This window comes from Microcaecilia unicolor, chromosome 14 (genome assembly GCF_901765095.1).
Source record: "Microcaecilia unicolor chromosome 14, aMicUni1.1, whole genome shotgun sequence".
NCBI classification, from domain to species: domain Eukaryota; kingdom Metazoa; phylum Chordata; class Amphibia; order Gymnophiona; family Siphonopidae; genus Microcaecilia; species Microcaecilia unicolor.
The window spans coordinates 24,141,960-24,214,048 of NC_044044.1; the positions used below are offsets into that span (position 1 = coordinate 24,141,960).

The following is a 72,089-nucleotide window of genomic DNA, read 5'->3' on the forward strand; positions in this document are numbered from 1 at the left end:
AGCGACGTTTATTGAATAGAGCTAGGCGCTGAGTTTTTTACGTGTCATTTATTTAATTTAGTCCAAAATGTCTTGAAGACATATCACTGTATTCTTTTAAAATATGTTTGTAATTTTCTTAAATCTCTACATCCTTCCCTGGCCATACACGTAGGTGTGATGATTTCTTATATTAGTATCTTATATGGAAATAAGGGTCAACACACGAGTAGCTGATACATTTTTTTTGTTGGAATCAGGGGCGTAGCCAGACCTCAGTGGGACGGGGGGCCAGAGCCCGAGGTGGGGGGGGCGCTGTTTAGGTGCCTCAACCCCCCCCCCCCCCGCCGCCTCATCAGGTACTTTGTTTGCTAGCGGGGGTCCCCAATCTCCGCCAGCCGAAGAGTCTTCTTCAGCGCCGGACGACGCCGGCACCTTCGTTGTGTGATCATCTGTTTCTGACGCCTTACATCCTGCCTCGTGCAGGACGCAAGGCGTCAGAAACAGATGATCATGCAACAAAGGCGCCGGAGTCGACCGGTGCTGAAGAAGACTCTATGGCTGGCGGGGGACCCCTGCCAGCAAACAAGGTATCTGATGATACGGCGGCAGGGGGGGGGGGTCAAATGTAGAGGGGGCGGGGCGTAATCTGTGGGGGCCCATGCCCCCGTGGACCCATGTAGCTACGCCCCTGGATGGAATAGCTCAACATATCTTTGAGACGTTCTCAAAAGTTATCATTTCTTCTTCAGGTTTGATATATAATGCTAAGAAATGTGAATCGATTTCTCGCTTTTATTTAGACCTCCATTGGCTTCCGATTGAAGCAAGGATGCAATTCAGCTATGTACTGTAATGTTGAAACATTTTCCAGGGGGAACTGCATGCCATAGCAGCAGGGTTGTTTTTTTTTTAACCTTTAAACAGCAATACGTTTTATAATTCTAGAAACTGATGTTATTTAGGGGTCCTTACAAGGCAGCGCTATGATTAGTGGCGCGCTGAATGCAAAGATGCCATTCAATTCCCATGGGCTACTTCCCACTGATGGCATTGCTTGATAAAAGTATTCCTTAGTTTCCCTAGTGTTGGGGGAGGGGTTACTTCATTGGAAATGTCTCAGTCCTCTTTGAGGGGTCCTTTTATTAAGGTGCGCCAAAAAATGTGCTGCGCTAGTGGAGGTGCATATTTTGGGCATGCGCAGATCCATTTTGCTGTGTGCCTGTAAAAGAAGGCCTTTTCAAAGTTTTTGACGAAAATGGACTTGCGGCAAAATAAAAATTGGAGCATGTAGATTTTGGGTCTCAGACCTTACTGCCAGCCATTAACTTAGTGGTAAGGTCTCACGTGTTACATAAGTATTGCCATACTGGGAAAGACCCAAGGTCCATCAAGCCCAGCATCCTGTTTCCAACAGTAGCCAATCCAGGTCACAAATATCTGGCAAGATCCCAAAGAGTAGCAACATTCCATGTAGAACTGCAAACAATAGCAAGATTCTGGAATCCTAAAGAGTAACAAGATTCCATGTAGAACCCCAAAGAGTAGGAAGATTCCATTCAGAATCCCAAGTACATAAGTAGAAAAGTATTGCCATACTGGAACAGACCAAAGGTCCATCAAGCCCAGCATCCTGTTTTCAACAGTGGCAAATCCAGGTCACAAATACCTGGCAAGATCCCCAAAAAGTACAATATACCTGAAAAAAATTTTACTATGTGTTTTTGCCTCCAACACAATCTTTTTTTCGAAGTCCCTCTTAGCCTTCCTTATCAGCGATTTGCATTTGACTTGACATTCCTTATGTCATTTCTTATGACATTCCTTATGTTATTTTCAGTCGGTTCCTTCTTCCATTTTCTGAAGGATTTTCTTTTAGCTCTAATAGCTTCCTTCACCTCACTTTTAACCGGCTGTCGTTTGGTCTTCCGTCCTCCTTTTTTAATACGCGGAATATATTTGGACTGGGCTTCCAGGATGGTGTTTTTGAACAGCATCCGCGCCTGATGTAAAATTTTGACCCTCGCAGTCGCTTCTCTAAGTTTTTTTTCACCGTTCTTCTCATTTTATCATAGGCTCCTTTTTAAAATTAAACACTAACGTATTTGATTTCCTACGTATACTTACTTCAAAGCTAATATCAAATCCGATCATATTATGATCACTGTTATCAAGTGGTCCCAGCACCATTACCTCCCACACCAGATCATGTGCTCCACTAAGGACTAGGTCTAGAATTTTTCCTTCTCTCGTCGGCTCCTGTACCAGTTGCTCCATAAAGCACTCCTTGATTTCATCAAGGAATTTTACCTCCCTAGCGTGCCCCGATGTTACATTTACCCAGTCAATATCGGGGTAATTGAAATTACCCATTATTATCATGTTGCCCATAAGAACATAAATATATAAGTACTGCCACGCTGGGAAAAGACCAAAGGTCCATCAAGTCCAGCACTCTGTCTCCGACAGCAGCCAATCCAGGTCCCAAGAACCTGGCAAAACCCCCAAATTTAATATTGATCAATGGACTTTTCCTTCAAGAATCTATCCAGACCCCTTTTAAACTCAGCAAGGCCAGCTGCCATCACCACCTTCTCCAGCAATGAGTTCCAGGGTCTAACTACGCTCTGAGTTTGCTTGCGTCCCTAATTTTCTTTAACATTTCTGCATCCGTCTGTTCAACCTGGCCAGGCAGATGGTAGTACACTCCTATCACTATCCTTTACCCCTTTACACATGGAATTTCAATCCACATTGATTCCAAGAAGTGTTTTGTTTCCTCCAGAATTTTCAATCTATTTGATTCAAGGCTCTCGTTAATATACAATGCTACCCCTCCACCAATTCGATCCACCCTATCACTACGATATAATTTGTACCTCGGTATGACAGTGTTCCACTGGTTATCCTCCTCAGAGATGCCAATTATATCTAATTTTTCATTTAGTGCAATATATTCTAACTCTCCCATCTTATTTCTTAGGCTCCTGGCATTCGCATATAGACATTTCAAAGTATGTTTGTTGTTCCTATTTACATGATGCTTAGTACTTGACAGTATTAATTTGCAATCTTTTGTCTGATTTTTATTTAAGGACACCTGATCTACTACAGTCTGTTTTACAACCTCACTATCAGGATACCCTATCTTCCCTGTTTTGATGATATCTTTGAAAGATACCTTTTCCCGAACCATGCGCTTTTGAGCGACTGTCGGCCTTCCCCCCATTTCTAGTTTAAAAGCTGCTCTATCTCCTTTTTAAATGCCAATGCCAGCAGCCTGGTCCCACCCTGGTTAAGGTGGAGCCCATCCTTTCGGAATAGGCTCCCCCTTCCCCAGAATGTTGCCCAGTTCCTAACAAATCTAAATCCCTCCTCCCTGCACCATCGTCTCATCCACGCATTGAGACTCTGGAGCTCTGCCTGTCTCTTGGGCCCTGCGTGTGGTAATCATCTACGCGTGTAGAATGATGATTACCGCCCTGTTTCTGCCACATGCCAGATAATCTGGCCCTAAGTGCTTTTTCTGGATATATCTAGATTTTAAACACCATTTTCAGAATCTAGCCTAATATGGCTACGGCACCATGTCAGTGCCCATTAACTAGGTTGGATAATTAACACTGAATATCAACCACATGGTTGTTCCCTATTGGGTAGAAAATGAAGAACAGGACAAATAGATAAGACTGAACTGTGTTTCTCTTTCCATGAAATGGCTATATTCATTGTTTAAATGAATGTCTATTGTTTTGAGTTGAATTATATATATGTTTATCCACTCCTACCCTAGCTGAGATAATATTTAACCATCTCTCTGACCTCATGTACAACTTTCATTAAATTAGTCACCTTATTTTCTAACTCTTCTTACTCTCTTTCTTATCTATATGTTCCATCTTTGGTTCCATCTTTGCTTATACCCTTCACTATCAATTAAAATGTTCTATTACGTATTGTGTTGACATTGTAAGTAGTATACTATGCCATACTTTGTATTGTTATTTGAATACTTTTAATGCTGCAATTGCCTATTAAAAATATGTACACAAGCAAACAGGCAAAATACCACAAAACGCTTTAATACGTATTGTGGTAACCTGTTTTCCCATGTTAAACATGCATTAAGGGCTTTATGCCCTTTATCAAAAGGGTATCTTAGTGAATTATTTCATTTTCCTGTGCTTTAGCTCTGCTTATGTCTTCCAGGTTAACCATCGGAAGGATGCAAGAAGGAAACGAAACAAATGTAATTGAATTTATTCTTCATGGACTCGCCATCAATGGAAGTTCACAGGCTGCACTGTTTATACTGTTCCTAATTATCTACTTACTCACGTTGATTGGAAATATAGCCATTATCATGTTGGTATGGTCCAACACTTCCCTCCATAAACCTATGTACATTTTCCTTGGCAATCTGTCTTTTCTCGAAATCTGGTACACAACCTCTACTGTCCCAAAAATGCTTTATGGCTTGACATCTGAAATTAACTCTATTTCTTTCAAAGGCTGTTTCATACAATTTTATTTCTTCTTTAGCTGTGGTGCAACTGAGCATTTTCTTCTCACAGTCATGGGTTATGATCGATATCTAGCCATCTGCCATCCTCTCCACTACAATGTCTTGATGAGCAATAACAAATGCTTTATATTTGCTGCTTCTTGCTGGATTGCTGGGTTCCTCTGGTCTTTGTTTCCAATAATACTAATATCAACATTGTCATTCTGTGGCCCAAATGAGATTAATCATTTCCTGTGTGATCCAGGGCCTCTCCTGGAACTGTCTTGCAAGAGGGACTATTCTACGGAAGTGATCATTACTGCATATATCTCTGTATTGCTGTTCCTTACCTCCTCCTTTACTTTTATCTCATACGCTTTCATTATACAAACCATATTAAGAATCCCATCCGCATCTGGGCGCCGTAAGGCCTTCTCGACTTGTGCTTCCCACATCGTCGTGGTGTCCATTTTTTTTGGATGCGTTATGTACATGTATGTTAGGCCACCGGGGAATCATCCATTTGACATAGATAAAGTCATCGCTGTTTTTTACACAGTTGTGACTCCTCTTTTGAATCCAGTAATCTACAGCCTACGAAACAAGGAGGTCCTGGTGGCGGTAAAGAAGATGATGCGATTGTGATAACGTATTATTCTGTCTGTGTATGTTATAGATATGATGCAACCGATCCAAAATACAGCAGTTAGACTGCTTTACAATGCTAAAAACATTGATTATGTTACTCTACATCTGAAAGAAGAACACCGGTTGCCAATGATGTTTTGATTGAGGTTGAATATCTTAATAATGGGCGTACTATACAGTTGTTCCTGTAGATTTGAATATCCTTCTTCTTCCTTATCAGCGATCTCGTAGCTTGCATTCATCTCAAGCTAGCTACTTGGTCGTTCCTCCCTATACTAAATTATAGCTAGATTCTGTACGCCAGATACCATTCAGATATATAGATAGCTCCTTCACTCTAGTGCTACAGTCTGTCAGAATTATGCCAGAAAACCTCTTTTCAAAGCTTCAAGGCAGGTATAAAAATATGGCTATATTATAAGATAATATAAGTTGTTTTAGGATTATTGTTTCAGTCTATATTTTATTAGAGCTGATACTATTGATGATTCGTTGTGTGTGTCGGCGATAAATGTCTCCTAACGACTTATTGTTGTGCAATTGTCATATTGGATATGGTTTATGTTCTTGTGGAAATGTTCCCGAATAAATAAATAAATAAAATAAATATAGTCCCATGGTCAGTCAGGTTTTCATTAAAAAAAAAGGTTCTGTTTTATATAGAATATAGCTATCAGAATTGAAGAATCTAGGTCAAGGCCTGCTGAATTCCAGTGGTATTTTACAAAATGGATCTGCTGGAGTGAAAGTGCATTTGTTGGCACATGCAACGGGAGAAGCCATTTTAGAAATACACTCATTCCGCCACGTGGAAATGAAGATTCCATAACTTCCACATGTAATTAGCTGCCTTGTTTTGCAAACCTATACATGTTGCCGGAGAACGTGGTGAAGGCGGTTAGCTTAACAGAGTTGAAAAAGGGGTTAGACGGTTTCCTAAAGGACAAGCCCATAAACCGCTACTAAATGGGAAAAATTCACAATTCCAGGAATAACATGTATAGAATGCTTGTACGTTTGGGAAGCTCGCCAGGTGCCCTTGGCCTTGATTGGCCGCTGTCGTGGACAGGATGATGGGCTCGATGGATGCATACTGCTGTGATGGAGCTGGGTATGGCATTTCAGGCTGGCATAGAGGCTGGCAAAAATGTTTTTTTTTTTGGGTGGGAGGGGGTTGGTGACCACTGGGGGAGTAAGGGGAGGTGATCCCTGATTCACTTCGGTGGTCATCTGGTCAGTTCGGGCACCTTTTTGAAGCTTGGTCGTGATAAAAATTGGACCAAGTAAAGTCAGCCAAATGCTCGTCAGGAATGCCCTTCTTTTTTCTATTATCGGCCGAGGACGGCCATCTCTATAACCATGTCCCCGTCCCGACACGCCCCCTTGAATTTTGGGCGTCCCCACGACGGAAAGCAATTGAGGGTGGCCAAAATCATCGGCTTTCGAATATGCCTATTTGGCCGGCCTTGAGAGAAGGACTCCCATCTCCTGATTTGTGTCGGAAGATGGCCGCCCTTCTCTTTCGAAAATGAGCTGGATAGACATTCATAGAAACTGGACTTATCTTCATCTATCCAGCGTGTTCACTGTCTCCGTGCTCAAAACTGTCAAAGAGCAGAGGTAAGTAACTGACTGCCTTCCCCTGGGCACTTCCAGGGGAAGGTAGTCAGTTACTTACCTCTGCTGTCTCACAGTCATTACTAATTGCCAAAGATTGTGGGAAAAGTCTGAGGGTACTCTTCCAAAAAACATTTAAAAAAACATATTCTTAAATAGTTTTGAATTGGGATATTCATAGATATTGACTTTTGTAGCAGTTGTCCTGATTCCAGCAAGTATATTTGACACTTTTTACCAGTGACTGTGGGATTATTGGTTTGCAGTTACCACGTGAGGCAGTAAGGTCTCAGACCCAAAATGGATGGATAGCGATTTTCATTTTGCCACATGTCCATTTTTGGAAAGTTTTTAAAAAGGCATTTTTTGCAGGTGCACTGAAAAATGATTTTGCACGCGCCCAAAACATGAGTCTACACCAGGGGCGTAGCCAGACCTCGGCAGGAGGGGGGGCAGAGCCCGAGGTGGAGGGTCACTGTTTAGCCACCTCCCCCGCTGCTGCAACCACAACCCCTCCTCTGCCGCCCACCCCCACCCCCTCATCAAGTACCTTGTTTGCTGGCGGGGGTCCCCAATCCCTGCCAGCCGAAGAGTCTTCTTCAGCACTGGTTGACTCCGGCGCCTTCATTGTGTGATTATCTGTTTCTGACGCCTTACATCCTGCAGGGGGCTACATACACAGTGCAGGATGTAAGGCATCAGAAACAGATGATCACACAACGAAGGTGCCGGAGTCGACCGGCGTTGAAGAAGACTGACTGGCGGGGTTTGGGGACCCCCACCAGCAAATAAGGTACCTGATGCGGTGGCGGGTGGGCGGTGGTCAAATGTAGAGGGGGCCAGGGGGTAATCTGTGGGGGTCCATGTTCCTGTAGCCCCACGTAGCTATGCCCCTGGTCTACACTACTGCAGGTCATTTTTCAGTGTGCCTTTGTAAAAGGGCCCCTTAGCTTTTAGAGATGCATTGACTCCTCATATCTCAATTCCAAGGCCGACATTGGTCAAGGTTTCGATAGCTCTGTCAGGGTCCTTGGAACACAAGCTCGCTCCACTCCGTGGCTCTTGAACTCAGCTTTTTACAGGGGATGCATCTTCAAATCCCCCCTATGCTGCCCCCTGTCTCTACTCCGTGCTACCACCCCCTTACCTTAAAATTCTCATGGCTTGAGTCTTCACCCAAGCAATGGCAGCAGCACTCATAGGCTGCCTGTGGCCTGCTCCTGCCTGAACTGTCCCACCCTTCACAAAACAGGAAGTTGCATCAGAAGGGACGGGATAGTTCATGGAGGAAGCCCCAGAGCAGGTCGCAGGTCTTCTGAGAGGGGTCTGCTTGAGGCGGGAGAGCTGCTTGAGGTGGCGGTGGGGCAGGCTGGCTGGCTGGAGGATCGAAGACCCAGGAGCATCAGGCCGCGGCTTTGGAGCCCGATGTTCCTGGATGGTAAAATAACCCCAGCTTTATTTCACTGTGGTTCTGAAGCCTTAATGCGACTTGTGGTATATCACTTGCATAGTAATGAGATATAAAACAAGTATTTGCATATTTTGCTTTCATTATTCAGCAACCTGGGGCAACTTAAGTATTGCAGCAAAGTTTTTAGAAAAGCAGCATTAGGGCCAAAAAGCACGCATTATAAGACAAACAAGGGGAATTATGGCTCTAGCGCTGCTTGATGAATCCTCCCCTGAATATCACTGATAATGGGCAAAATTGTGTCTCTGCTCAATCTCTGCCCTGGACTGCCCCTTACCTAGCTAGATAGGGGAGGGCCAGTCAGAGGGACATATTCAATGGATCCGCTCAGTTAAATGCTACTGTTAAATGCGTAGTTAGACTCTGGAACTCATTGCCGGAGAAGGTAGTGACGGCAGCTGGCCTTGCCGAGTTTAAAGGTGGTCTGGATAGATTCCTGAAGGAAAAGTCCATTGATCGTTATTAAATTTTGGGTTTTTGCCAGGTTCTTGGGGCCCAGATTGGCCGCTGTTGGAGACAGAGTGCTGGGCTTGATGGACCCTTGGTCTTTTCCTAGCGTGCTTACGTGCTTATATGTGTCTGGGATTGGCCAGCTCACTGGGGTTTAACCGGGCAGGGTACTCTCCTGATTCGTTAAACACGTTTGAATATTATTTGGAAGAAAGAGAGAAAAAAAAGAAGTTGAGAGAGCATTACCTGATGATAAATCTCATTTCTGAGCTCTAGTTTATATCACTCCCAAAGCAACGTGAAAATGGAAAAATAGAGAAACCCTAAAAAAATATGTTGTGTTAAATCTGTGCTTAGAGTGTGGGGAAAATCCACGTTAAAATGCATTATTGCCAGATTTTAACAAGTTTTAGTAAATGAGCCCCTTAATTACTAAATAATTATAAGGACACACATTATTTCTACATTGCTACTACAACAATATAGGATTTTTTATGGTGCTTCTATAACAATATATATTTTCCTCCAAAATCTTGGGTACACCCTAGTTCCAAAATTTGTGTTAACATACATGAAATATTAATCTTCAATTACTATGTTCCGTGCTGTCAGAAAAAGTTGACATGGAAAGGCCCTCAATAAAACAAACATTTCCTGTGTTAATTTATGCACATCTTTACAGAAGAATTAATGACCTCCACTGAGCACAGCACTTTTTTCTAGATTCTTTGATGATCCAAGACTAGCAGCTTATTCTCTCTGGGTGTTGCCATCCTGCAAGAAACTTCTAACCCTTTATAAAGATGAGATGAAGAATTAGAATATAAGAACATAAGCATTGCCATACTGGGACAGACTGAAGGTCCATCAAGCCCAGGATCCTGTTTCTAACAGTGGCCAATCCAGGTCACAAGGACTTGGCAAGATCCCAGAACAGTACAACAGATTTTATGCTGCTGATCCTAGAATACGCAGTGGATTTCCCCAAGTCCATCTTAGTACAGGCTTATGGACTTTTCTTTTAGGAAATTATTCAAACCTTTTTTAAACCCTGCTAAGCTAACTGCTAACCGGAGAGAAGGGGATTCTCAGCCTAAGCCCATGAGTTTACAGTTAATGGAGTGAGACGTGAAAGGATATGTTGCAAGTTCCTGCTACCAATAAGATGGATTTGCTGTTCAGAAGCCAACTTCCTATCTAGCTCATTGAATCTCTTTCCACCTGCTTTATAGGGCTGAAAATAGTCAAATAATTTATTGCATCCTGGAAACTCATTCACAGTAAGTAACAGAACTTGCCTGTTTGTTTATCTTGAACAGACCAGAAGCTCTTTTGAGCAGCGATTCTCTCTTTTGTGTATGTGTACAATACTGCTTATATCTAGTAGCACTATAGAAATAATAAATGATAGCAGTAATTTTATTGACTTACAAAAATTAAATTCAGTGGTGCCAACATGAAATACTAAAAGAAATGTAACAAAATTATAGCTTTGGCTCCAAATAAACCCACTAAGGATGAGCACAAAGCAAAAGATTAAAACTCATTTTTGGTTCATTTGGATGTATTTTTTGTTTTTCCCAATTTTATATATTTTTTCCATTCCTTTTACACCTTTGTTGCAATTAGAAAAATAATAATCAGTGCTAATTTAACACGCATTCATTTATAAGTTCACAAGTGTTAAAATAATTTTGCACACACTAATTTTTTTAAATACAAGCTTACAGGGCAAATTTATGCTTGTAAATAAACAATCATAAAACCACCAGAGATGCATTAAAAAGAGGCGCGTGTAAAGTTGTGGAGCGGTGGTGACCTTACATCCACGGGGGGGTCATTTTCAGTCTCTCTCCACCCTAGAAAATATTATCTGTCCTTCAGCTTCTGGATGCAGAGGTGAGAGAGAGGGACGAAGCAGATTAAGAAGCCCTGAAAAATCATCCACTACAAAAAAAAAATTATAAAGTATTCTGTTTGAAAAGTCTGCATCTTTCGAAGATGATAAAATGAAATGCCTACAAAACGTTTCATTGAATTCTTTAGCATATGTTTGTAATTATCTGAGGGGGTCCTTTTACAAAGGCGTGCTGAAAAATGGCCTGCGGTAGTGTAGGCGTGTGTTTTGGGCACGCGCAGAAACATTTTTCAGCGCACCTGTAAAAATTCCTTTTGTTTTTAAAGAATTTTTGCCGAAAATGGACGTGCGGCAAAAATGAAAATTGCCGCGCGTCCATGTTGGTTCTGAGACCTTACCGCCAGCCATTGACCTAGCGGTAAAGACTCACGCGGTAACCGAGCGTTAATGGCCTATGTGTGTCAAACGCCACTCGGCGCGCGTCCGATATGCACGACTGAAAATAAAAAATATTTTTCGGACGTGCGTGAAATTACCACAAGAGCCATGTGGTAGCCGGGCAGTAAGTCCATTTTGGCGCACGTTGGGCACGCATAGATGCTTACGCGGTTTAGTAAAATGGCCCCTTAGTTCTCTCCCATTTCCCCCTTACCATCTACAAAGAATCACTTGATACTTATATTATTATCTTATGAGGAAACAAGGGTCAGCATGGCACCTTTCTGATTCTTTGAAAAGCTTTTGAGTGTTATCCTCTCCTCATCAGGTCAGATAACACTTTGTCAAAGAAACAATGAAATTGTAGTGACCTAGGACTTCTTTGATGACTCTCATTTTTACATACTGAAGTGAACGGGTATTGTGTCCAATTCTGGTCGCCGCATCTCAAAAAGATATAAAGGAATTAGAAAAGGTGCAGAGAAGGGCGACGAAAATGATAAAGGGAATGGAGGAAAGGCTGAGAAGGTTAGGGCTCTTCAGCTTGGAGAAAAGGCGGCTGAGAGGTGATATGATAGAAGTCTACAAGATAATGAGCGGAGTAGAGTGGACAGATGTGAAGCGTTTGTTTACACTTTCAAACAACAACAAAACCAGGGGACACAAGATGAAGCTAGAATATGGTAGATTTAAAACAAATAGGAGAAAGTTTTTCTTTACTCAGCGTGTAGTTGGACTCTGGAACTCGTTGCCGGAGAATGTAGTGACAGCAGCTGGCCTTACGGATTTTAAGGGGGGGGGGGGGGTTGGACAGGTTCTTGAGGGAAAAGTCCATTGAACATTATTAATTATTTTTTTTTTTTTGGGGGGGGGGGGGGGTTGCCGGATTCTTGAAGCCTGGATTGGCCGCTGTCAGAGACAGGATGCTGGGCTTGATGGACCCTTGGTCTTTTCCCAGTATGGCAGTGCTTATGTACTTATGAACTAACGTGCAATCACAATTCTCTGCTTAAAAGATTTCGGAAACCTAAGCTGCTACATCGCTCATCTGAGGTCTAAGTGGACAGAGGTAAAGCAGAGACACAGCAAGGACAACAGGCCCAGAGGGAGACCAGCACTATGGGGACCTATTACAAAGCAGCAGTAAGCCCAATACGGGCTTGAACATGCGGTTCTTCCTGTTTAGCGAGGGGTTAAGCCCGTGTTGGGCTTACAGTCGCTTAGGACAAGAGGCCCTAAGTGACAGCAGATAAAGACCGGAACAGTCCATCCAGTCTGCCCAACAATCACATTCATTATCAATTCAAGATTAAACCAACAATGAATGTGATATTATATACTTGATTGTGGTCTTTCTTTGGTGTTTCTGGGACATAGACCGTAGAAGTCCATCCCGCTCTGTTCTTGTTCCAACTATTGGAATTGCCATCAAAGCCCACTCCAGCCTATCCAAATCCATTTTGTCATTTGCGAGACACAGACCATAAAAGTCTGCCTGACACTGTCCTCACATAATTTCTGGTGTTTCTGTCAGAGCTCTCTCCAGCCCATCCTGCAACTGGATTTTACTATTTATTTAGATTTTGCTCACGCCTTTTTCAGTAGTAGCTCAAGGTGAGTTACATTCAGGTACTCTGGATATTTCTCTGTCCCAGGAGGGCTCACAATCTAAGTTTGTACCTGGGGCAATGGAGGGTTAAGTGACTTGCCCAAGATCACAAGGAGCAGCAGTGGGATTTGGACTGGTCACCTCTGGATTGCAAGACCAGTGCTCTAACCACTAGGCCACTCCTCCACTCTGGAATCTTGCTATTCTTTGGGGTTCTACATGGAATGTCACTACTCTTTGAGATTCTAGATGGAATCTTGTCACTCTTTAAGAGTCCAGAATCTTATTTATTTAGATTTTGCTCACACCTTTTTCAGTAGTAGCTCAAGGTGAGTTACATTCAGGTACTCTGGATATTTCTCTGTCCCAGGAGGGCTCACAATCTAAGTTTGGACCTGAGGCAATGGAGGGTTAAGTGACTTCCCCAAGATCACAAGGAGCAGCAGCAGCAGCAGCATTTGAACCGGCCACCTCTGGATTGCAAGACTGGTGCTCTAACCACTAGGCCACTCCTCCACTATGTGCAGTACTCAGAGCGTACAAGTCAACACAGCACCGGCCTTAGTAATTCTATTTTTCATGTGCATCCCAAACGCGAGGCAGAAACTAATTTCTATTCTCTACTTTGTGGCGCTAACCGGGTGGTAATCGGCAGTGTATGCATGCTGACGATCACCGTCTAGTTAACGCGTGAGACCCTAATGGGTGGCGGTAAGGGCTCCCCCTGAAATGGCCGCACAGCAAGTGTTTTGCTTGCCGCAGGGCCATTTCCTGCAGGAAAGAGAGACTTCCTGTTTATCCGCTGTGGTAAAAGGGGGCTTCGGCACACATGCCGACACCAGCGCAGGCTCCCTGTCGCCAACAGCTTGGTAAAAGAGGCCCATAATGCAGAACCATTGGAGCAGCAATGACACCTTAATGTGAATTTGACAGTTTGTGGGGTTTTATTTTTCTGCATGGTTGTTGGTTATTCTATGCACTGCCCTGTATGAATTGAGTGCTTTCTGTGAATAAGTGTTTTTGTTTTTATTGGGTTTTGAACAGCACCTGCTTATTAGATGTCTGTGCTTGAGCTATACTTAACGGGGAAAACTGCGAAGTGTTTTCTATACTAAACATATATTTACTTATGGTCTTCCTGCCCCTTTGAAAATTGACCTCCCAACATCGTCCATGAAAAAGAAATGATTAAAATCCTTCCCATCCTATTCTTTAGAGCACATTTGTACTTTTATGGAATCTATTCCTTCCGAAACCTAAGCTGCAGTGATATCTGGGCTTAGTGTGGGTTATCGTGGGACTTTCCTGCACACTAAGCTCAGATAGAAAAATGACATTTTTGAGCCTTTTCTGCTGTTTTAATTGGAGGTGGGATGCAAATCGTCCCATTAGAGCAAGATACATCCAATGAATGAGCCCAGGAGAAGGCCTTGATCCTGCCCAGACCACTGCTGCTTAAAAAGATAGCCTCTACGGGGGGGGGGGGGGGGGGGGGGGGGGGGGGGGGAGGGGGAGTTTGGGGTTGGATGAGGTCTGGTGCCAGGAACACTTGAGCTAGGGCAAACCCACTCTTGAGGCCTGGGAGCAGTGGCATAGCCAAGGGTGGGCATGGGTGGGCCCAGGCCCGCCCACTTTGGGCTCAGGCCCACCCGGTAGCAGCACACCTATGGTGTGGCTGGCAGGGATTCCCAAGCCCCACCAGCTGAAAACTCCCATCAACTGTCCCTCCTGCATACCTTGTAAATAGCAGATGGCATGCAGGTGAGACAAGGAGAGACCAAATCACAGGGAGGGGTTCTTCTGCCCACCCATCTTGGGTCCAGGCCCACTCAAAGTCGGGTGTCTGGCTACACCCCTGCCTGAGAGCATCGGGCTGAAGCTTTGCTGCTGGGCCGCAGGAATAATGCCGTTTGCAAGGTGGCTTGCATGCAGGGTTATTCTTCTAAAGATCCTCGGGTAATTCTCAGCTCTGCCCAGGGCAGCCTAGCATTGACCTGATAGTGCTATGACATTTATACAGGACTTCAAGTGGCACAGTATGGTTTCATTTATTTTATTTGTTACATTTGTATCCCACATTTTCCCACCTATTTGCAGGCTCAATGTGGCTTACAATGTTCCGTCATGGCATTCGCCATTCCGGATTAAAAGTTACAATTGGTGTTACACAGAGAACATGGATGACATAATTGAATTCAGCAAACAGATATAGTAAGAAAACATTCAGACTATAAGGTAGAGTGGTGATGTGTCACAATTTCAGTTATTATCATGCAAATTTTTGAATGTTTCATCAATTGAAAAAAAAAATGATTTAACATACAAAAATTTGCATAACAAAATTAAGGAAAAGAATTGAGCATTTTCCACAACCTGTTTGGTTGGTTGGGGGTTTTTGACCAATGATTACGACTTGCACATATATGACGGAGATGGTCGGATTGCTTTAGATTTGCAGTAGCAAGGTATGAGGTCTTTCCCCCCTGTTTCCTTTCCTTTCACATTGTGATTTCAGTGTTGTTCAACACATCCATAATTTTCACTTGCTCATTTTGTTTTACCATCGGGACACAAATGTTACAAATAAATAAATAAAGGCATCAGCCTAGGCAGGAGCATGTGAGCAATTGGGCTTCACTCTTGCCCGAAGACCTCCCCAGACCACCACTGCTTGAAAAGTTAACATCAGTTTTGCCATCAGCACGCGCTAACCACACATTAATTATTTTTTGTGGTTGGGGCACATCAGGGGTGAAGGGGCATGGATGTGCTCATTAACTACTGTGTTCATATTCCCACCATACTAACTGGCTAATCTGTGAGGAGATGGTAAGTGTTCCCGCGGAAAATTTTTGAAATGGCCGCACACTCATGTTAACCTTAGCGCACGTCCATCAATGAAAGAAATTGAAAAAAAAGCCCTTTTTGGAGGCTGTACTACAAATCATCTTAGTGCGCAGAAAGGGCAGACTCTGGAATTCGTTGCCAGATAAGGTGGTTGGGGCGGTTGGCTTAGCGGAGTTTTAAAAAAAAGGTTAGACGGCTTCCTGGAGGAAAAGGACATAGAATGTTATTGAATGGACGTAGGAATGATCCGCTATTTCTGGGATGGGCGGGACGAAATGCTTGTTCTTTTGGCCGCTGTCGGAGACAGGGTGCTGGGCTCGATTCGACCCTTGGTCTGTCCCAGCATGGCGATGCTTAAGTCTTACTAATCCCATTTCTTAATGCAGCTTAGTCAAAGGACCCCATACTGAATTGATTTCCTTTTCCAATGATAAAGCTTTTCTTATGTCTTTCAGGTTAAACGTTATAAGGATGCAAAGAGGAAATCAAACAAATGTGAAAGAATTTATTCTTCATGGATTCACCATCAACATGGGTTCACGGGCTGCTCTATTTACACTGTTTCTAGTTATCTACACTCTGACGTTGATTGGAAATATATCCATCATCATGTTGGTATGGTCCAACACTTCCCTCCATAAACCTATGTACATTTTCCTTGGCAGTTTGTCGTTTGATGAAATCTGGTACACTACCACTACTGTCCCCAAAATGCTTTCTGGCTTGCTGTCTGGAATTAACTCTATTTCGTTCAGTGGTTGTTTCCTACAATTTTATTTCTTCTTCAGCTGTGGTGCAAACGAGTGCTTTCTCCTCACCATGATGGGTTATGATCGATATCTTGCCATTTGTCACCCTCTCCGCTATAACGTCTTAATGAGTAACAACAAATGCTGTTACTTTGTTGCTTCATGCTGGGTTGGTGCATTCCTCTGGTCTTTATTTCCCATAATATTAATATCGAAGTTGCCATTCTGCGGCCCAAATGAAATTAACCATTTCCTGTGTGATCCAGGGCCTTTACTGGAACTATCTTGTGTAAGGCACTATTCAACAGAAGTGGTCATTACTTTATATTTTGCTCTGCTGGGCTTCGTTACCTTCTCTTTTACTTTCATCTCATATGGTTTCATTATACGAACCATATTAAGAATCCCATCCTCATCTGGGCGCCGTAAGGCCTTCTCGACTTGTGCCTCCCACCTCACTGTGGTGAGCATTTTCTTTGGATGTATTTTATACATGTATATTAGACCACCGGGGAATCACCCATTTCCTATAGATAAGGTAATAGCTGTGTTCTACACAGTTGTGACTCCTTTATTGAATCCAGTAATCTACACGCTAAGGAACAAGGAGGCCTTGAATGCTTTGAAGAAGGTGATACGATAGTACAATTGAATTTGTTAACTTTTACTGATCTATTTGTGTAAACTGCCTGGAGGTACCATGTGTGTAACTGGTGGTATATGAATCCACTGTAAAGAAATAAAAAATAAATATTCTTCTGTATGTCTATATCTTACATGTTTAATATACTAGTTCTGAAATCTGTCCTGTGGACGGCAATTGCCAGTCTGGGTTGCATAATGTTCATTTATACGAACAAGGAGGGGGAACACTGAACACAACCAAAGGAGGCCACATGGTGGAGGAGTGGCCTAGTAGTTAGGGTGGTGGACTTTGGTCCTGAGGAACTGAGTTCGATTCCCTCTTCAGGCACAGGCAGCTCCTTGTGACTCTGGGCAAGTCACTTAACCCTCCATTGCCCCATGTAAGCCGCATTGAGCCTGCCATGAGTGGGAAAGCGCGGGGTACAAATGTAACAAAATGAAGATCATGAAGCACTGCTTATTAGGGGCCCAACACGGCCTGTGTTTCGATGCATTGCTGCATCAGGAATCAACCAATGATTTCATGATCAGTGGGCTTTCAAAATCTTCTATGAATTGTATCTATCCAGTTTTCAGATTTCACCAAGAAATCAATAAATGTCATCATTATCAAATAATGCATTATAAAGACTGATATGTATTATTTGCCTCTTGATTCTATATAGTTAGGGTTACCATATTTTGTCCTCTAAAAAAGAGGACACATGTCGCGCCCCCTGCCCTGCCCCGTCCCTACCATGCCCCTTTCGCATCCTCGCCATGCCCTTTCTCGCTTTCACCCCGCCCCCTGTCACATATTCCCCTCCCCTGCCCCGGGTCACAAATTCCCCTCCCCTTACTATCTACTGCCCTGGTGGTCTAGTGACCTCTTTGGGGCAGGAAAAAGCCCCCTCTTTCCTGCCCGGAGCGCTGCCCTAGCCCTGCATCCTGTTGCTGTGACGGTCTCGGGATTCAAAATGGCCGCCAAGAGTTGAAGTCTCGCGAGGCCACTTCAACTCTCGACGGCCATTTTGAATCCAGAGACTGTCACACAGCAACAGGATGCATGGGAAAGGCAGTGCTTCGGGCAGGAAAGAGGAGGCTCTGTCTTGTCCCGAAGAGGTCACTAGACCACCAGGGCTGTAGATAGTAAGTAAGGGAAGGGGAGGGGAGGCTAGGATAGGTCCGCCACCAGCCCACCCGTTTGTCCAGAAATCCGGACAAACGGGTGGATTGGCAAAACCCACCCGGATGCCCAGACATGTCCTCAAAAAGAGGACATGTCCGGGTAAATCCGGATGTATGGTAACCCTATATTTAGTTTAATTGGTCATATTCTGAATTTTCACGTGCAAATTAATTAGTTAACAAGCACATTAGTGCTGATAATTGCCAATTATGGAATGTGGAAGCTCAAACGAGTAAAACCTTTTTTCTCGAGGGAAATATTTTGCAACTTGGTACAATCTATGGTACTAAGCCATCTCGACTACTGCAAAGGAATCTATGTGAGATGCAAAGAACAAATCATAAAGAAACTCCAAACTGCTCAAAACATAGCATCCAGGCTCATATTTGGAAAACCGAGATTCGAAAGCGCAAAACCTCTACGAGAAAAACTGCACTGGCTCCCAATCAAAGAACGTATTGCTTTCAAAATCTGCACCCTGGTTCATAAAATCATCTACGGCAAAGCCCCAGGATACATGACAGACCTTATAGATCTACCAACCAGAAACACATCAAGATCATCACGAACATACCTAAATCTCCACCACCCAAGCTGCAAAAGACTCAAATAGAAATCAACCTACTCATCCAGCTTCTCCTATATAAGCACGCAACTATGGAACGCATTACCAAACGCCGTGAAAACAACATATGACCACCTTAACTTCCGGAAACTACTAAAAACCAACCTGTTCAAAAAGGCATACCCTAATGATCCAACTTAAATGCCTTAACCTGGCAACATAACAAAACCAAAACTCGTATTAAACATAGCTTAACTCTTCCTCCTTATAATTCCCCAAAGTGTCTATCACACACGACCTTTACTTTACCACAACCTCACTCTGTATTTGTTCATACCAGTATTGGCGATCGCCTCTACGGTACTATGTAAGCCACATTGAGCCTGCAAATAGGTGGACAAATGTGGGATACAAATGTAACAAAATAAATTAATTAAAACACGATTATTGACACTAATTGGCATTAATTAGAATTTACATGCAGAACTGTCTAAGCATATTCTATAATGTGACGCATGTAAATTCTAAGTCACATACTGAAGAGGGGCATGGCCAGTACTTCCCTCATCCGTTCCCTCCCTGGTTCCTTCCTTCCTTCTCACCCAGTACTTCCCTCATCCGTAACTGTCTTGTCTGTCTGTATTATTTAGATTGTAAGCTCTTTTGAGCAGGGACTGTCTCTTTCTGTCAGGTGTTCAGCGCTTCGTGCGTCTGGTAGCGCTATACAAATGCTAATAATAATAATAATAATCATAGCAATTTCTAAAATCTATATGCATTTTATAGAATACACGCGGTCCGAGTCTAATTTTGTTGCCAGCATTTACACCAAGTTTTACTTTGCGTAACTGCCAAAGACTAAATTTACTTCGCAGAAGGGCGCTCGGCCTATTCTACAAACTGAACAGAAATTTAGGTGAATTTTGCTTCAGTGCAGATTTTTTTAGGCGTGATATATAGAATCGAGCCCCTAGAACATAAATAGCCCCATTATACACAGAACCTAGAGATTGGAATACCTGCAGGAGGGCTTGGGTATTTGCTTGCACAAGCAATGGGAGAAGCCAGTGTTGACAGGGGCATCGGTCCCCTCTGGTACTGCCCATGTTGGCACCATCCTACAAAATGGTGCCTCTGCCCCCTAACTATAGTCTTGCAAGACTACCACTAGGGGACATCCTTCCCATATAAGAAGAAAGTTGACTTCTCTAAGAGGTCATTTTACAAGGGCATGCTAAAAAGTGGCTTGCGGTAGCGTAGGTGCGGGTTTTGGGCACACGGAGAATCATTTTTCTACACGCCTGTAAAAAAGGCCTCCTTTTTTCCCAAAAAATGGACATGTGGCAAAATCAAAATTGCCGCACATTCAATTTTGGTCTCCGACCTTACTGCCAGCAATAGACCTAGCGGTAAAGAATTTGGACCTACGCGCATCAGATGCCACTTGGCGTGCTTCCACTACATGCGTCCGAAAATAAAAATAAGTTTTTCGGATGCGCGTAGCGTACGCACGTGAAAAATGAAATTACCGCACGAGCTGTGCAGTAGTCAGGTGGTAAGCCCATTTTGGCCTGCGTTGGGTGCGCGTAGGCGCCTTACAAGGCTTAGTGAAAGGGGTCCTAAATGGAAGTCAGATGCCAAGTTCACCCCCCCCCCCCCCCCTGCATTTACAGCATCAGGCTTTGCAGTTCCTGCACTGTAGTTTTCCCTACTATAGCACGGAAAATGCAAAATCGTAGGGCACTTTAATGAAGGGCAATTAGTGCTAGACAATCTCACGATGCATTAGTGAGAACCACTTTGAATGAGGTATGCTGATCAAATTCTAGATTTATGTATTTATTTTAAAACTTATCACCCACTATTTCCGAAACTCAACAGAGAGAACAACTGATTTCCAAAAATCAAAATTATGCAAACCACAAAAAACAATGTATTTATAAATGACCTAGAGATGGGAATAACTAGTGAGGTAATTAAATTCGCCGATGACACAAAATTATTCAGGGTCGTCAAGTCGCAGGAGGAATGTGAACGATTACAGGAGGACCTTGCGAGACTGGGAGAATGGGCGTGCAAGTGGCAGATGAAGTTCAATGTTGACAAGTGCAAAGTGATGCATGTGGGTAAGAGGAACCCGAATTATAGCTACGTCTTGCAAGGTTCCGCGTTAGGAGTTACGGATCAAGAAAGGGATCTGGGTGTCGTCGTCGATGATACGCTGAAACCTTCTGCTCAGTGTGCTGCTGCGGCTAGGAAAGCGAATAGAATGTTGGGTGTTATTAGGAAGGGTATGGAGTCCAGGTGTGCGGATGTTATAATGCCATTGTATCGCTCCATGGTGCGACCGCACCTGGAGTATTGTGTTCAGTACTGGTCTCCGTATCTCAAAAAAGATATAGTAGAATTGGAAAAGGTACAGCGAAGGGCGACGAAAATGATAGTGGGGATGGGACGACTTTCCTATGAAGAGAGGCTGAGAAGGCTAGGGCTTTTCAGCTTGGAGAAGAGATGGCTGAGGGGAGATATGATAGAAGTGTATAAAATAATGAGTGGAATGGATCGGGTGGATGTGAAGCGACTGTTCACGCTATCCAAAAATACTAGGACTAGAGGGCATGAGTTGAAGCTACAGTGTGGTAAATTTAAAACGAATCGGAGAAAATTTTTCTTCACCCAACGTGTAATTAGACTCTGGAATTCGTTGCCGGAGAACGTGGTACGGGCGGTTAGCTTGACGGAGTTTAAAAAGGGGTTAGATAGATTCCTAAAGGACAAGTCCATAGACCGCTATTAAATGGACTTGGAAAAATTCCGCATTTTTAGGTATAACTTGTCTGGAATGTTTTTACGTTTGGGGAGCGTGCCAGGTGCCCTTGACCTGGATTGGCCACTGTCGGTGACAGGATGCTGGGCTAGATGGACCTTTGGTCTTTCCCAGTATGGCACTACTTATGTACTTATGTACTAATAACACCATTACGGTTCTCCCCCTCTACTTCTTGAACATTTGTTGATCTGTAATTTTTATGGATTCAAGTGGAATGACATTGCAACCAGAGAAATCTTGGGCGCAATCCAGTTCCTGGACCAAATTTATATTAACGTGAATAAGATATGAATCTTCAACCACTGTATTCTATGCTGTCACAAACAGCTGAAATGGAAAGACACTCAAAACAACTTTCTGTGTTCATCTATGCACTTAATTACAGAACTATTAATAAATTCCACTGGGCCCAGCACTTCTAAAAGTTCAGGATTCTTTGATGCTGTCTATTCTCCCTCGTTGCTGCCATCCTGCAAGAAACCCAACCCTTTATAAAGAAGAGAAGGGGAATGCCACTGCCTTTTGAGATCCCTGGAAAGAAGTGGGGGGTTCTTAGCCTGATCCATGAGCTTAAAGGTAGTGGAGTTAGAGATGGAAGGCTGAGTTGCAAGTTTCTGCTTTGTCGAGCTGAAGAGACAATAGTCAAACACTCATTCTGGAGACTCACAGTAAGTAATGCACAGTTCATCCTGTTTATTATGTCTAGGTTACAGGTTCTTTTTAGCAGGGATTCTCTCTTATGCAGATGTGCACTGTACTGCTTACATCTAACATAGTAACATAGTAGATGACGGCAGAAAAAGACCTGCACGGTCCATCCAGTCTGCCCAACAAGATAAACTCATATGTGCTACTTTTTGTGTATACCTTTCCTTGATTTGTGTCTGCCATTTTCAGGGCACAGAGCATAAAAGTCTGACCAGCACTTGCCCCACCTCCCACCACCGGCTCTGCCTCCCAATCTCGGCTAAGCTTCTGAACAGGATTCCTTTATGTTTATCCCACGCATGTTTGAATTCCGTTACCGTTTTCATCTCCACCACCTCCCGCGGGAGGGCATTCCAAGCATCCACCACTCTCTCCGTGAAAAAATAATGAATATGAGGAGTAATTTCAAATTCATTGGGGGTCAAAACAAAACATCCAGGGGCCCTTTTACTAAGCTGCGACAGGGCTAACACGCGAGTACTGCGCGCCAAATCAATCCTACTGCCGGGGTAGCATGGATGCCCTGAAGTAGCTTCAACGTTGGCACATACAGTTTCCCATGGTAGAAACTAATTTTCTATTTTTCTACTGGGGGGGGGGGGGGGTTGGTATTTCCAGCGGTAAACGGCAGCGTGGCCACACTGTGCCACACGCTGTCTGAATACTTCATGACTAGCCCGTGAGCCTTTACCATCAAGTAAATAGGTGGCATTAAGGGCGCAGGCAGTAAACCATCTAAACTTCAGGAAATGATTGAGGACCACCCTGTTCAAGAAGGCCTACCTTCCAGACGTAACTTAGTTCACCTCTTCCTCTCTTTTACAGCAATATTTACGGACCCTAATTTGATCGTTTATTATCTTCTATTATCTCTGCTGTTTTATACGTTACGTTTACGATCACTATTTTACTATGACTTTGTTTAATGATACTTTACTGAAATGTAGCCTACCCATGATACTGTGTAAGCCACGTTGAGCCTGCAACTGGTGGGAAAATGTGGGGTATAAATGTGTTAAATAAATAAATAGCTACACGCTACTTTTTCATATTAGCGCACAACCATTTATTGCCTCATTTTAAAAAACAAGGCCCTTTTCCCAGCTGCGGTATAAAAATGGCCCAGCGAGCGCCAATTTCAAACACCCACACTAGCCCAGGCCACCGTTTGCCACGGTTTAGTAAAAGGGCCCCCCAAAAGACGTACAACAAATGAATCCACTATGCCTGAGGAAGGAGAAAACATTGACAGCTCATTCTTGGTTCATTTTGGAGATTTACCCTAACTGATGATTTTTTTTTCCATTCATTCTACACATTTGTTTTAACCGATTAATCTGTGTTAATGATCTTAACACTCATTCATTTGATTTAGCATGCACTGAGGGGGTCTTTTTTAAAGTGGTGGTAAGGGAAAGGGGGCTTGATATACCATCTTTCTGTGGTTTTTGCGGCTACATTCAAAATGGTTTACATAGTATATATTTAGATTTTGCTCACACCTTTTTCAGTAGTAGCTCAAGGTGAGTTATATTCAGGTACTCTGGATATTTTTCTGCCCCAATCTAAGTTTGTACCTGAGGCAATGGAGAGTTAAGTGACTTGCCCAAGATTACAAGGAGCAGCAGTGGGATTTGAACCGGCCACCTCTGGATTGCAAGACCAGTGCTCTAGCCACTAGGCCACTCCTTCACTCCGCACTACATATGGGTACTTATTTGCACCTGGGGCAATGGAGGGTTAGGAGATTTGCCCAGAGTCACAAGGAGTTGCAGTGAGAATCAAACCCAGTTCTGCTGCACTAACCACTAGGCTACTCCTCCACCCCAACATGGGCTTACTCAGTGCGTGTTTTCTAGCAAAAAAGGTTCCGGTACTCAAATGCCAGGCTACCCTTCAGGGGTGGGGTGATCACTGAGGGACCCACCCCACAATAGCCAGGACCCTGCAACCAGTCACAGAATCTGAAAGGGCAGAATTGGTGTGTAGAGCCTGAGCTCTTTCATTAAAACTTGGGGACCATGGGTCAATTTTAGGAGACAATGGAAAAGGTGCTGGTACTCAGTACCCTCAAGTACCCCCTCAAAAGCCCTGGGCTTACTGCATGCTACCCCAAAACTATAGCCAACTTAACCCAGCTGCTGGCAGTAGTTCTGGTTCCAGCGTGCAGCATTTCCGGCATGCCAGAAAAATGTTTTTATAGCGCGGTGCTAACCCAGTGATGATTGAGCATCACCACAACTGCCCGGTTACCACTGGGTTACTGCAGGAGCCTTTACCGACACCTCGATGGGTGGCGGTAAATGCTCCTCACCACATGGCCATGCAGTAAGAGTTATCTTACTGTGTGGCCGTGTTGGGGGGGCATTTTACCCTCTGCAATAAAAAGGGTCCTGGCTATTGCAGGGCCTTTTCCTACAGCTTAGTAGAAGGACCCCTGAATCTTCTAAGTGATGCTTATGAGCCAAATGTGTATTAACAAATGACCAATCCCCAAAACACAACAGAGGTGAATTTAAAAAAAACCCCAAATGCAATGTAGAACCGATGTGGAGCATTAGTGACTTTACATCATTTTCATTCTCTTGACATCCTAGAAGGTTTTCTTTTCATTCCAGTTGCATGATGCAAAGATGAGTTAGGGAGGGAGTAGATCAAGAAGCTCTGAAAAAAATCACCGCCTGAAATCCACCTCAAGAAAAGGATTCCGACTTTGCAAAACCCGTGTCTTAAGATGACTCATTTAACTGTTAAAGTGAAATGTCTACAAAACTTTTCAATGTATTCTTTAGAATATATTTGTAATTTTCTTACATCTTTACCCATCCACCTTGACCGCATATGCATGAGTTAATTCATTCCTATATTATCGTATATAGAAATGAGAGTCAGCAAATACATTGTAGATGATACCTAATGGTTTTTGACAAGCTTTTAAGAAATATCTTCGCTTCATTAGGTCAGATAACACTGAAAAGCTTGTCAAAGAAATTTTAGTCCAACAAAAAAGGTATCATTTATATCTTGTTTGTTAGCCCTGGTACAAAATAAGTACCTGAATAAATGTAAACCGCTTTGAATGCAGTTGCAAAAAACCTCAGAAAGGCGGTATATCAAGTCCCATTTCCCTTTCCCTTATTGAAGTGGACTAACATGGCAATCACAACTCTTGGTTTGAAACCTTTGGGAGACCTAAGGCGCTGTAGCACTGATCAGAAGCCCAAGCAGGCATCACTTTGATATAGGGAGAAACCCAGAGATTGGAAAGACAACATGCCCAGAGGGGGTCAGACCGGCTGTATGGCTGAAATAAACAATTGACATTTTTTTCTTTATTGGATTTTTTTGTTTTCTTTTGCTACAAGACTCAAAACAAGGATCAGTTTGGTAAGTGTGTTGCTTTTGGAACATATGGAGTTTTTTTTTAATTTGTAAAGAAGTATTTATTGAAAATTCGAAAACAGCATTACAACAGATGTTGAAAGAATCAATCTCAAACAAACAGACATTACAGAACAACATCCTTTAGTATAGAAAAATGGCTCATTTAAACAACTTCTCAATTTTTGTTTTTATATGCTCAAGAGAAACCCAATCCCACTCCCTCCCCCCTCAAAACCCAATAAATTACTATATGAACATCCCCTCCCCCACTTTCAACAGGAGCAGTGAGTTATAAAAGGCTCCCAAATATCCTCCCACTTTGTCAAAGAATGGTGACTAATTGCCCACAACCTCTCCATTTCACAAACATACCACAACTTATTCAACCAGGTAATCAAAGAAGGGACATGAATTGACTTTCTTAAGTTCTTAACGCAGGATTCTTGGAAAAACAGCGTTGATTGTATAAAGTCGATAGTTTTTTTGTATCTTAGGTTATAATTTTTCTGCATGGCCATTGGTCATTCTATGCACGGTTCTTTACTTATTGCATGCTTACCATGAATGTATGATATTTGTATTGTGTTTTGAAGAGCATCAGCTTTATTAGATGTCTGTGTTTTTATCATATTTTTTGGAGAAAATTTACCAATTGATTCCATAGAAAACACCACCCTTTGAAAAATGTCCTCCATGAGAAAGAAATGATTATGAGCTTTTCCATCTTATTCTTTATTTATTTGTTTATTTATTTCTTACATTTGTATCCCACATTTCCCCACCTATTTGCAGGCTCAATGTGGCTTACACAGTACAGTAGAGGCTTTGAAGTCTCCGGTGAACAAATACAATGTTGTGATAGGATAGAGTTCATGTACCTATTCTCCTACCTGCCAGCCCTGCTGTGTTTTCAAAATGGCGGCCACGACTTCCCACGGTAGTCTTGCGGGTCTTGACAGTCTCGCGAAACTTTCGCAGGGAGTCTCGGCAGCCACTTTTAAAATACGGTGATGCCGGGTGGGGGAGAATAGTGGCAGTCCAGCGGGCCGAGTAGGAAAGAACATGTTCCCCATGCTGGGCCACTAGATCAACAGCGGAGCGCCAGGCATCCGGGCAGAGCCTCTGGGCCCCCTAGAGCCTCTGGGCCAGGGGCGCAGCCAGACCTCGATGGGAGGGGGCCAGAGCCCGAGGTGGGGGGGGCAGTTTAGCCGCCTCCCCCCGCTGCTGACCCCCCCCCTTGCTGCCGCCGCCCCTCTGCCACTTTGGACCCACCTTGCCACTTTGGACCGCCGTCGCAACTGCATCTGCAAACACCCCCTGCTGCCGCCCGCCCCCTGCCCCACCTCCGTATCAGGTACCTTGTTTGCTGGCAGGGCTACATGCACGGTGCAGGACATAAGGCGTCAGAAACAGATTATCCCACAATGAAGGCGCCTCAGTCGACTGGCACTGAAGAAAACTCTTTGGTTGGTGGGGATTGGGGACCCCCGCCAGCAAACAAGGTATCTGATGTGGGGCCAGGGGGTGGGCGGCGACAGTGGGGGGGTCAAATGTAGATGGGGCCAGGACGTAATCTGTGGGGGCCCATGCCCCCGTGGCCACACATAGCTACGCCCCTTCTCTGGGCCCTCGGGCACTGCCCGGTTGCCCAAATGGTCAGTCTGCCCCTGCCTATATGTAGATACAGTAGGTTTTTGAATGGGATAAGGGCCTGGGTCCTGCTTGCTGTTCTAATAGGACTGGCCATAAAGCCTGGTGTGTACTGTTTCACATCTTTAGGGGGGGAGGCCAGTGACCACTGGGGGAGTATAGGGGGTCACCTTCAAAATCTGCACCTTAGTCCACAAAATCATATACGGCGTAGTTCCAGGATACATGACAGACCTTATAGATCTGCCAATAAGAAACAAAGTCAAATCATCAAGATCCTACACTACCCAAATTGCAAAGGTCAGAAATACAAAACAACTTATGCATCCAGCTTCTCTTACATAAGCGCAAAACTATGGAATGGCCTCCCAAAAGCTGTGAAAACAATGCACGACCACCTGAACTTCAGGAAATCACTAAAAACCAACCTCTGCAAAAAGGCCTACCCCAACGACCCCACGTAACCCTCTTCACCTACCAACACAGCATGACAATGATCGAACAGGACAACACGCAATCATCATCCCTCGCGACCCTCCACTTATAACTCATACGATCACTATACAACCTTGTATCTGTTATCAACCAACTGGGCAAACGCCTTTGACGGTACTATGTAAGCCACATTGAGCCTGCAAATAGGTGGGAAAATGTGGGATACAAATGCAACAAATAAATGCCTGAATCCTTCCACTGGTCATTTGATTATTTAAAGCACCTTTTTGTACTTGATTGAAATAGCGCTGGAGTGTACCCGGCAGTAATCAGGCAGTGCTTCTCGCTGCCAGTTACTACTGGGTTAGCACGGGAGCCCTTACCACTACCTCAATGGGTGGCAGTAAGGGCCCCCCCCCCCCCCAAATGCCTACACAGCAACTGCTTTACTTTCTGCATGGCCATTTCCTACAGGAAAAAAAAAGACTTCCCTTTTACCCGCTGCAGTAAAAGGTGGCCATGGCGCACATGAAAAATGCACGCTGATGCCAGCGCAGGCCCCCTTTTGCCGCATCTTGGTAAAAGGGTCCTTATGTGCCTTACAATTTAGGAGCATTACTTTACTGAATACGCTTAGACAGTTGTGCATGCAAATTTTAATTAATGCCAATTAATGTCAATAATTGCATATTAATTGGCAATTATCGGCTCTGACTGGTTTGTTAGCTAAGTAAGTTGTGTGTGCAAATCCAGAATACGACTGCTTCTGCACGTGCAACTTAAGTCGCACTGTATAGAATCCGGGAGAAAATGTTCCACTTCATTTGCAAAAGAGACAAATCAGATGCTAAGGTTTGAAAATAAAATGCTACCCTAATTCTATGACTGGGCCCTTACATTTATACCCTATTTGAGGGTATAAATGTACTGAATACTAGAAGTTTTGCAGATAAGTGTAGACTTACAAGTACATAAGTATTGCCATACTGGGAAAGGCCAAAGGTCCATCAAGCCCAGCATCCTGTTTCCGAATAGTGGCCAATCCAGGCACAAGTACCTGGCAGAAACCCAAAGTGTAGCAACATTCCATGTAGAACCTCAAAGAGTAGCAAGATTCCATTCAGAATCCCAAGTACATAAGTGTTGCTATACTGGGACAGACCAAAGGTCCATCAAGCCCAGCATCCTGTTTCCAACAGTGGCCAATCCTGGTCACAAATCCCTGGCAAGATCCCGAAAAGTACAAAACATTCTATACTGCTTATCCCAGAAATAATGGATTTTCCCCAAGTCCAATTTAATAATGGTCTATGGACTTTTCCTTAAGGAAGCCGTCCAAACCTTTTTTTTAAACTCCGCTAAGCTAACCGCCTTTACCACATTCTCTGGCAATAAATTCCAGAGTTTATAAATGACAACAAAATGCCTAAGTGCTATCCTGTAAGGGTGAGATTCAATAAATGGTGCTCAATTGTCACTCAATGCTATTCTTTATGGGCAATCAAAGATGAGCACCCATTATAGAATTAGCATTGAGAGCCTTATTCTATAAAGGTTATGCTACTAAATTTATGCTCCTAAAATTTCTGCTCCTAATTTACCAGCATAATCTATTTTGGAGCAGAGAGTATCCTCGCAATTTAGGAGTAGACATTTAGGAGCATAACCTTTATAGAATAAGGCTCTGAGTGCCAATTTCTGCACCCAAATTTGGGCACCCAGGACTTAATGTCTGCTGAAACCAGACGTAATTCCTGACACCCAATTTGTGTGTGCAACCCGGTATTCTATAACACTGCGTGCAAATTCATTAGATCCCTGTATGATAGCATTTGAAAATGGCCTCTTCTTTATTCTATAAAAACAGTGGCGGGTTTAAACCCCCAAGCTGCACTCAAGTATATTCAAAGTGCCCCCTCCCCCAACAAGACTGGAGATGACGAAGAAAACAAGTAACTGACATGTAACAGTTGACCTGCCTATTGGTAAATCCACCCTGTCTACAAGCAGTGACGACAAAATATCGTCACTGTTCCACTGGAGTAAATTGCGGTCCATTAAGAATAAAAAGTTAATAGAATTAGTGAATTAACTCTTATTCTATGCGTTGGCTGTTCTTGATCCTTCCAGGTTAAATGTTGGAAGAATGCTGGGAGAAAACCAAACAGAAGTGAAAGATTTTATTCTCCGTGGACTCTACGTCGATGGAAGTGCACAACCTGTCGTATTTACACTAATCTTACTGATCTACGTCCTCACGTTAGTTGGGAATATGTTGATCATGCTGTTGGTGTGGTCCAACCCTTCTCTTCATAAGCCCATGTACATCTTCCTTGGAAATTTATCTTTTGTTGAAATCTGGTACACAACTACCACAGTGCCAAAAATATTATCTGGTTTCCTTTCAAGAAATAACTTCATTTCCTTCACCGGCTGTTTCCTACAGTTTTTTTTCTTCTTCTCCTTGGGTACAACTGAGTGTTTCCTTCTCACCATCATGGGCTATGATCGATATCTAGCCATCTGCCAGCCCTTACGCTACAACGTGTTAATGAGCAGCAGGATATGCTTATGGCTTGCCACTTATTGCTGGATTTCTGGGTTCCTTTGGTCTATCCTCCCCGTAAGCTTAATATCCCAGCTGCCATTCTGTGGCGAGAATGAAATTGATCACATCCTATGTGATACAGGACCACTGCTGGAAATTTCTTGTGTGAGGGATTTTACGATAGAAGTTGCATGCTCTATATGCACCTCGTCAATGCTCGTCGCTACCTTCTCATTTACGTGCATCTCTTATGCTTTCATTATACAAACCATAGTAAGAATTCCTTCCGCGGCTGGACGTCGCAAGGCCTTTTCCACCTGTGCCTCTCACCTCATTGTGGTGATCACATTTTTTGGATGTGCTATGTACATGTATGTCAGGCCTTCGGGAAAGCATCCATTCCATTATGACAAATTGGTGGCCATACTCTATACTATTGTGACGCCTTTACTGAATCCCGTAATCTATAGCCTGAGGAACAAAGAGTTCATAAAAGCAGTGCAAAAATTTATGAGTCATTAACAACTGGACTGTATTTTGTGTCTTTATGCGGTTCGTATTTGTAGAATGTGCTTACACAGAACTTTTCATGCACCTACATTTTTGTCTATAGCTTCTTCGTGTTCAGGTGCTACCTTTCTTTATAGCCATTTCTACTGTTTTATTGATTTTAATGAAATGTTATTTTATGGTGGGGGTTATGTTATTAGATTATTGTTCCAACTTGCTTTGTTCTATAAAAGATAAGTCAACAAATGTAACTAAATAGATAAATGTATACATATTACATTTCGTAAGATCATCAAGTAACCTTGTTTATGTTGTAAATGGCAAGGGGCAGGGTTTTGTTTGCCAATGATAGATATGTAGACAAGGACCACCCCCACCCCCACTTCCTCCTCTTCTGGCTTAAGGCCCCTGCCCCATTCAGGCAGTGGTGTGCTGGAGCAGGCTCTCACAGGCTCGCAAGAGCCGGTCGTTAAGTTTTTAAGAATTTGGGGAGCCGGTTGTTAAAGTAAGGCCCTCCATGGCTACTTTAACAACTGGCTCCCAAAATGTGGGCTTGGGCCCCCTGCTGAATTCTCTTTTACTTTGCTGGTGGGGATGCTGAGCCCTGCCAGCCAAGTAAATAGACTACTGCTGCTCCCTGCTCCTTGTTTCCAGCTCTGGGCAGCAGGCTGAGACTTCTCGAGCATGTGAGAGAAGTTCCAGCATGCTGCTCAGAGCAAGACGTTGGGAGTGGTGGCTGCCAGCAAAGGTATGCCTAGCGTGCCCGCACGAAGGGAGGGAGGAGAGAGAGAGGCAAGTGTTGCTCCCCCCCCCCCCAGGCCACCCCTGGCCCTTCCAACTGCAGAGCTGGCTACGTCCGGAGAAAGAGCCTGTTGTTAAAAATTTACCAGCACACCCCTGCTTTCAGGCCTAACTTTATCTGAATATCCCTGGGGTCTAGTGCACTCTCTATTGGAGTAGAAGAAATGTCTTTTCCCTCCTGCCTATGTTAGCAGCATTATCCAATATGGTAGCTGTGACCTTTCTCCATAATGGTACCACTAGGAATTGCCTTAGTACTATGAGACTATGGAAAACTATCACAACTGCCATATTGGATGTGGTCATGACCATGGGCAGGAGTAAATGGGATCTCTTTTGCCTCTATAGATGCCATTAGACCACTAGGAATTTTCAGATTCAGGTAGGCACAGAGGCCTATGGGGAATGGGGTGAGATCAGCTGAAAGGGGAAGGAGAGCAGTAAGGGAGGGGAGCCATAGGATGGAGACATAGAAGAAGCCAGAAAATTTTCATTTTGTGCCATCAGCCTTGAAGACAAAAGGGGGAACCCCAAAACAAAATGAACATTTTCCTAAATGCAATGGGAAATTACATGAAATCAATATTTTCTGGCTTCCTATCCCTACTACTACTACTACTATTAAACATTTCTATAGCGCTACTAGACTTACGCAGCGCTGTACAAATTAACATGAAAAGACAGTCCCTGCTCAACAGAGCTTACAATCTAAATTGGACAGACGAACAGACAGCTAGGGGTGGGGAAATTGCAGTGGTAGGGGTGATAAGTGAGGGTGTTGAGTAAGAGAGTCATGGTTAGGAGTCGAAAGCAGTAGCAAAGAGGTGGGCTTTAAGCCTAGACTTGATAGACTTGATCGACACATGTTTGACATGTAACCTGTTCCGGGGCAGAGGGAGCAGGGAACCAGTGGAGCCGACAGGCGCGCGGCTGCTCTCTGCACCCTCCAGCAGCGTGCACCCGGGGCGGACCGCCCCCACCGCCCCGCCCTTGCTACGCCACTGCCTCAATGGGTGGCAGTAAGGGCTTCCCCTCCCGAAATGGCCATGCAGCAAGTGCTTTACTTGCCACCTGGCCATTTCCTGTAGGAAAGCGAGACTTCCCTTTTACCAGCTGAGGTTAAAGGGGGCCTTGGCACACATGTCAAACATGTGTCGATGCCAGCACTGGCCACCTTTTGCCATAGCTTGGTAATAGGAGCCCCAAGTAAGCTCTCCTTCACTTCACCCCCCCCCCCCATAAACCTATTTATTTTCAATATGGAGGGGGACAGAAACAATGGGGATTTAAGAAGGATGCGACGCTTAAACTCTCCAGTAAAGGGCTGGCCAAAATGAGAATATTTTAAAAACGTAAACATGCCTGGGAGCGGCTGTATATTTCCCACATGGAAATATTAGGTCCTGCACTAGTGATTCCCAAACCTGTCCTGGGGGAACCCCAGCTAGTCAGGTTTTTCAGGATATCAATGATGAATATTCATGAGATAAATTTACATACAATGTCTCCTTGGTAAGCAAATATGCACATTCCCTGTGGATAACCTAAAAACCTGATTGGCAGGGGTTCCCCAAGGACAGGATTGGAACCCACTGTCCTACACTATGGGGTGCAATCGGATAGTATTTTGATCTATTCAGGCAATAGCCAAACCATGCACCATCACATCCAATGTTATTTCTACATATTATTAACATCCACGTGTAATGTAAGACTTTCCTATAATCACCATTAAAATGTAGATGTTTCCATGAAAATGGTGGAACTTCCATATGGAAATTACTTATAAGAATTCTGGAAAAAAAAGCTCTCTATTTTATGTTTTTTTGTACATATGATATTGCATTTGCAAAATTCATTCTAAAAAAAATACAAAATTACTACTGAATTGAGAAGTCATGCAAAATTGGTTCATTAACAATTTTCAGGTAGTGAAATGAGGTACAGAAAAATAAAGTATTTTACAGCTAAATGAGGTGTAATCAAGGTTTTTCTTGTGATAAATTGCACAAAGCCATGTTGCACATTTCATCATGGTTCTTGCTCAGGATCACACAAACTGTGGTACACACACACCACTTAGTATCAGTGGCGTAGCCAAGGGTGGGCCTGGGTGGGCCCAGGCCCACCCACTTTGAGTTCAAGCCCACCCAGTAGCAGCACACCTATGATGTGGCTGGCAGGGATCCCCGAGCCCCACCAGCTGAAAACTCCTAACTGTCCCTCCTGCATACCTTGTAAATAGCAGATCTTCGCCTGCAGCGAGCAGCGACTGATACATACTATTCGCACCAGCCCCACAGCCTTCCCTCTGATGTATTCCCTTCTATGTGGAAACAGGAAGTTGTATCAGAGGGAAGGCTGTGGGGCCAACATGAGCAGTGTGTATTAGTTGCTGCATGCGAGGGAGGGAGGATGTTTGAGAGACCAAATGGCATGCAGGCGAGAGAGGGAGAGACCAAATCACTTGTGGGACAGGGCAAAGTTATTCTGCCCACCCATCCTGGCCCAGGCCCACCCAAAATTGGATGTCTGGCTACGCCCCTGCTTAGTATACACTACAGATCCTACTGAGATCTTCTGGATGTGGACTGCTAATCAAATTTTATATGAATAAAACTAATTATTACAATGATGGTTATCCTCCTGTATTTCTTAAATGTTGATTGACCCTGATTTCTAGATAACCATGCCCTATGCTCTATATCAATATTTTGTTAGCACAAAATATTTCTACTCAACCACTGTAATCTGTGGCATCAGGAACAGCTGTAATGGAAAGATCTTCAAACACATTTTCTGTGTTAACTATGCATATAATTACAAAGGAATTAATGACCTCCACTGGGTAAAACAACCCTTCTAAATATTTAAGATTTTTCTATGATGAAAGACTTGCAGTTAACCTCTCTGGGTACTTCCACCCTGCAATATATAAATCGAGGATGGGTAAAGTCTGTCGAGCTGCCTTGAAAGGACTGTCAACCTAAGATTGAAACCATGGGCTCAGAGCGAGTAGAGTGACGAGAGTGTGGGATATGGTTTAACTTCTGCTGTCAATGAGGAGGAGAATGCACACTTGACAAGTCAACTCCCAAAATGGCCGATCAAATATGTTATCCACCAGTTTCTTCATTGCATCATGAAGGCATTAAGATTTCACTCATAGTAAGTAGAACAGTGAATCCTTTAATATTATTACTTTGTGCTTTATAAATCAATAATTTACAATTAAGTTATGAAGCCCTTGAAAGCAAAGAAATATACCAGTCTGGAGGAGATCGGACACTTCCGAGAAAACGAGATGGAAAGAATAAATCTGGAAATCCTGAAAATCTATTGCATGAAATCCACTGTAAAAAATATTTTAAATCTGAAGGGCCATTTTAAGATGTCCAAATGAAATCATAGTATGAAACATTTTATTTTCTTTGGAACTCCTTGGTACCTTTCTTCAAACTCTATCTACCCTCTCCACATAAAACATATAAGATTAATCTCTTTCTTTATTACATGCTTATTGAAGCTCAAGGTGCTGCTACACTGATTATACTTATATGGCAAGTATCACAATGAGAAAGGCAAAGTATATTCAGAATGAGGAGCATATGCACTGAGATAGATTTGACCTCAATATTCAGCCAGTGGTGATCAGCTAATTTCAAAGTGTTGACCGCTGTGAGTTTCGTCTGACCTGAATATTTAATGCTGGGCTTAATCCAGGTACCAGTATTGACTAACCCGATCATCAGTGGCCACCAGGAGATACCTTGGTGGCAGCTAATGTTCAGACTAGCACCCTGATAACTGTCCTGGATAAAGTTAGGACAACGTTCTTGCTGTCTTACCTTTATCTGGAAATTTACCCAATTAGCAGACTGAATATCATGAATAATCAGGTAAGCGATGGCATTGCCCCCACCATGTCCCCACAGTGCCCCAACACTAACCACGTGGAGCAGCATTTTAGAAACAAAGTCCAACTGAGAACATGGACGTCCAAGTCAGAATGTCACAAATGGACATCCATCACACATGTATTTTAGAACAGGATAGAGTCTGTTTTAAAATGCTTGTGAGATGGACATCCATGTATTACTACTACTACTTATCATTTCTTTAGCGCTACTAGACATATGCAGCGCTGTACACTTGAACATGAAGAGACAGTCCCTGCTCGACAGAGCTTACAATCTAATTAGGACAGACAAACAGGACAAACAAGAGATAAGGGAATATTAAAGTGAAGATGATGAAATAAGGGTTCTGAACAAGTGAATAAGGGTTAGGAGTTAAAAGCAGCATCAAAAAGGTGGGCTTTTAGCTTAGATTTGAAGACGGCCAGAGATGGAGCTTGACGTACCGGCTCAGGAAATCTATTCCAGGCATATGGTGCAGCAAGATAAAAGGAACGGAGTCTGGAGTTAGCGGTGGAGGAGAAGGGTGCAGATAAGAGAGATTTACCCAGTGAATGGAGTTCCCGGGGAGAAATGTAGGGAGAGATGAGAGTGGAGAGGTACTGAGGAGCTGCAGAAAAGTCCAGCATGAACATCTATTTTACAAACTGATGGGCCCTTTTACTAAGCCACGTAAGCATCTACGTGTGTCCAACGTGTTCCAAAATGAAGTTACCGCATGGCTCTTGCAATAATTTCATTTTTGCTGCACATCCGCTACGCGCAGCCAAAAATAATTTTTATTTTCTGCAGCGCGCATCGGATTCTCACCATGTGGTATTTGGCGTGCATAGCTCATTACCGCAAGAGACTTTACCGCTAGGTCAATGGCTGGTGGTAAGGTGTCAGACCCCAAATGGGCGCGTGGACGCACATCCATTTTCAGCAAGAATTTTAAAATGGCCTTTTATACAAGTGCGCTGAAAAAAAAGATTCTGCTCGTGCCCAAAACCCACGCCTACACTACTGCAGGCCATTTTTCAGCACACCTTAGTAAAAGGACCCCTGAAATGTCCAAATTATGAACAGGGAAATCAAGGAACATAGACATCTGTGTGGGAGCATAGGAACATCTATCATATAAAATGGCTACTTAGATGACCATGCACAGCAGAGGGGTAGCCTAATGGTTAGAGCTGTGGGCTGGGAATTAGGGGATCCAGGTTCAAATATCACTTCAGCTGTTCTTAATTTTATTTTAATGTGAGCCATCCAGGAACAGAAACTTACCTACTGCCCATGAATGTACACCACTTCAATAGACTTCAAGCTTGCATATGTCTTATATATTCAGGGGCAGTAGGTATTTTTCTGTTGCTGGGGTGGGAGGTCACAATTATTTAAAAAAAAAAAAAAAAGCCAAATTACAAGTCATTCCTAGGTCTTTTGGTTCTCAGACCGTTGCAATAACAATTAGGTTACACCTCAGACCTGCATACTACTATGTTAACCTTGTCTATAATACCTGAAGGTCTGGTATCTCTTGCTGGTTTTACAAAGATGTCATTCCTTATCCCTCCAGTGGACAGCTGCACAATCGGAGTAGATTTCTGAAACCTGGAAATGACAAGTACCAGGTCTGAATGCTGAGGTTCATTTTTTTTTTTAGACATGGACATCCCTTGTCCTTCTGTGATCAGAGTTGGCCATCCATATTTTGGGCCTTCCCTAGTCCCAGTCAAAACACGCCCAGAGCATGCTCCTTGCTATATGGATATACTGCAGTGTTAGACATCCACATCCTGCCTCTTAAATATTAGATGGAATCTGAAAAGCTGTTAACCAAGGATGTTGGAGCAGCGGTGACAATATTATACACCATAATATAAAACGGACCATTTCTTGAACCTGTTGTCAGATTAGAGTTTTCATCATGACAGTTTTCATGTATTTCTAGGGGGCAATTTCTCCAAATGGATTAGTTTATGCATACCATGACAGGAATGAACCTTACTCCTAAGCCAGGGTACGTGGCGTATGATCTCAGTCTCGCGTAACATTTCCAGTTGTAGTTGCGTTATACCAAAGAGCTTATTTCTCCCTTACAATGTTTGCACTGAGCTTTCACCAATATCTACTGATTCATCTGACTGTGTTGTTTTCATGCTTTACCTTTATCAATAAGACGCCCACAGGGGGATGTGATGAAGATCTGCTCTTCTGCTGTTTCTGCAGTAGTAATACTTCGTGATGGAAATGTTCAAAGTCATTTGCTTGATAAAGAAGTGTTTACCTGTGGGGCCCCCGCTTTCAAAAAATGTCCTCCCTCAATCTCCATAACAAAAAAATGACAACAAGTCATTCCATCATATTCTTTTCAACATGCTTGCATTTGTGTAATAACTGCCTCTCCTAATTCTGCGATTTTATCTTTAAGGAAACCAGAGGAGATATATAGAAGACCAAGACAAACGTCACATGGATGGAAGTAAGGCACACAGAACAAGGAAGTCTCACACAAAAGAAGGCTGGTATTTATTTTTAGATATTGCCTTGTTCACAAATATTTTCCCTCATTTTTGAAACAATTATAACTTATTAAGAATAAACATTCAATTGAATTACTGAACGAATTCCTGTGGTAAAACATTACAAGAATGCATAGAGAAAACCAAACGATGGTGAAAGAGTTTATCCTCCGTGGATTCTCCAGCAATGGGGTTGGACAGCCAGTTCTATTTACGCTATTATTTTTAATCTACACTTTCACATTGACTGGGAATATAACAATCATCAAGTTGGTTTGGTCCCACCCAACTCTTCAAAAGCCCATGTACATATTCCTTGCAAATTTGTCTTTTGTCGAAATCTGGTTCACAACTAGCACGATGCCAAAGATGCTGTCCGGTTTACTGGTTCAAGATAACTACATTTCCTTCACTGGCTGCTTCTTGCAGTATTTTTTCTTCTTCTCCTTGGGTACAACTGAATGTTTCCTTCTTGCCATCATGGGCTATGATCGATATCTAGCCATCTGCCAGCCCCTACGCTACAATGTGTTAATGAGCAGAAGGAAATGTTTGTGCCTCGGTGCTTCCTGCTGGATCGCTGGATTCACCTGGTCTGTATTGCCTGTAAGCTTAATATCCCAGCTTCCTTTCTGTCGAGAAAATGAAATCGATCACATCTTGTGCGATACGGGACCACTACTGGAAATTGTTTGTGAGAGGGATTTTACGATAGAAGTTGCTTGTTCTATATGCACCTCATCAATGCTCCTTGCTACCTGCTTGTTTACATCTATCTCTTATGCTTTTATTATACAAACCATAATAAGAATCCCTTCCGCAGCTGGGCGTCGCAAAGCCTTTTCCACCTGTGCCTCTCATCTCACTGTGGTGTTTTTGATGTTTGGATGTACTATGTACATGTATATTAGGCCATCAGGGAAGCATCCATTGAAGTATGATAAATTGTTGGCTACAATCTACACTATTGTAACTCCTTTTCTGAATCCCATTATCTACAGCCTACGGAACAAAGAGTTCATGAAAGTGGTGCGAAAGGTCATGAGCTGAATTGTGTGCTTTTCAAATTCATCTGCAATTTGCAATGTGTAGACGGGGGAATTCTATAAATGCACCTAAAGTTAGGTATCAAACAACTAGGCACGTAGGGGCCCATTTACTAAGGTGCACCTAAAAGTGGCCTGCCTTGGTGTAGGCGTGTCTTTTGGACACACGTAGGTCAATTTTTCAGCGTACCTGGAAAAAAAGGCCTTTTTTTGGTGGCCAAAAATGGACGTGCGGCAAAAACACGCGACCTAATGACCTTCCGGAAACTACTGAAGACTTACTTGTTCAATAAAGTGTACAAAATGGATCCCCCATAACGATCTGACTCCTAAACTACACCAGACACAATTTGCCTATTTTATTTACACCCTAATTACTGATAATGACACCTTGTCCTGATATCATTATGTTATGTTGTTATCCATTTATCCACTTCTTACTCGACATAAGTTTTGAATGCACCTTAATAGCAACAATTCTGAAATTCTTCTCCGTTAATATGACTGCCATAATATTCCTGTACACCTTATCTGTTATATATACTCTGATTTTCTATTCCATCAATGTGATTGTAGTTGTATTATATTGTAAGCCACATTGAGTCTGCAAATAGGTGGGAAAATGTGGGATATAAAGGCAGCAAAATAAATATATAAATTAATTAATTAAAACCAGCGTGTGTCCATTTTCAGTCTGAGACCTTACCTTAGCAATAAGGTCTCACGCAACTATTCCATAAAGCACACACTGAAATAGTTGTAATCCCCCGAATTCTACTTAGTATGCCTAGTGTTCTGCACAAAATCCAAGCATAGTCTTTAACAAGGCGCATAACCTAATTGGCAAAAAAGCTAATCAGTGTTGATAGCATTACTTAACAAGTAATACTGAACTCTAATTAAGTAATAATTAGAATTTACGTGCACAGCTCGCCAAGCATATTCTGTTATAAATTGCACCTAAATTCTAACCTGTGCAGTCCAAAGGGGTGTGGCTGTAGGCATAGAATTGGGCATTTCATGGGCATTTCAACATTTACATGCATTGTTATAGCATATGTGCCTACATCTGCATGTCAGCAGTGGCGATCCTAGGTCGGCTGACACCCGGGGCGGATCGCCGCTGCGCACCCCCCATGGCGAATCAACCCCCCTTTCCGGCACATCAACCCCCCCATCAACCCCCCCCTGGCGAATCAAACCCCCCCTTCTGGCGCATCAACACCCCCCCTGGCGGCATATCAGCACCCCCCCCCCCCCCCCCGGTGCCTTCTTGGTTGCTGGGAGCAGCCGCGCACCTGTCAGCTCCGCTGGCCCTGCTCTCTCTGCCCCGGAACAGGAAGTAACCTGTTCCAGGGCAGAGAGAGCAGGGAACCAGCGGAGCTGACAGGTAAGCTGCACCCCCCCAGCAGCGTGCACCCGGGCGAACCGCCCCCCCCCTTTGGTACGCCACTGCATGTCGGTATTTACGCCAAATAAAACATGGCCTAAATGGATGTGATCAAATTTGGTCATGTGGAGTGATGCTCAGCATACTGGATATACTGTGTGGAAATTTAAGCCCACTGTACAGAATTTGGGTGTACTTTAAAGAATACGCCTAGGTGTTTTTGTTTCAGGTGCCTGATATAGAATCTGGCCCAATGCCCATGATCCACCCATGACTCTCCCATGGGGACACTCCCTTTGCAGTAATGCACTGGGCCATATTCTATATCTACATGCATAAATTTGGGAACGCCTATTTCCCCATCCGTAGCCACGCCCCTTTTGAACTCTACGCATTAGAATTTAGGCTCAGTTCATTACAGAATATGTTTAGCGAGTTGTGTGCGTAAATTCTAAATATTGTCAATCAGTGCTCATTATTGCTTGTTAAGTGCTGTTATCAGTGATGATTAGCTTATTACGCCAATTAAGTTACACGTGTTGTTATATAACATGCCTGGATTGAAGTTTCTTGAAATGAAACAAGAATCTATTGGGTTAAATGCTTGTTTCCAATTGAGATTTCCTTGTAAATGTTTATTATTCTTTAAAGACAAAAGATAAATAAATAAAATAGTGTAAACTACTAATTCTATTGCGATCCTGTTTGGATGTGGTATGCTAATCAACTTTTATATGAATAAAAGCACAATCAATGCTATGATGACTAACTGCATTTCTTAAATGTTGATTGACCCTTATTTCTACATAGACAAGAAAACTGTTACCAGAACATACTTATCCTCAATTATACTGATCTGCGACATCAGAAACAGGTTGAATGGAAAGACCTTCGAACATATTGTCTGTATTAACCTATGCATATAATTACAGAGAAATTAATGACCTCCACTGGGTGCAACAATCCCTCTGAATAATTTTTCTTTGATCAAAGACTTGCAGTTTACCCTCTCTAGGTACTTCCACCCTGCTCAACATTTAACCCTGTATAAAAGCCAACATGGGCAAGTCATTGTCTGTTGAGTTCCCTAGAAAGGAATCTCAACCTAAGACTGAAACCATGGACACAGAGGGAATGGAGTGATAAGTGCCACCTCTGGTTCAAGCTTCTGCTACCAACGAAAGGGAGAATGCGATCTTGGCAAGCTATGGCCCCAACTGACCAATCAAATATCTAATCTACCTATTTCTGAAGGCACTAAGACTTCACTCACAGTAAGTAGAATAGTGACCAGCAATTTTATTACTAGGTGGTTTGTAGATCATGACTAACATCAATTTAATGTTGGTAAAAAAAAATCTCTAAAAGAAATATAAGAAATTGAAGCTCTTGCTTGCAAAAAAAAATCCATCAGTTTGTGGAACGTCATTGAAAAGGCAACAGCTACAAAGAATGTTGCCTCTTACGACCTAGACAAGTTTCTTTCTGTTCTATTCTTAGGATGCAAAAATGAACATTTCTGAGAAAATTAGAGGGAAAGAATAAATCAGGAACGCATGAAAAGCCATTGCATGAAATCCCCTCTAAAAAGTATTCTAAAATCTGCAGGGCCATTTCTAGGATACCTCCTTAGATGTTCAAAATGAAATAAAATAATGTTTCACCCTTTAGAACACATTGATACCTTTCTTAAAACTCTTTCTAGCCTCTCCACACCACACACATTAGATTATGAGCTTCATATATTATAATCTACAGTGGTATTACATTTATTAAACACATATGGCAAATATCACATTGAGAGGTAAAGCATAGTGACAATAAGGATAACATGTGCGGAGTAAAGTCTTTTTACTCCATATTTTCTCTGCTTTTGTAGTATTGTTCTCAATAGAAATCAAACAAAATGAAACACGGAAAAGAAAATAAGATGATATCTTTTTTATTGGACATAACTTAATACATTTCTTGATTAGCTTTCGAAGGTTGCCCTTCTTCGTCAGATCGGAAATAGGCAAATGTGGTAGCTGATAATACTGTATATATAAGTGAAACATCCAAGCATTACTTTGACAGTCTGACAGGGTGGGAGGGTGGGGGTGAGTAGGAGGTATGCATGGGGACATCAAAGCATAGGATGTTGTATTCACACAAATGGGAGGGAGGGGGGCGATGTCACTGGCAGCGTCACAGCACGGAGATGCTCCCCAGCATAACTTTCCAGGAGCTTTTGGAAGTGTGTAACCATGAATGCATGTGTTTTCCTGCCTGCCATCATCATGTGAGACCAAGCAAGTCTTCTTTCCACTGAGCCGAGAGGTTGTGTCTTCGCTACCCTGTCCCATCTATATCCTCTTCAGACTGGAGTTCATAGGAGCTCTTTCCATTCTCTAGGATTTATAAACCACAGAACCCCAAAAAGTCCAAAGCGGTTCTTCATAGTTATATATTGTACAGATTTTAGACGTAAAATAATATCAAAGTGATAATCTAAAAAGATAATAAACTTTGATTAAGGGCAGAAATGCTTCTGAAATAAATACAGGACACAGGCCAGCGCCTTTCTCCCAGAACACCACCTAAACTTCCGGAAATCACTAAAAAACAACCTGTTCAAAAAGGCATACCCTATCGACCCAACTTAAGTGCCTACACCCAGCAAAACAACGAAACCAAAGCTTGTTATAGACTCTGCATAACTCTTTCTCTCTACGATTCCCCAATTGTGTCTGTAACACATGAACCTTACTCGAGCACAACAACTGTTTGTATTTGTCTCTCTACCGGAGATGGCGAACGCCTCTACGGTTCAATGTAAGCCACATTGAGCCTGCAAATAGGTGGGAAAATGTGGGATACAAATGTAACAAATAAATAAATAAATATTCTTTCATAAATGTTTGCATTTATATGATACCTGCTTCATCTAACTGCAGCGTAACTTTATCCTATGATTATAACTTTAACAAAATAAGAGGGCCTTTTTTTTTTTTTTAGAAGACTGAGCCAGGCTTCTCTTTGATGGATGTAAAGTACACATACAGCACAGAAGCTTCACACAATGGTATACCTTGCCATACTTTGTATTGTTGTTCGAATATTTTTACTGTTGTAATTGCCTCCTGCTCATGTTTGATCTATTCTTACTGTACACCGCCGTGAGTGAATTCCTTCAAAAAGGCGGTAAATAAATCCTAATAAATAAATAAGGGAAGGCTGGAAACTTCTTTTATTTTGTTTTTACAATTTTACAATAATTTCAAGAATACATCTTGTTTGGCAAAGATGATTAACAGAGGGGAAAATAATATTACAAAATAATTCTATAATTCCCATCTTACATTGAAATGATGAAACATCAAAAGAAGAAATATTTTACTTAAGGTTAATAAGTTTACAATATAAAATATTTGAAACTCATTATATCATTCATCTATAGTCCGCAATATAGGAGGCATGTCAAAATATTCAAGTAATTACAAAGAATAAACTAAAGATTCTTTCCATAAAGAACTACGGATTGAGAGGGAGTTCCAGGAGTTCCTAATTAATTTACGGAGTAGATGTAATTATTTGACTTAACTGTGCAGAAGGTACCAGGGCAATTTTAGAGTCCAAAAAGGAATTAAATTGTATAGGATCAAAGAATATATATTTTAGAGAATTTAATTTAACAACACATTTGCATGGGAAGGTTGGCCAGAAAAGAGCACCCAATTGTTGTATCTTTGGGCGTAATTTAAGAAATTCTTCATGCCGTTTTTGGGTTGCTTTAGAAATATCCAGAAACATTCTTATTTTGTAATCCATAAAGAGCTGTTCTCCATGTAAGAAAAATTGTTTAAGTATCCAGTCTCTGTCCGGTTGTAATACAAAAGTTACTATTAAAGTCATTGATGTTAATCCCAAATTGTCATCTTCCAAAGATTGTGTCAAATTTAAATCCAAAGAATCAAATGGTATTTCCTCTCATTGATATACCAATTACTGATTCTCCTTTTTCTTATAAGGTAATCTGGAAACTTATTTTAAATTTTGTACTGTTCACAAAAATATTTCTGTCCAAAATTTTTTTAAATGGTTTATTAAAGAAAAAAACATTCATTTGAATTACTGAGTGAACTCGTTTTTTTGTGTACTAACTGTTCCTGCTCTTTCCAGGTGAAACTTTGGAAGAATGCAGGGAGGAAATCAAACGATGGTGAAAGAGTTTATCCTCCGTGGATTCTCCATCAATGGGGCTGGACAATCAGTTATATTTACACTAGTACTAGTAATCTACATTCTCACATTGATTGGGAATATAACAATCGTCAGGTTGGTGTGGTCCAACCCAACTCTTCAGAAGCCCATGTACATGTTCATTGCAAACTTGTCTTTTGTCGAAATCTGGTACACAACTAGCACTGTACCGAAAATCATGGCTGGCTTCCTCACTAAAAATAACTACATTTCCTTCACTGGCTGCTTCTTGCAGTATTTTTTCTTCTTTTCTTTGGGTACCACTGAGTGCTTCCTTCTTGCCGTCATGGGCTATGATCGCTATCTAGCCATCTGTCATCCCCTCCGCTACAGTATGTTAATGAGCAGCCGGAAATGCTTGTGTCTTGGCGCTTCTTGCTGGATCGGTGGATTCGTTTGGACTGTGGTGCCTGTAAGCTTAATATCCCAGCTGCCTTTCTGTGGAGAAAATGAAATTGATCACATCTTGTGTGATACAGGACCATTACTGGAGATTGCTTGTGTGAGGGATTTTATGACAGAAGTCGCCTCTTCCGTTAGCAGCTCATCAATGCTCCTCTTTACCTTCTTATGTACTTGTATCTCTTATGCTTTTATTATACACACCATAGTAAGAATTCCTTCCTCATCTGGCCGTCATAAAGCCTTTTCCACCTGTGCCTCTCATCTCACTGTGGTGATTTTGATCTTTGGATGTGCTATGTACATGTATGTTAGGCCAACAGGGAAGCATCCGTTACATTATGATAAATTGTTGACTACAATCTACACAATTGTAACTCCTTTTCTAAATCCCATAATCTATAGTCTACGGAATCAGGAGTTCGTGAACGTAGTGAAAAAGGTCATGAGACATTAACAAGTTAATTAAACATAGCATTACTTTGTTCATTAAATGTATTTACAGTTTGCATTTTTGGAATATGTTATGCTACGCCAATTTTACTCTACATCCTGTGTTCTTATCTATCCATCTAGAACTTTAATATACTTCATCTAACCATTCATGCCCTCACCTATCTATATCATATATGCTTTCTGTATATATTTGCATCATAGCTTTCAGAGTTTATAAGCTGCATTCTGTATGATGGCCAAGTAACGCCACAAGATCATCCCGCAAATTTCTCAACCTGCACTACCCCAGCTGCAAAGGACTTAAATACAAGCTGATGCACGCCACTACCTTCTCTTACAAGAGCACGCAGATATGGAATGCATTACCTACAGACCTGAAAGCAATCAAAGAAACAACTACATTTCGAAAATCTCTGGAAACATTCTTCTTCAACAAAGCCTACAATGAAAACCTATAACCTCACTAAGTCCACTCAATTATGAACGCACACCCTCTACAACTACCTTAACAACTCTCTTCCTTCATCCCTCTCCCCTTCCTTAATCGCTACACATAACTAAGTGTATCTGATATCCAACTATGACAATGTTATTAAATCTATGTAAGCCACATTGAGCCTGCAAATAGGTGGGGGAATGTGGGATACAAATGAAATAAATAATAATAATAATAATAATTGTAAACAATTTTGTTTTCCTTATTATCTCGTTTTACTAAGTTGCGGTTAGTACTATCACCTAATGCATTCTTACTGCAGGTAAAAATGCCTTACCGCGGGGCATGCTTAGGCATCCCACATTCATGTTGCCATCAGCACACACTATCCACATGCTAAAAATTAGAATTTATCTTTTAGCGCTGGTGAGGGTCTGGGGGTGGAGAGTGTTCATGTTCTGAGTTAATTGTTAGTGCAGCTACATTGCCGTGTACTAACCGATTAACGCATGGTTAGCACCTGAGTCCTTACCGCCTACAAAATAGGTGGTGGGGGGAGGGGGTCAAACACTAATAGCCACATGCTAATGGAAAAATTAGCATGTAGCCATTCATACAGAAAATAGAAAAATCGGCCATTTTACCCCTGCAGAAAAAATGGCCTCAGTGTGTAGGAATGACACATGTAAAGGGAAAGAAAAAGGCAGAGCCCATTCGGGGAATGCCGCTCACAAACGGGTGGAAGGCCAGCCAGGCAAAAGGGAAGGAAGGGAGGGGCAAGAAAAGGGGGGCTAGAAAGAGATAGAGTCAGAGTATAGGCACAGGTAGCGAAAGGGTTAAAGAAAAGGAAAAGGACAAGGAGAAGAGGAGGGGCGAAATAAGCAATAAAAGGGACAGCTGAGGGATCATGCAGCCTCTTTAAGCCAGCCAACACAGGAAGCAGCGCTGACCCAACCCACCCGCCCCGAATGGAGTAGTTGTCACAGTTAGGCGTAAAGTTACATCATTGATACTGTCACAGCGACAGGTACACAGTCGACGAATAGACAAACTGATAAGAATTATGGAAAGCGTTAAGTGAAAGTAGCTTAGTGTAAAATTAAAATGTAACCAAGAGTCATATGCCACACAGTAGCTGAGTCACAACTTGTCTCCTGGCTCTGACGGCCAGGAGGCCCAGATCAGCAGATCGGGAAGAGCAGGGTGTATCCTTTAACAAGATACACCGGAGAGACAATCGGTGTGGCAAGTGGCACCACAGCAGGAGAACAGGCTGCTCCAACGGCAAGATCTGTGGGACAAAGAAGCTGTGTACCCACCTACATGCGTAATGTTCTTAGTTATGATGTCAAGTATTAGACTGCCCATGTTGACGAGACTTGATATACTGCTTTTCTGTGGTTTTTGCACCTACATTGAAAGCAGTTTACATAGTATATTTAGGTACTTATTTGTACCAGGTCAATTCGGCCACCTTTTCGAGGGTTGGTCGTGAAAAAAAGGGACCAAGTAAAGTTGGCAAAATGCTCGTCAGGGCCGCCCTTCTTTTTTCCATTATCGGCCAAGGACGCCCATCTGTTAACCACGCCCACGTCCCACCTTCAGTACACTGCTGACACGCCCATGTGAAGTTTGGTCATCCCCGCGATGGAAAGCAGTTGAGGGTGCCCAAAATCGGCTTTCTATTATGCCGATTTGGGCGACCCTGAGAGAATGACGCCCATCTCCCGATTTGTGTCAGAAGATGAGCGCCCTTCTCTTTTGAAAATTCACCTGCTAGGGTTCTGCACAAAATCCAAGCATATTCTTTAACAAGGCACATAACTTAATTGGCTAAACAAGCTAATCAGTGTTGATAGCAGCACTTAACAAGTAATAGTGGACACTAATTTAGTAATAATTAGATTTTACACGCATAGCTCGCCAAGCATATTCTGTTATAAATTCCACCTAAATTCTAACATGTGCAGTCCAAAGGGGTGTGGCTCTGGAGATGGATTTGGGCATTTCATGGGTGTTTCAACATTTATATGCATTGTTATAGCATATGGCCCTCTGTGCCTAAATCTGCATGTCGGTACTTACGCCAAGTAAAACATGGCCTAAATGGATGTGATCAAATTTGGTCATGTGGAGTGATGCTCAGCATACTGGATATACTGTGTGGAAATTTAAGCCCATAGTACAAAATTTAGGTGTACTTTAAAGAATACGCCTAGGTGTTTTTTTTTCAGATGCCTGATATAGAATCTGGCCCAATGCCCATGATCCACCCATGACTCTCCCATGGGGACACTCCCTTTGCAGTAATGCACTGGGCCATATTCTATAACTACATGCATGTACGGGGGATCAGTACACTATGAATGCTGGCTCCTCCCATGACCAAATGAATTGGATTTGGTCGTTTTTGAGATGGGCGTCCTCGGTTTCCATTATGGGTGAAAACTGGGTACAACCATCTCTAAGTTTGTCCAAGTCGATCTAAATGTTGAGGTTTGGGCATCTCCAACCGTATTATCGAAATGAAAGATGGACGCCCATCTTGTTTCTATAATACGGGTTTCTCTGCCCCTTCGCGGCGCCATCCTTACAGATGGGCACCCTTAGAGATGGTCGTCCCCATTCAACTATGCCCCTCTGTGTGAACACTTACCACCACCTATTTTGTAGGCAGTAAGGGCTCATGCAGTAATCCTGTTCTACCCAGTCACCATGTGGTAATGCGGAGTGGCCTAGTGGTTAGTGCAATCCAGAGGTGGCCAGTTCAAATCCCACTGCTGTTCCTTGTGATCTGGGGCAAGTCACTTAACCCTCCATTGCCTCAGGTACAAACTTAGATTGTGAGCTCTCCTGGGACAGAGAACTATCCAGACTACTTGAATGTAACTCACCTTGAGCTACTACTGAAAAAGGTGTGAGCAAAATCTAAATAAATAAAATAGTGTAAACTACTAATTCTATTGAGATCCTGTTTGGATGTGGTATGCTAATCAACTTTTATATGAATAAAAGCACAATCAATGCTATGATGACTAACTGCATTTCTTAAATGTTGATTGACCCTTATTTCTACATAGACAAGAAAACTGTTACCAGAAAATACTTATCCTCAATTATACTGATTCGCGACATCTGAAACAGGTTGAATGGAAAGACCTTCGAACATATTGTCTGTATTAACCTATGCATATAATTACAGAGAAATTAATGACCTCCACTGGGTGCAACAATCCCTCTGAATATTTAAGATTTTTCTTTCATCAAAGACTTGCAGTTTACCCTCTCTAGGTACTTCCACCCTGCTCAACATTTAACCCTGTATAAAAGCCAACATGTGCAAGTCATTGTCTGTTGAGTTCCCTAGAAAGGAATCTCAACCTAAGACTGAAACCATGGACTCAGAGGGAATGGAGTGATATGTGTCACCTCTGGTTCAAGCTTCTGCTACCAACGAAAGGGAGAATGCGATCTTGGCAAGCTATGGCCCCAACTGACCAATCAAATATCTTATCTACCTATTTCTGAAGGCACTAAGACTTCACTGACAGTAAGTAGAACAGTGACTTCAACAATTTTATTACCAGGTGGTTTGTAGATCATGACTTTAACATTAATTTAATGTTGGTAAAAAAAAATCTCTAAAAGCAATATAAGAAATTGAAGCTCTTGCTTGCAAAAAAAATATCCATCAGTTTGTGGAACATCACTGAAAAGGCAACAGCTATAAAGAATGTTGCATCTTACGACCTAGACAAGTTTCTTTCTGTTCTATTCTTAGGATGCAGAAATGAACATTTCTGAGAAAATTAGAGGGAAAGAATAAATCAGGAACGCATGAAAAGCCATTGCATGAAATCCCCTCTAAAAAGTATTCTAAAATCTGCAGGGCCATTTCTAGGATGCCTCCTTAGATGTTCAACATGAAGTTAAAAAAAATGTTTCACCCTTTAGAACACATTGATACTTTCTTAAAACTCTTTCTAGCCTCTCCACACCACGCACATTAAATTATGAGCTTCATATATTATAATCTACAGTGGTATTACATTTATTAAACACATATGGCAAATATCACATTGAGAGGTAAAGCATAGTGACAATAAGGATTACTTGTGCGGAGTAAAGTCTTTTTACTCCATATTTTCTCTGCTTTTGTAGTATTGTTCTCAATAGAAATCAAACAAAATAAAACACAGAAAAGAAAATAAGATGATATCTTTTTTATTGGACATAACTTAATACATTTCTTGATTAGCTTTTGAAGGTTGCCCTTCTTTGTCAGATCGGAAATAAGCAAATGTGGTAGCTGACAGTGTATATAAGTGAAAACATTCAAGCATTACTATGACAGTCTGACAGGGTGGGAGGATGGGGGTGGGTAGGAGGTATGCATGGGGACATCAAAGCATTTCATTGATATTCTAACAGGATAGGTGTGGCTAGGTGAGAGGAGGGTGATAAACAGAGGAATACAATTTTATAATGGGCTAGAAAACCCAGATCCTTGTTAAGTCCTGTCTGTCGGGTATTGTTCAAAACCAGGGTTGGTCAGTGCATTTTGCATTTATTTCTGAAGCAGTAAGCTCTGATATACAGGCCACAGTGGACAGCTAATTCCAAGGTACTGAACGCCATGGGCTTTTTCTGACTTGAATATTAAATGCTGGGACAAAATCAGTGTATCAACATTTAAGAAATTCTTCATGCCGTTTTTGGGTTGCTTTAGAAATATCCGGAAACATTCTTATTTTGTAATCCATAAAGAGCTGCTCTCTATGTAAGAAAAATTGTTTACGTATCCAGTCTCTGTCCGGTTGTAATACAAAAGTTACTATTAAAGTCACTGATGTTAATCCCAAGTTGTCATCTTCCAAAGTTTGTGTCAAATTTAAATCCAAAGAATCAAATGGTATTTCCTCTCCTTGATCCACCAATTGTTGATTCACCTTTTTCTTATAAGGTAATCTGGAAGCTTATTTTAAATTTTGTACTGTTTACAAAAATATTTCTGTCCAAAATTTTTTAAATGGTTTATTAAAGAAAAAAAATTCACTTGAATTTATTTATTTGTTGCATTTGTATCCCACATTTTCCCACCTATTTGCAGGTTCAATGTGGCTTACAATTTTTCCGTCATGATTTATGTCATTTCAGAATACATATATAATTGATAATATATACAGAACATGAATGCTAAATTCACAGTCGGGTAAAAATGGGAAAATATACAAATGGTATCACATATTAACATGGGTTGCATAATAAAATTAAATAATTCGGTATATGAAGAGAGTAATCCTATTGTAAGTAGATGATGGTGAATTCCAATTATAAGTCATTATGGTATGTCGTGTTAAAGAGATGTGTCTTCAGTGCCTTACGGAAGTTAATTATGTTGTGAATTATTTTCAGGTCCAATGGTAGCGCATTTCACATTTGTGAAATTAAGTATGAAAAGCTGGATGCATGTATTAATCTGTATTTTAGACCTTTACAGCTGGGGAAATGAAGATTTAGGAATGTGCGTGCCGATCTTTTAGCATTCCTGGGTGGTACGTCAATAAGGTGTAACATGTATGTCGGAGCATCACTGTGAATTACTTTATGCACTAGAGTGCATATTTTGAAAGTTATACGTTCTTTAAGAGGAAGCCAGTGTAAGTTTTCTCTTAGGGGCCTAGCACTTTCGTATTTTGTTTTTCCAAATATAATCTGACTGCAGTATTTTGGGCGGTTTGAACTGAATTACTGAGTGAACTCATTTTTTTGTGTACTAACTGTTCCTGCTCTTTCCAGGTGAAACTTTGGAAGAATGCAGGGAGGAAATCAAACGATGGTGAAAGAGTTTATCCTCCGTGGATTCTCCATCAATGTGGTTGGACAATCAGTTATATTTACACTAGTACTAGTAATCTACATTCTCACATTGATTGGGAATATAACAATCGTCAGGTTGGTGTGGTCCAACCCAATTCTTCAGAAGCCCATGTACATGTTCATTGCAAACTTGTCTTTTGTCGAAATCTGGTACACAACTAGCACTGTACCGAAAATCATGGCTGGCTTCCTCACTAAAAATAACTACATTTCCTTCACTGGCTGCTTCTTGCAGTATTTTTTCTTCTTTTCTTTGGGTACAACTGAGTGCTTCCTTCTTGCCGTCATGGGCTATGATCGCTATCTAGCCATCTGTCATCCCCTCCGCTACAGTATGTTAATGAGCAGCAGGAAATGTTTGTGTCTTGGCGCTTCTTGCTGGATCGCCGGATTCGTTTGGTCTGTGGTGCCTGTAAGCTTAATATCCCAGCTGCCTTTTTGTCAAGAAAATGAAATTGATCATATCTTGTGTGATACAGGACCATTACTGGAGATTGCTTGTGTGAGGGATTTTATGACAGAACTCGCGTCTTCCATTAGCAGCTCATCAATGCTCCTCGTTACCTTCTCATCTACTTGTATCTCTTATGCTTTTATTATACACACCATAGTGAGAATTCCTTCCTCATCTGGCCGTCATAAAGCCTTCTCCACCTGTGCCTCTCATCTCACTGTGGTGATTATGCTCTATGGATGTGCTATGTACATGTATGTTAGACCAACAGGGCAGCATTCATTGCGTTATGATAAATTGTTGACTACGATCTACACAATTTTAACTCCTTTTCTAAACCCCATAATCTATAGTCTACGGAATAAGGAGTTTGTGAAAGTAGTGAAAAAGGTCATGAGACATTAACAACTTTCTCAGTCTTCACTATCCCAGCAGTAGGAAAGTCAGTTACAAACAGATGTGGGCTTCGTCTTTCCCATTTACCAGTGCTAAGACTTGGAACGAACTGCTGAAGCAATTAAAAGGGATATTAGACCATCAATTATTTAAGAAGTTCTTAAATACATTCCTATTTATGAAAGCCTATTCCTCAACGAACCCCACCATTTGACTCTCCCGTTGTAGTTTGGTGGAACTCTAACCTAATTGCTCTTGTTGGCCAGTTTTTCCTTCCCATGCCTTTTCTGTGATTTCCGCCTAACTGTCATCCTATGCTTCTACCTTTCATTTATTGTAACTTTTCTTGAGCTACTGTACACCACAATGTGCCTGCGCTTGTGGGAAAATGTGGGATAGAAATGCACTAAAAATAAATAAATAAACAAATTAATTAATTAAACATAGCATTACTTTGTTCATTAAATGTATTTACAGTTTGCATTTTTGGAATATGTTATGCTACGCCAACTTTACTCTACATCCTGTGTTCTTATCTTTCCATCTAGAACTTTAATATACTTTCATCTACCCATTCATGCACTCACCTATCTATATCATATATGCTTTCTGTATATATTTGCATCATAGCTTTCAGAGTTTATAAGCTGCATTCTTTATGATGGCCAAGTAACTCTTTAATTTTAAACAATTTTGTTTTCCTTATTAATTATCTAGTTTTACTAAGTTGCGGTTAGTACTATCGCCTAATGCATTCTTACTGCAGGTAAAAATGCCTTACCGCGGGGCATGCTTAGGCATCCCACATTCATTTTGCTATCAGCACACACTATCCACATGCTAAAAATTACAATTTATCTTTTAGCGCTGGTGTAGGTCTGGGGGTGGAGAGTGTTCATGTTCTGAGCTAACTGATTAGTTCAGCTACATTGCCGTGTGCTAACCGATTAACGCATGGTTAGCACCTGAGTCCTTACCGCCTACAAAATAGGTGGGGGGGGGGGGGGGTCAAACACTAATAGCCACATGCTAATGGAAAAATTAGCATGTAGCCATTGATACAGAAAATAGAAAAATCGGCCATTTTACCCCTGCAGAAAAAATGGCCTCAGTGTGTGGGAATGACACATGTAAAGGGAAATGAGACTTGATATACTGCCTTTCTGTGGTTTTTGCAACTACATTCAAAGCAGTTTACATAGTATATTCAGGTACTTATTTTGTACCAGGGGCAATGGAGGATTAAGTGACTTGCCCAGAGTCACAAGGAGCTGCAGTGGGAATCGAACTCAGTTCCCCAGGATCAAAGTCCACTGCACTAACCACTAGGATACCCCTCCACTCATTCCACCAATAAGAGCCAACCTCATCAGTGATGTCACAGTGGCTTGATTGCCCAATACTTGGCTCATTTCTGATATTGTGATGTTATAAGGGAAAGAGGGAAAGGGAAATGGGACTTGATGTACCGCCTTTCTGTGGTATTTTGCAACTACATTCGAAGCGGTTTACATATATTCAGGTACTTATTTTGTACCAGGGGCAATGGAGGATTAAGTGACTTGCCCAGAGTCACAAGGAACTGCAGTGGGAATTGAACTCAGTTCCCCAGGATCAAAGTCCACTGCACTAACCACTAGGCCACTCCTCCACTCTAGGCCACTCTTCCACTCTACGTAAGGATACACTAAGGTCACTTTTTACTGTCCCATATTTACTTGTTTTTGTGTGTTCTTCTTATGTATCTTGTAGTACTGATCTCAGATCTATGCACATCCTTTCCAATGGCACAATAACTGTTTATTATTATATAGTATGCTTTTTGTGGATGATTGTGTGAGGTTATTATTATTATTAGCATTTGTATAGCGCTACCAGATGCACGCAGCGCTGAACACCTGATACAAAGAGACAGTCCCTGCTCAAAAGAGCTTACAATCTAAGTAATATAGACAAACAAGACAGTTACGGGTGAGGCAAGTAATGGGTGAGAAGGGAGGAAGGGACAAGGGGAGGGCAATTGTGGCTAGGAGCTAAAAGCAGCAGTGAAAAGGTGGGTTTTCAGCATAGATATGAAAACAGGTAGAGATGGAGCTAGACGTATAGGTCCAGGAAGTCTATTCCAGGCATAAGGTGCCGCGAGAGAAAAGGTTATATGAGAATGGCATTATTACATTTCCAAACAACATTGCCTCTCTCAAAAAAAATTATACAATTCAGCAATATGCCTTACCTTTATTTATTTATTTATTTTTGCATGAAAGCATTTTGTGGTATTTCGCCTGTTTGTGTGCATGAACTTTTAGGTGGCACAGCAAGGGCAGACTGTGGGCATGGAACAATAAACAGATACAGGGTAATTCTCAAAACGACATCTAAAGTTAGGTGCTGGAATAGTGTCTATCCTATAACAGCATCTGTACTTTTCTTTATAAATAAATTATAAAATACTATTGATGGTCATCATTTTTTACGAGCGTAAATTTAGGCATGAGCACTTGCATGAGCTTGATGTCTGGCGTAAGTGTGTACATCTAACTAATTTGCACCTCAACCATTTCTCAATTGTTTGAACATTATGTTCATATGGTGAGAGCAGCAGGAGTATCTGATGATCCCCCCCCCCCCCCAAAAAAAGGGAAAATATGTTTGAAAGTGTTTTTTTGGGATCTTGCCAGGTATTTGTGACCTGGATTGGCCACTGTTGGAAACAGGATGCTGGGCTTGATGGACCTTTGGTCTGTCCCAGTATGGCAACACTTATGTACTTATGTATACATCCCTGCATGAAAATATTAGGTCCTACGTTACAGGGAATACATGTGTAGATTTTTGATCTGCTCACACCACACCCAAACAATGCTGCCAAACCTATCCCCTTGACAATTTCTACGTATTATTGATATGCAAGTGCAATTCAAGCTTTTCTATCATCACCATTTACCCACAGATGTTTCCACATATAAATGTTGGAATTTCCAGTTGGAAAATGCAAATAAGGTTTCTAAATAAACATTCTTATCACATTCTTGAGCATATGATTTTGCATTTGCAAAAGCATTTTTTTAGAAAATATGCAAAATTACCAGTGAATTAAGCAGTCATGCAAACAGATTTGTTAGCAATTTTCAGAGAGTAAAATGAGGAAAAGAAAATGAAAATTTTCAGTGATTTTCTTCCATTCTTTACAGCTAATAGAGGTATGATCAAATTATTTATTGTGATAAAACTATATAGAAAAAATGCTAATCAGACTGGTTCATTCCTGAAAGCAACCATAGAAGTTAATACATTTGTCTCTTGCTTTACAAACACTCATATTGCAATCACTCAGTCTAAACTACAAATTCTTTTGCATTCCTGTTTGGATGTGATGTGCTAATTAAATTTAATATGAATAAAAATATTAATACTATGATAACTATCCCCCTGTATTTCTTGAATGTTGATTGACAATCACATTTTTTGATGTTCTTGTGCATCTCAAGTATAAATCAATATATGCATCCAGCTTCTCCTACATCAGCACGCAACTATGGAATGCACTACCAAATGTCATAAAAACAATTCACGACTTAACAACCTTCCGAAAATTACTAAAGACCAACCTGTTCAAGAAGACACAACACAATGATCCATCCTAAATGCCAGACAATGAAACCCTACCAGAACCTGACAAAACCGAACTCTCTACACCTGACCGCTTCAATCACCCTGTCACTAATTGACGTTGACGTACTGCCTCCTTATTTCTCACGCCGGAAATGAACTGACTATCTAACTTATTCTATAACTCACTCTATCATCCATGAACTTTGTATTTCTCATTCCGGAAATGGCGATTGCCATTGATGGACACGGCTAGTCTCCTGGCTTGGACGGCCAGGGGGCCAATAGCTTTGGTTAAACTGGTAAATGTATCCTTGCACGGGATGCATTTGAATTGACAGCGTGTGCTATAGCAGACAGTACTGAGGAGGAACAGGGTGCTTGGACGGCACAGCCTGTGGTAATATAAGAAAGAAGGGCTGTATACTCGGAGTGAGATGTTTATCAATGATGTTTATCAATGATTGTTTATGTGAAGGTTTATGCTAAATAAATTGTTGCGGACCTGGCTGCGGCCTAAATAAATCCACATTTGTTAAAGAAATTGGCTTCTGGAGTGGTGCTGGAAATGGAAGGGGTATGACTGAGTGAGTGCCGAATGCCCGTGTTGTGAAAAAGCTTTCAAACACATTTTCTATGCTAACCTGTGCACATAATTACAAAGAAATTAATGACCTCCACTGGGTAAAACGATCCCACTGAATATTTAAGATTATTCTGTGATGAAACAATTGCAATTTAACCTCTCTTGGTAGTTCCAGCCTGCTAGACTTTTAACTCTATATAACCAGCATGGGTAAGTCATTGTCTGTTGAGTTCCCTTGAAAGGAATCTCAGGCTAAGCTTGAAACCATGAGTTCAGAGGGAGTGGAGTGAGAAGTGCCGGCTCAGGTACAAGCTTATGCCATTAGCAAAAGAGAGAAAGCAATCTTAATAAGCCATGTCTCAAAACTGGCCAGTCAAGTACCTTATCTACCTATTTCTGAAGGCATTCAGATTTCAATCACAGTAAGTAGAACAGTGACTTCAGCAATTTTGTTACGAGGAGATTTATCGATCGTTACTTTAATAATAATTTAATGTTGGTTAGAAACCTATCTAAAAGAAAATAAGAAAGCAAAGCCCTTGCTTGCAAAGAAATCCATCAGTTTGTGGAATGTGGAACTTCAAATAAAAATCAGCGATATAAAGAAGGAGTCAACTACATTGGCTTATAACCTACTACTACTACTTATCACTTCTATAGCGCTACAAGGCATATGCAACGCTGTGCACCATTCATGAAAAGACAGTCCCTGCTCAAAGAGCTCACAATCTAAATAGGACAGGCAGACAGAACAACTAAGAGGTAAGGGAATTAAGGAGGGGGGGGGGGTTAAAAAGGGGTACAGGGCAAGTGAGAGGTGATTAGGAGTCAAAAGCAGCATTAAAGAGGTGGGCTTTTAGCCTGGATTTGAAAGCGGCCAAAGACGGGGTTAGACATACAAGCTCGGGAAGCCTATTCCAGGCATGAGGTGCAGCAAAATAAAATGAACGGAGTCTGGAATTAGCAGTAGAGGAGAAGGGGACAGACAAGAGAGATTTATCCACAGAATGGAGTACCCGAGAGGTACCTACAAGAGTTTTTTTCTGTTCTATTCTCAGGGGCCCTTTTACTAAGCCGCGTAAGCGTCTATGTACGCCCAATGCGTACCAAAATGAAGTTACCGCCCGGCTACCATGTGGTTCTCGTGGTAATTATTTTCAGAGGAGCGTATTGGATGCGCACCAAGTGGCATTTGTCACGTGTCGGCCATTACCGCCCGGTTTCCACGTGAGACTTTACCGCTAGGTCAGTGGATGGCGGTAAAGTCTCAGACCGAAAATGGACGCACACCAATTTTGATTTTGCCGCACATTTGTTGTCATCAAAAAAATGTCCTAAAAGGCATTTTTTTCAGGCGGCGCCCTGAAAAACAGATCTGTGCGTCCCCAAAACATGCGCCTACTCTACCACAGGACATTTTTCAGCACACCTTAGTAAAAGGACCCTTCAAGGTGCAGAGGAATGTTTTTGAGAAGATTAGAGGGAAAACAGAGATCAGGAAATCCTGAAAAGCCATTACATGAAGTCCCCTTTAAAACGTATTCTAAATCTGCAAGACCATTCCTAAGATGTCTTGTTAGAGGGCAAAAAAAAAATTTATAAATAGTAAAATGTTTGACCCTTTGGAACATCTTAGTGATACCTTTCATACAACTCTACCCTCTCCACACCACACGGAAAGGATTAATCTCTTTCTTTATTATAATCTATTTATTATAATCTATTTGTTTCCATACTGGACTTGGCGATCGCCTTTACGGTATTTTGTAAGCCACATTGAGTCTGCAAATAGGTGGGAAAATGTGGGATACAAATGTTAACAAATAAATAAATTGAAACTGACAGTGCTGTTACATTTTTTATTTATTTATTTATTTATTACATTTGTATCCCACATTTCCCCACCTATTTGCAGGCTCAATGTGGCTTACATCATACCGTGATGGCGTTCGCCATTTCCGGTATGAACAAATAAATACAAGGTGTTACTATGTTAGAATAGGGTTCATGAACGGTTGATATATTGGGGAACTTAGGGAGGAAGGGGGAAGTTGAGTGTGTCCATTACGATCTTTAGTTTTGTTGTGGTGATATCACAATGAAGAGGTAAAGCACAGTTCTGACATGTGCAGAGACAATCTTTTCACTCGCTTTTGTCCTCTGCTTTTGTAGTATTCAAAATCTGGGTTAGTGTGGTCAGTGAATTTAGCTCTGAAATTCAGCCCACAGTAGTCACCTAATTCAAAGGCACTGAATGCCGGGGGGCTTAGTCTGACCCGATTCTTGAATGCTAGGACAAATCCATTCAGGATTCTAAGCTAGATGGAGCATTGGTCTGACCCAATATGGTTATTCTTAAGAATATTTGGATCGTCTGCACCTGCCAGAAGTTAGCTGAGTACAGTCAATATTCAGACTACTATGAAGTTAGGACAGAGTTTTTCTTGTCCTAACTTTATCCGGTCATTTTCCTGGTGAGCAGACTGAGGGTCGCTTTTACTAAGCTGCAGTACTAAGCTGTGTTGACGTCAATGTGTGTTTTCATGCGCGCCGAGGCCTGCTTTTACCGCAGCCAGTAAAAGGCTGTCCTTTTTTCTGGATATGAAATGGCCATGCGATATGTGAACCACTTACCACGTGGCCATTTCAGGGGGGGGGGGGGGGGGGAAGCACTTAGCACCACCCAATGAGATGGCAGTAAGGGCTCCCACGCTAACCTGGCATTAATTAGGTACCCCACAGTGCTACCTAATTACCGCCAGGTAAGCCCCAGCATGCGCTGGAGGGTGAGAACTACTGCCAGGCTCCTGCAGTAGCCTGGCAGTAGTTCTGGATTAGTGAGCATTAAGCCCACGTTGGGCTTACTGCCACTTAGTAAAAGGGCCCCTAAACGGATAAGTCCCGGCTGTGACCCAACTCCATCCCCACACTGCCTCAATACTAACCACATACCTTCAAATTCTATAAAAGTGCTAAACGTTGCATGCACAAATTTGGGTGCACTCTCAATATACTCATGCAATTTAATTGAATAGCGAGCCAATTAGCACCAATAATTGAGATCTTAAGCAATTATTGGTGCTATTTAGAAATAATTAAAATGTATATCCATAAATGTAGGTACAGATCCAAAAAGGCAGCACAGCCATAGGCAGATCAGAGGTATTCCTTTAATTTACGTGCGTTGTTATAGAAAAAAAGGGTCCACACTTAATTTAGGCTTGGGGATTTATACCGAGGTTTCATCGGTGTAAATGGTTGAGCTTAAAAGCCCTGTTTACAAAGGTGCACTAGCATTTTTAGCGAGCTCTAAAAATTAGCATGCGCTAACCATGTAGATGCCCATAATATTGCTGTTCTTGCTCCTTCCAGGTAAAACGTTGGAAGAATGCAGGGAGGAAACCAAACAGGGGTGAAAGAATTTATCCTCCGTGGATTCTCCATCAATGGGGTTGGACAATCAGTTATATTTACACTAGTACTAGCAATCTTCATTCTCACATTGATTGGGAATATAACAATTATCATGTTGGTGTGGTCTAACCCAACTCTTCATAAGCCCATGTACATGTTCCTTGCAAATTTGTCTTTTGTCGAAATCTGGTACACAACAAGCACCGTACCGAAAATCATGGCTGGCTTCCTCATGAAAAATAATTACATTTCCTTCACTGGCTGCTTCTTGCAGTATTTTTTCTTCTTTTCTTTGGGTACAACTGAGTGTTTCCTTCTTGCCGTCATGGGCTATGATCGTTATCTAGCTATATGTCACCCCCTCCGCTACAATGTGTTAATGAGCAGCAGGAAATGTTTGTGCCTTGGTGCTTCCTGCTGGATCGCTGGGTTCGTTTGGTCTGTGGTGCCTGTAAGCTTAATATCCCAGCTGCCTTTCTGTCGAGAAAATGAAATCGATCACATCTTGTGCGATACGGGACCACTACTGGAAATTGTTTGTGTGAGGGATTATATGTCAGAAGTTGCCTCTTCTATAAGCAGCTCATCAATGCTTCTCTTTACTTTCTCATCTATCTTTATCTCTTATGCTTTCATTATACAGACCATAGTAAGAATTCCTTCCTCGTCTGGACGTCATAAAGCCTTTTCCACCTGTGCCTCTCATCTTACTGTGGTGATCGTGATGTTTGCATGTACTATGTACATGTATATTAGGCCATCAGGGAAGCATCCACTGCAGTATGATAAGTTGTTGGCTACGATCTACACTATTGTAACTCCTTTTCTAAACCCCATCATCTATAGTCTACGGAACAAGGAGTTCATGAAAGTAGTGAAAAAGGTCATGGGATATTAACAAAAGCATTGAATATAGCATTAGTTTTGTTTATTATATTTAATGAGGGTTTGCGTTTTTGCAGTGTGCTATGCTATGCCAACTTTATTGTACATACAATGCACCTCATGTTCCTGTCTTTCTATATGATTAATCTAACCATTCATCCATTCACTTTACTGTAGTATCTATGCTTTCTATAAATTTTTGTAGCTCTCTTTTCATAGCTTTGAGAGTTTATAAACTGCATTTTGTATGATCACCAAGTAACCTTTTCATTGTGTAAAACATGTACTGTTTTTCTTATTGGTTTCATTAGGGGCCCTTTTACTAATACTAAGCCTGCACGAACAGAATTAGCACACACGATGGACTAGGTTCTATATATCATGCCTAAAAAAAATTATTTATTTATTATCTCATTTGTACCCCACAGTTTCCCAACAGTGTCAGGCTCAATGTGGCTTACAATGCACCACAGAGGCAGACGCCAATGCAGTAAAATGAAGCTAATTCAGCAAACCTACAAGAGATAATGGGGAAGAATAGGAATGGATGGAAGGAGAAGGGAAGCTTTGAAGAAAAAGGGAAGGGGGATATGTCCAAATGTCTCTAGATCGGTGTGCTTCCAGCAGTGGAGACACTGGAAGAGTCTGCAGGGTAGGCACTTCTGAATAACGTGGTCTTCAGAGATTTCCGTAAAGTTAGATGATCTGTGATGATTTTGATGGTCCTCGGTAAAGAATTCCAAAGCTGAGTGCTAATGAAGGAGAAGGAGGTAGCATACGTGGACTTGATTCCGTTGCAGTTTGGATAGTGAAGGGTAAGATATGAACGGGAGAGTCGGAACGTACTCCGAAGCGGTAGGATGATGAGATCTATCATATAGCCAGGTACTTCGCCAAATCGGCGCCAAAATGAAATACGCCTAGTTGCATTCCTTAAAGTATGCCTAAATTTAAGTGTAATTTGTAGAATAAACTTTAATGTCCACACAGTTTATAGAATATGCTGAGCAACTGTCCGCACAGCTAAATTTAGTTGCGGGCAGTGATGCCAAGTAAAACTGGGTGTAAATGTTGACGTCTAATTTAGACGCAGAACGGTGTATTCTATAACAATGCACATAGATTTTAGAAATACCTTTGACCACCCATTCCATGCCCATGGCCATGCTCCCTTCTCAACTATGCTTCTTAGAATTTATGCACATCACGTTACTGAATAGACTTAGACAGTTCTGCGCATAAACTCTAATTAATGCCAATTCGTGTCATTAATTGCTTAAGTGGCAATTATCAGCACAGATTGGTTTGTTAACTAAGGTCCCTGATTACTAAGGCATGTTAGCGTTTTTAACACGCCTATAATTAGATCACACGCTAACCGTGTAGGCACCTATAGGGGCACTGACACAGTTAATGTGCGTACATGGCTTACGCACATTAAAAATGCTAACACAACTATACACAGCTTAGTAAACAGGGCCCTAAGTTACACACGCAAACCCAGAATACGACTGGATTTGTGTGCACAACTTAAATCTCGCTATATAGAATCAAGGGGTAAATGCTAAGATACCCAGAGGTATAAAATGCGCTTCTTAGATTTAACACATACTAAGCTTTAGTATTTTTCTGATGTCCTTCTTGTATATCCTGTAGTACTGATATCACATCTATAGACATCTTTTCCAGTAGCATAATAATTGCTTATTGCTATACAGTAGGCTTCATTTCAATGTTCTATCTCAAAATTATGAAATAAAATGTATTTTAAATTTGTTTTAACACATGTGGAAATGTGTTTGTTCAGTGAAAATGGCCAGGATTGTATTCAAAAAGATGCATCTTTACAGACACAGAATAAAGAAATAACAGTTTTTGAAGAAAGATTGAAGTCTTGGTACATTTACCCCCGGAGGGTATATACAGTATGCCGCCCAAACTTGGGCGTTGATCCAAGATGTGCTCAAAGGGTACTAATTGGAACCAATTTGAATTTGAACGCACATCTCACTATACACTATTCTATAACAATGTCCACCCAAATCCCATATTCTCCCTTTTACAAAGCTGCGCTAGCTGCTAGCGGTATAGTATTGCAGATACAGCCCAAAATCTAGCCATGTAATAAATAAATAAATTATTGTTACTAATTAGCTTGTTATTTAATTAGATACAAATGTGTGTGCACTTTTTGGCAACTTTTACAGAATTAGGGGGTGAATGCTGTTCTGTAATGAGCACTCATCTTTCATGGAATAGCATTGAGTGTCAGTTTTTTCGGGGCTGATATTTGAGTGTCAGTCACTGAATCTGGTCCTTACTGTAAAAGCAAAGTGGTTACAGTTTCCTTTAATCACCAGAGTCAAATCGAATGGATAAAATCTGAATCAACTAGTACTGAGCCTTGGAAAGAGTTTATGAGAAGATATCCAGAAGTCTACCTGAGGCAACACAGATGGACCTATATGTATCACGCGTTTGAACCTACAGTATTGATAAGTGAATCAAGAGGTCCATAGCAATTTCAGAAATCTGCATTTTACATATGGTGATAAACACCACACGGATATTTCAGGAGAGCATGTTTTGGACATGGTTTGGGTGCGGTTAAATATACAAAGATATCCCCCATTTTACAAAGGGAATACATGTGCTTGCCAAAAAATTTTGCACATCAGATTTTACACCAACTCAATGGTGCACAAAGGTTTTTGAAAAGTGCTTGTTTTGGCCAGGGTTTTTTTTTACACAAGAGAATAAAAATGTAATTTTCATTTAATCCCATGCAGTTCATATCTACCTCCAAAATGAAACCAAGTTAAAACTCTGCCTCACTACTTATTTGGCAGCACTTAGATCTCCAGGATCTCTCTTCTGCTATAGTATGTTTCAGTATTGCAGTATTTATTGGAAGATCAGCACATATGCTCTTGGGTTGGATCTTTAATCCTCTTCATTTGGAATTCGCCCCTTGCACTTCCAGACTCCTGATGGCTTGTGTTGAGTCATACCAAATTGCAATAAAGGATTGATAATCATCTTCCATTTATTTGTTTTATTTATTTAGATTTTGCTCTGTCCCAGGAAAGCTCACCATCTAAGTTTGTGCCTGAGGCAATGGAGGGTTAAGTGACTTGCCCAAGATCACAAGAAGCAGCGGTGGGATTTCAACTGGCCACCTCTGGATTGCAAGACTGGTGCTCTAACCACTAGGCCACTCCTCCAGTGCCGTGCACTGCCTGATTACCGCCGGGTTATCATGAAAACCCTTACCGCCACCTCAATGGGTGGCAGTAAGAGCCCCACCCAAAATGGCCGATCAGCTAGTGCTCTACTTGCCGCCCGACTATTTCCAGCAGGAAAGAAAAACCTTCCCTTTTATCAGCTGCGGTAAAGGGGGGCCTCGGTGCACGTGTAAAACACACGCTGATGCCAGTGCCAGCCCCCTTTTGCCACAGCTTGGTAAAAGGGGCCCTTAAAACATTACTGTAAGCCTCCATCTATCTACAAACATCACCTCATAGCCTACTCACGAGTTTCATGCAATAGCATGAACTACTCATAACATTATTTGTAGAATCTGTGCTAAATAAAAAAAAAAAGCAGGACTTATGCGGTCAGCATCCGTGTTGATCACATAAGTTGTCTTTCAAATTTTAGGCTTCTTGCCGTGAATATTACCTTTCAGGTCTTGAATGTTGGTTGTCTTATTTCAACATATTCATGTAGACTAAGGGGAGAAGTTATCAACATGGGTTAATTTAACGCATAAAATGGGACCCTGTCCTAAAATAACATGACTTCTGGTAAAATAACCCGTCTTAATGATAGACCACGTTGATAACTTCCCCACTTAACAGTAGTCCATGTAAATAACGTCCTCCCTAACATGGTAACTATAATATTCCATTACATCCCCAAATTTTATTTGCAGCCCCAAGCCCCTTGCCAGCATTGTATAAACACAAATGAATTAGTCATTTCCAGTCACTGTATTCCATACTGCTCAAAGTAGCTTTCTAGAAAGATCCTCAAATAAACTTTCCGTGTTAATCTGTTCCAATCGTTAGAGAAGAATTAATGACCTCCAGTGGGCACAGAACTTCTGATGAGCTTTTAAGTTTCAGTGATTTGCAGTGTGGTCTCTCTGAGTTCAGTCATCCTGTATAAAATTGGGATGGGATGAAACCACAGCACTCAAGCCGAAAAGCAGAATTAATACACTAATGCAAGCATGAAGGCGAGTTTATTCTTGACAATCTGACCCATATAATAATTTGTCCGTATGCACCGTAGAGCTGAAGAGAAAAGAATCAAATGCTTCATTATGTCGTCTAGGACCTGAATACTTCAGTCACAGTAAGTAGCACATACATTTAAGCTATTTTATTAGAAAACTAGATTCCAAGTCAGTAGATTAATGATTTTAAAGGTGCCAAAACTGAACGCCAAAAGGAATACTAAAAAAGGACAGCCCTGGCCTCAAATAAAAGGCAACTGGTTCATAGAGTCAGTGACTTTCCACTTAATTTTATATACTTTCATGCCCAACGACGCTTAGGGGCCCTTTCACTAAGCTGCGGGAGGGCCTACATGTGTGTAGCAGGTGCCAAAATGGGACTGCCGCCAGGCTAGCGCACCCCTGGCTGTAATTTTGGATTTGGCGCGTGCTCATTCCAGCATAGAATGTCTTTTTTTAAAAATTTTCTACTGCAATTGGTATTTCCGTCAGTAATGGGCAGTTGGTGCGCGCTGAACAGTTACCGCGCATGCAGTGTGTGAGCCCTTACTACTAGATCAATGGGTGGCGGTAAGAGCTTAGGCCATAAATAGGCTCGTGCTAGTTTTAATTTTAGTGCATGTCTATTTCCCAGCCCAGTAAAAAAATGTCCTTTTTCCCAGATGCAGTAAAAAAGTGTCCGGGAGCGCATCAAAAAGACATGCCCACATGACCACAGGCCGCTTTTTACCACGGTTTATTAAAATGACCCCTTAGTGATAAAAAAATGTCACTTATGCAAGTAAATTAATTGTATAATTAGATGCTAATTGGCATTAACCTATTATTGATGTTAATGGTGTTAATTAATAATTGACAGTAATTAGCTGATATGCTCATAAATGACCTTAGTCGGCATTCTAAAAAATATGTGTTCAATTTCCACAGCTCACAACTAGGTCTATAAAATACTGAGTGGAGTGGAATGAGTAGATGTGAATTGCTTGTTTATGTTTCCAAAAACAGTAGGACAAGGGGACATGAAATTAAGCTGCTAAGGGGTCTTTTTACTAAGGTGCACTGAAAAATGGCATGTGTTTTGGGTGCGTGCAGATCCATTTTTCAGCGCGCCTGTAAAAAAGGCCTTTTTTTGCCAAAAATGAACATGAGGCAAAATGAAAACTGGTGTGTATCCATTTTGGGCTTGAAACCTTACCACCACCCATTCACTTAGCGGTAAGGTCTTGTGCGTTAACCGTTGCAGTAATCGACAGCTCGTCTACAATGACGATTACTGCCCAGTTAGCGTCGCACACCAGAAAATAAAATATATTTTCCGGTGCACATAGTGGATGTGCATAAAAAATGAAATCACTGCCTGAATTGGCGTTGCGTTGGGTGCGCATAGATGCCTAAGTGGCTTAATAAAAAGGCCCCTAATTATCATGCTATAATTGGAGGTGATTTCAATTTTCCAATAGATCCTTATTTGCACAGATCTTCCAACTGCAGGCCTGTTAAACTCAAAGTCAGGAGTGCGCTAATTAATCTTATGCAATCCAACGGAGGGTCGGATTTATGGAGGTTACTTCACCCAACATCTAGAGATTATTCTTTCTTCTCCGCTGCCCACCACACGTATTCAAGAATAGACTACTTTTTGGGTACCAAAGATTTGTTTCCTATGCTGTCTGCCGCAAAAATTCATGAAATATCGATTTCTGACCACGTAGCAATATCGTGTGTGACTTCAACTGGTCTCCTAATAACTCCAAAACTCCTTTTTGGAGACTTAACACCACTCTACTATCGGATACTCTGTTTCTCCAGCACATTTCTAAAAAGTCTGCAGAGTTTTTTTGATGATAACATGAACTCCGTTCCTCTATTCTCAACAGTTTGGGAATCTTTCAAGACCTGGCTGAGAGGTAAAATTATTAGTTACTCGTCTCACCTTCGTAAGTCTAATAATGCTAAAATTTCCAATCTCGAAAAAGAAATCTGTCAACTTGAAATATCATTATATACATCATCGTCTAAACCTATTCTTCAAAAGTTCAGGTCGCTTAAAATGCAACATAACTCCCTATTGTCAAGCATCTCCTAAGTAGTAAATTTAAAACAAACAGGAGAGAATATTTCTTTACTCAATGTGCAATGAAACTCTGGAATTCGTTGCAAACCCGTGCTGATAACATGCCCATTAACATCTGCACAGATGTGTAACTAGCAGCTTTTTAAAAATTGCTATTTATACAAGTTTGCTGAAAATTTTGAAAACAATAAGGAGGAAAAAGGGTTTCATTGGCTATAATGCTTTTTTACATGCTTAGACTAAAGACCTGTCATGCTTCTTCACAAGTCCAAGAAAACCTCCTTGAATTAAACATATAATCAATATACGTGTAAAAAAAAAATCTCTAGATGTGATTTTAGCCACTGAAGTCTCTTTCCTCCTTAGTTTTTCAAACGTTTCAGCAATCTTACTGTTACTTGCTAGTTGGGTGTAGTGACATTTGTTTCAAGTGCAAGTAAAGCCAATAAGTATAATTGTTTATACATGTTTGCCCATTTACATGTGTAAGCCAAATTTTTATACATAAAAAGGATGCCTAAACCCGCTAAAATGATCTCCTGAGGGCATCAGTGCAATGCCTGCAGAAGGGTCTAAGGAAGATATGAACTTGTGTTGTCCTTACAGAAAGAGTGTTGCATAAAAATGCAAATACAAAATAAAGAAAAATTAGTAATAAAAAAAATCTTCCCCTAGTATTTAAACACCACAGCCAGCATAGACTTCAAATGCTGAACATAGCATTAAGCTGACCTAGATATTAAGGGCTAGATTCACTAATGGTGCTCAACATCAGGATTCGATGTGACTCTACAATGATCACATTGAGTGCTGATTTTGGCTCCCGAATTTGGGTGCCGGAACATGCCTGCTGAAACTAGGTGTAATTCTCGGTGCCCAATTTGGAAACACATCCCCGATATTCTAGACCACTGCATGCAAATTTTAGGAATATCCCTGATCAATCCATGCTCCTTCCATAACCACACCTTCTTTTGGGTTGAGAGCTATGGGATTTGGAAACAAATTCAAATTGGTGCCAATGAGCACCCAGTTATCAGCACTAATTGGATTGGCATCCACATACTGGTGTCCAATTTTGGATGCCATATATAGAATCTGGGGTTAAATGCTGGACCATGCCCATATAACAATGCTGGATATCTGGAAATGCGGCGTTCGCCAGAAGTTATCCGGATACTGCCGATATCCAGCGCCAGTATTGGGGTAAATATCCAGATGAGTTAGGATAACTTATTTTGCTGTCCTAACTTCTCATTATAGTTATTTGGGTAGTGGCACTGACTTTTGATAGAACTCATAAAGGGGCCCTTTTACTAAGCCGCGCCCAATTCATGCCAAAATGGAGCTACCGCGTGGCTCTTGCAGTTAATGTCATTCTCGATGCGTATCCAATATGCGCATCTGAAAAATATTTTTTTAATTTTCGGGCACGCGTAATGGACGTGTGCCAAGTGGCATTTGGCACGTGTAGGTCATTACCGCCCGGTTACCACTTGAGTCTTTACCGCTAGGTCAATGGCTGGTGGTAAAATCTCAGACCCAAAATGGACACACGGCAATTTTCATTTTGCCGCATGTCCATGTTCGGCAAAATTTTTAAAAGGCCTTTTTTACAGGCGCTCTAAGAAATGGATCGGCGCATGCCCAAAACTCGCACCTATACTACCGCAAGTCATTTTTCAGCGGGCCTTTGTAAAAGGACCCCATAATTATATTGTATTGTAACATTTATGCCCCGCGCTTTCCCACTTAATAGCAGGTTCAATGCGGCTTACAAATATAACAGGTTTACAAGATAACGCAAAATGGATAAAACAGGTGAATATAGTATATAAAGAGGTGAATAATAAAAAGATGGGTAAGGGAGGAAGGTGGTAGAGGTAGGGAGTGGGAAGAGGGAGTAAATTGGGATAGTGTATAGTAATTAAGGAAGAGTGTATAATGATGGCTGGAAAAGGGATGAAATCAAAAAGGGGTAAAAGAGAAAGCGTATTTCAGGTTCTGTCATAAGGTCGGATCCGGGAGGCGCAGAAGGATCTTAATTTAAGTCAAGTCCTTTGTGTAGGCTTGCTTGAAGAGGTAAGTTTTTAGCAGCTTCCGGAGGGGTAAATGGTTATTGACTGTTCGAATCGATCTTGGTAAGGCGTTCCAGAGCTTGCTACCTATAATGGAGAAATTGGACGCATAGAGGCATATTTTCAAAGCACTTAGCCTCCCAAAGTTCCATAGAAACCTATGGAACTTAGGCTCCCAAAGTGCTTTGAAAATAAGCCTGATAATATGTTTTGTACTTGATTCCTTTACAGTTGGGAAGATGTAGGTTTAGATATGTCAGATAATTCCTGACTTTGCCCCAGGACTGCCCAGACACAATCCAGATAGTGTCCGGGTAGTCAGTAAAGATTTTCAGTAAAATTATCCAGATAATGCAGCTTAAAATCAGTGCCTGGCCTCAGTGAGCATCACTTATTCAGGAAGAGGCAGCTGCTACCCAGCTAAATGTAGCTGATCTATCAATTCAACTAAAAAAAACAAACAAACAAACAATGGAGTAAGACTTGTTGGGAGTCAATCTGGATGACCTTGGTAAATTGTATTTATTTCTATATTATCAGTTTATTTGTACATTATCATGAACTGAGTGACTTTAAGCATGTTGCTTTTTTTACATTTGTACCCAGCGCTTTCCCACTCATGGCAGGCTCAATGCAGCTTACATGGGGGCAATGGAGGGTTAAGTGACTTGCCCAGAGTCCCACTAGCAACATTCCATGTAGAATCTCCAATAGTAGCAACATTCCATGTAGAATCTCCAATAGTATCTATTTTATTTTTGTTACATTTGTACCCCACACTTTCCCACTCATGGTAGGCTTACATGGGGCAATGGAGGGTTAAGTGACTTGCCCAGAGTCACAAGGAGCTGCCTGTGCCTGAAGTGGGAATCAAACTCAGTTCCTCAGTTCCCCAGGACCAAAGTCCACCACCCTAACCACTAGGCCACTCCTCCTTCTTGGCCTCATTATTTCATGCTTAGGTGGTTATCAATAATAAATGTATTTTTGTGCTGGAAAAACATTAGTAATAGTATATTATGTATGTATCACTGGAGAAAATCAGGAAACACTAAATATCAACATTCAAATGAATTGGTGAATAAACTTCCGTTTCCTATCCCTTGACTTCTGTTTCTTTGTTTAGGTTAATCATTGGAAGGATGCAGGGAAGAAACCAAACAGCAGTGAAAGAGTTTATTCTCCATGGATTCTTTATCAATTTGAAGATTGACGCTGCTCTATTTACGTTATTCCTATTGGTCTATATGCTTACATTGGTTGGTAATATACTGATCATCGTATTAGTGTGGTCTAACATTTCTCTTCACAAGCCCATGTACATTTTCCTTGGTAACTTGTCTTTTGTCGAAATCTGGTACACAACTAGCACGGTACCGAAAATGCTATATGGTTTCTTCTCTAAAAATAACAATATTTCCTTTTCTAACTGCTTCTTGCAGTATTTTTTCTTCTTTTCTTTGGGTACAACCGAGTGTTTCCTTCTTGCCGTCATGGGCTATGATCGATATCTAGCTATCTGCCAACCTCTCCGCTACAATGTGTTAATGAGCAGCAAAAGATGTTCCTGCTTTGCCATTTCTTGTTGGATCGGAGGGTTCCTCTGGTCTGTGGTACCCATCAGTTTAATATCCCAGCTGCCTTTCTGTGGAGACAACGAGATTGATCATTTCTTGTGTGATACGGGACCACTGTTGGAACTTGCTTGTCTAAGGGATATTGCAACAGAGCTGACCAGCTGTATATCCATTTCTTTAGTTCTCATTGCTTGTTTCTCTTTCACTTGCATTTCCTATGTTTTCATTATTCAAACCACAGTTCGAATCCCTTCCTTATCTGGGCGACGCAAGGCCTTTTCCACTTGTGCTTCTCATCTCACCGTAGTGATCACATTTTTTGGATGTACTATGTACATGTATATAAGACCCTTGGGGAACCATCCATTCTATGTTGATAAGATGGTGGCTGTATTCTATACTATTGTGACTCCTTTGCTCAATCCCATAGTCTACAGCCTACGGAATAAGGATTTTGTACAGGCAGTTAAAAAGGTCATGAGATGTTAACAACATAATGGAAATATAACAATTTTCTGTTCACTAAAGCCGCATACAATATGTATTTATAGGATGTTGTTTATGCCTGTGGTTTCTAACCCAGTTCATCAAGGACCACCTGGCCAGTTGGGTTTTCAGGATATCTACAATGAATATACATGAGAGAGATTTGCATACCAAGAAGTCAGTGCAGGCAAATCTATCTCATGCATATTCATTGGGTATCCTGAAAACTCAACTGGCCAGTTGGTCCCTGAGGACTGAATTGAAAACCACCAGTTTATGCCATTATATTTACTGTTTATTGTGCAATGCTTCAAATTAGTTTTCATTAGAGAACACAGTCTATATATGATATAGAAACAAAGACAAATCAAACATATAAATGGCAAGTGATCGACTCACCTGCAAATGCGCAGTACAGACTTCCCTCTCTGTCCCGCCCCCGCGTCAAGACGTGATGGTGTGGAAGGGGAGGGAGGGAACAGCCGAGGTCGGTATCGCTCCCCCCCCCCCACCCGGGCCGGGCCCTCTCTTCGCTATTGAACTTACAGCGCCGAAACCGCAGCAGGCAGATCAGCTCCCATCGGCCTTCCTTCCCTGCCT

General features: G+C 41.7%; 8 protein-coding genes across 8 annotated transcripts; all 8 read left to right on the plus strand.

Annotated features, from left to right (window-relative positions):
• Window positions 1–4,204: 4,204 nt before the first annotated feature.
• LOC115457967 (olfactory receptor 11H6-like) lies at window positions 4,205–5,128 on the plus strand. Its single transcript, XM_030187696.1, has one exon. The coding sequence runs from the start codon at window positions 4,205–4,207 to the stop codon at window positions 5,126–5,128; it is 924 nt and encodes a 307-aa protein (XP_030043556.1).
• A 10,764-nt stretch (window positions 5,129–15,892) lies between these two features.
• On the plus strand, window positions 15,893–16,813 carry LOC115457971 (olfactory receptor 11H6-like). The gene has a single exon (XM_030187701.1). The coding sequence runs from the start codon at window positions 15,893–15,895 to the stop codon at window positions 16,811–16,813; it is 921 nt and encodes a 306-aa protein (XP_030043561.1).
• A 12,888-nt stretch (window positions 16,814–29,701) lies between these two features.
• On the plus strand, window positions 29,702–30,625 carry LOC115457089 (olfactory receptor 11G2-like). The gene has a single exon (XM_030186513.1). The coding sequence runs from the start codon at window positions 29,702–29,704 to the stop codon at window positions 30,623–30,625; it is 924 nt and encodes a 307-aa protein (XP_030042373.1).
• A 7,363-nt stretch (window positions 30,626–37,988) lies between these two features.
• On the plus strand, window positions 37,989–38,888 carry LOC115457090 (olfactory receptor 11G2-like). The gene has a single exon (XM_030186514.1). The coding sequence runs from the start codon at window positions 37,989–37,991 to the stop codon at window positions 38,886–38,888; it is 900 nt and encodes a 299-aa protein (XP_030042374.1).
• Window positions 38,889–44,451: 5,563 nt separating this feature from the next.
• LOC115457091 (olfactory receptor 11H6-like) lies at window positions 44,452–45,375 on the plus strand. Its single transcript, XM_030186515.1, has one exon. The coding sequence runs from the start codon at window positions 44,452–44,454 to the stop codon at window positions 45,373–45,375; it is 924 nt and encodes a 307-aa protein (XP_030042375.1).
• A 6,250-nt stretch (window positions 45,376–51,625) lies between these two features.
• LOC115457092 (olfactory receptor 11H6-like) lies at window positions 51,626–52,549 on the plus strand. The gene has a single exon (XM_030186516.1). The coding sequence runs from the start codon at window positions 51,626–51,628 to the stop codon at window positions 52,547–52,549; it is 924 nt and encodes a 307-aa protein (XP_030042376.1).
• A 7,574-nt stretch (window positions 52,550–60,123) lies between these two features.
• LOC115457093 (olfactory receptor 11H6-like) lies at window positions 60,124–61,047 on the plus strand. The gene has a single exon (XM_030186517.1). It carries the CDS (start codon window positions 60,124–60,126, stop codon window positions 61,045–61,047), a length of 924 nt encoding a protein of 307 aa, XP_030042377.1.
• Window positions 61,048–70,568: 9,521 nt separating this feature from the next.
• LOC115457095 (olfactory receptor 11H6-like) lies at window positions 70,569–71,492 on the plus strand. The gene has a single exon (XM_030186518.1). The coding sequence runs from the start codon at window positions 70,569–70,571 to the stop codon at window positions 71,490–71,492; it is 924 nt and encodes a 307-aa protein (XP_030042378.1).
• Window positions 71,493–72,089: the final 597 nt, after the last annotated feature.

Coding starts and splice junctions, on each gene's coding strand:
- LOC115457090 (XM_030186514.1), top strand. CDS start 37,989: ATGGTGAAAGAGTTTATCCTCCGTGGATTCTCCAGCAATGGGGTTGGA.
- LOC115457971 (XM_030187701.1), top strand. CDS start 15,893: ATGCAAAGAGGAAATCAAACAAATGTGAAAGAATTTATTCTTCATGGA.
- LOC115457092 (XM_030186516.1), top strand. CDS start 51,626: ATGCAGGGAGGAAATCAAACGATGGTGAAAGAGTTTATCCTCCGTGGA.
- LOC115457095 (XM_030186518.1), top strand. CDS start 70,569: ATGCAGGGAAGAAACCAAACAGCAGTGAAAGAGTTTATTCTCCATGGA.
- LOC115457967 (XM_030187696.1), top strand. CDS start 4,205: ATGCAAGAAGGAAACGAAACAAATGTAATTGAATTTATTCTTCATGGA.
- LOC115457089 (XM_030186513.1), top strand. CDS start 29,702: ATGCTGGGAGAAAACCAAACAGAAGTGAAAGATTTTATTCTCCGTGGA.
- LOC115457093 (XM_030186517.1), top strand. CDS start 60,124: ATGCAGGGAGGAAACCAAACAGGGGTGAAAGAATTTATCCTCCGTGGA.
- LOC115457091 (XM_030186515.1), top strand. CDS start 44,452: ATGCAGGGAGGAAATCAAACGATGGTGAAAGAGTTTATCCTCCGTGGA.